Source organism: Salvia splendens, chromosome 12 (genome assembly GCF_004379255.2).
Source record: "Salvia splendens isolate huo1 chromosome 12, SspV2, whole genome shotgun sequence".
NCBI lineage: Eukaryota > Viridiplantae > Streptophyta > Magnoliopsida > Lamiales > Lamiaceae > Salvia > Salvia splendens.
In genome coordinates this window covers 10,232,071-10,295,999 of record NC_056043.1, presented here as the reverse complement: position 1 = coordinate 10,295,999, position 63,929 = coordinate 10,232,071, and the positions used below count along the sequence as shown (strand labels likewise).

At 34.2% G+C, this 63,929-nt stretch overlaps 3 protein-coding genes, 2 long non-coding RNA genes and 1 pseudogene across 9 annotated transcripts; 1 reads left to right on the top strand and 5 right to left on the bottom strand.

The window, feature by feature from the left end:
• Positions 1–9,573: 9,573 nt before the first annotated feature.
• Positions 9,574–14,078, bottom strand: LOC121758794 (agamous-like MADS-box protein AP1). The gene is made up of 8 exons (XM_042154197.1): positions 13,700–14,078; positions 11,604–11,682; positions 11,392–11,456; positions 11,196–11,295; positions 11,042–11,083; positions 10,214–10,255; positions 10,016–10,131; positions 9,574–9,934 (listed from the first exon to the last, which is right to left on the bottom strand). Exons 1-8 carry the CDS (start codon positions 13,882–13,884, stop codon positions 9,835–9,837), a joined length of 729 nt encoding a protein of 242 aa, XP_042010131.1. The 5' UTR covers positions 13,885–14,078; the 3' UTR covers positions 9,574–9,834.
• Positions 14,079–26,385: 12,307 nt separating this feature from the next.
• On the bottom strand, positions 26,386–31,277 carry LOC121758792 (MADS-box protein 04g005320-like). Of its 5 annotated transcripts, none has more exons than XM_042154192.1 (9): positions 30,963–31,277; positions 28,315–28,396; positions 28,059–28,120; positions 27,798–27,897; positions 27,557–27,598; positions 27,403–27,444; positions 27,146–27,258; positions 26,984–27,033; positions 26,386–26,672 (listed from the first exon to the last, which is right to left on the bottom strand). In XM_042154192.1, exons 1-9 carry the CDS (start codon positions 31,145–31,147, stop codon positions 26,590–26,592), a joined length of 759 nt encoding a protein of 252 aa, XP_042010126.1. In that variant the 5' UTR covers positions 31,148–31,277; the 3' UTR covers positions 26,386–26,589. The 5 variants fall into 5 exon arrangements, with proteins under 5 accessions (XP_042010126.1, XP_042010127.1, XP_042010128.1 ...); XM_042154193.1 differs by having other exon boundaries at positions 26,984–27,030; XM_042154194.1 differs by having other exon boundaries at positions 27,146–27,255.
• On the top strand, positions 30,974–32,089 carry LOC121758795. The gene is made up of 2 exons (XR_006041559.1): positions 30,974–31,088; positions 31,794–32,089. It is a non-coding gene; the product is annotated as an uncharacterized LOC121758795 (long non-coding RNA).
• Positions 32,090–45,219: 13,130 nt separating this feature from the next.
• On the bottom strand, positions 45,220–46,752 carry LOC121758332 (protein CRABS CLAW-like). Its single transcript, XM_042153744.1, has 7 exons — positions 46,643–46,752; positions 46,468–46,566; positions 46,280–46,364; positions 46,081–46,129; positions 45,911–45,986; positions 45,642–45,704; positions 45,220–45,472 (listed from the first exon to the last, which is right to left on the bottom strand). Exons 1-7 carry the CDS (start codon positions 46,712–46,714, stop codon positions 45,467–45,469), a joined length of 450 nt encoding a protein of 149 aa, XP_042009678.1. The 5' UTR covers positions 46,715–46,752; the 3' UTR covers positions 45,220–45,466.
• Positions 46,753–52,429: 5,677 nt separating this feature from the next.
• Positions 52,430–55,053, bottom strand: LOC121757513 (annotated as a pseudogene).
• An 829-nt stretch (positions 55,054–55,882) lies between these two features.
• LOC121759410 lies at positions 55,883–58,139 on the bottom strand. The gene is made up of 3 exons (XR_006041655.1): positions 57,605–58,139; positions 57,456–57,530; positions 55,883–55,939 (listed from the first exon to the last, which is right to left on the bottom strand). It is a non-coding gene; the product is annotated as an uncharacterized LOC121759410 (long non-coding RNA).
• Positions 58,140–63,929: the final 5,790 nt, after the last annotated feature.

Sequence of the window (63,929 nt, the reverse complement as noted above, 5' to 3'; positions counted from 1 at the left end):
TTAGTATATTTCCAATATAATAGTGCAAAGTGTTTTGACGCCGCTTCGTCATTTAATTATGTGTACTTTGATGATTCTTAAAACAAAGATAAAATATTATTTGACTTATTTACAGCTGGAATAAATTAAATTTGACCAATCATAATTCAAGAAAATTTAGAGTTACTCCAATTAGCTAGCATCTTGATAATTCACTTTTTAACAATTCAAAATATTTTTGTTACATCTACGATGCACCTCTCACGTTATGAAAATTTTATTTAATTTTCTACGAATTGATTTATGTTTGAATTTTGAAACAAAGTGTTGATTTATATTTTAAATACATAAACATAAACATAAACATACTATTGATAGATATTTTGTAAATAATTATGTAATGAATAAGTTATTTAAATTTAAATAACTTAATATTTTTTAAAAATATTAAAGAAAATAAAAAATACATATTTCATTGTTGAATGATTAATTAAAAATATGTATATAATTAAAGAAAATTTAAAATACGTATTATTTTTTTGAAAATATTAAAAGAATTAAAAATACGCATTGACCCGAATAACCCGGTGGGTTAGCCCGAAACCCGAAGGGTTAGGGTTAGGGTCGAACTTTTATAACCCGAGAAAATCATAACCCGAATAGCCCGTACCCGAATGGCCCGACAACCCGAACGGGTTGGCCCGATTGACATCCCTATTGGTGTGATAAGGTGGAACTTATGAATAGATAAAGTTGAAGGAGCCGTTTGCAAATGTAAAAAAGGGTGATGATGAAAAGTGGTTAAAATGGTTAGTTTTAAAACCGGACCGGTAAGCGAACCGGCGAAGCTATCGATTCACGGTTTAACTGGTCGGACCGGTCCAACCGCTGGTCGAGTCGAAATACTGTATCAGCTATATATATGAGTATATAATTAGATATATATTTAGTATAATACTATTGGAATTCAAAACATGTACATAAACAAGCATTAATACAAATATAGTTTAATTTCAAATAATATATTAATATACAAATATAGATAAATGCATATATATACCAATTCTTGACTAGTAATACAAGTTTATATAAAATATACATATTCATATGCTTATTATGTATCAATTTTCATGTGATAAATAATTCTTCCATTATTGTATATTATTGTTATTTTATATTCATTAGTAACTAAAACTTTATTTAAAAGTTAATTACGATTTATTATTTTTTTATTTATGATCTAGTTATATAAAATATATGTATATATCTTTCAATTATACATATATCATGTTATATAATTCATAGTTATGGTACTACATATTAACAAAAAACACTATATCACACATTGAAAAAGTAAAGACAAAAGATTATAAAAGGTGACTATAAAATATAGTACTTCTCATCCCACATTGGAAAATGAAAGAAAAATCTTGTGGAATACTCTATAAAGAGAGTCACAAATGATTTTTCAAGTACAACTTTTATCAATTCATAGGCCCAATAAAAGTAGGGTTAATATTAGGGGTGAGCAAAAAAATCGGAAACTGAATATCCGAACCGAACCAAACCGAAATTTTGAAATTCGGTTTGATTTTTTCAGTTTTTCGGTTCGGTTCGGTTTTAAAAATAAAAAAATTTGGTTTTTTGGTTCGGTTCGGGCGAAGAAAAAAACCGAAAAAACCGAATTATATATATATTCTATTAATTTAATATATTATATTATATATAATATATATTCTTTTAATATATTCTACTATATAATATATATTATATGTATTATTAATTTTATATTATATATAAATATTCTATTAGTATATATAAAATAAAATAAAATACACATATATAAATATATATTTATATTATATTTATTTTTTTCAGGTTTTTCGGTTTTTTTCGAGTTTTGTTCGGGTTTTTCGGTTTTTTAAGTACGGTTTTCGGTTTTTCGATTTTGGTTTTTCGGTTTTTCGGGTTCGGTTCGGTTTGGATTTTGAACTAAATTCAGTTTTTCGATTTTGGTTCGGTTTTTTGCCAAAACCGAACCGAAACCCGAATGCACACCCCTAGTTAATATGAAATGAAAGTTTTTTAGTATAATTTTTTTAAATTGATTTTTAATTTTTAATTAATTTTTTTTTAAAAAAAAATTGGAATCGGTTCCCGGTTTTTGATCCAACCGGTCGGATCACCCGGTCTAAAACTGCCGAACGCTCTGCCGATTTTACATGGTGAATTGGACTGGAAAGGCTACCGGTTCGCGGCCGGACCGGTTTGACTAGCCTGTCCGGTACAATTTTCAAAACATTGGTTAGGAGCTAACTTTGGTAGAAGATGGAGCTCTTCAGTGCGAAGTATAAAAGGGGAGCTATAACCGTTTTGTTCTATCGTCTAGATTCAACAACTCAAAAGAGAGAGAGAGCACTATTTGAGTGCTTGATTTAGTTTTGAGTGATTTGTGTTAGTTCTTGGATCATTGAATAATATTCCCGATCATCTTTCTCAGTGGACGTAGGTGGTAACACCGAACCACGTAATATTTATTGTTGTTAATCGGCGTGATGGCTTCAACAAAGATCGATATTAAAAAATTAACTGGAAAAAAAGATTTTGGTTTGTGTAGGCTGAAGATGAAAGTAGTGTTGATTAGGGGTGGGTAGGTACGGTATACCTTACCGAACCGTATACCTTACCGTAAATTCGGTATGCGAACAAATCATACCTTTACCTTACCAAAAATTTCAGTATACCGAACTTCGGTACACCTTATTTTCGGTATGACCAATTTCCATACCGATGCAGTACCTCATTTTTGGTATACCGTACCAAAGTTCGGTATACCGTACTTTTGCGGCATACCTTACTTTCAACATCAATGAAAATAGATGATTTGAGTTTTTAGAATATTATTTATATTTTATTTTAAAAAATATATATATTACATATATTTTATTCATAATTATATTTATATTTCACAATAAATTTTATAATTTTAAAAATATAAAAAATATATTTTATACTATTAAATTTATATTTTACGGTATATACCTTAATTTACGGTACATACCGAACTTCGGTATGAAGCGGTATACTGCGGTATAAGAAAATTCATATTGTTACCTTACCGAAAGATTTCGGTAAGGTATTATACTGTACCGAAAATCACGGTATACCAAACGTTCGGTATTTTTTATATTTTTTCAGTACGATAAGGCTGGTATTTTGACATTTCGGTATGCAACAAGGTTTATGGGAGATCTTGATTAGGGGGATCAGAAGCCACCTGAAGGGGATGAGAAAGTTGATCCCAAAAGACAAGAACTCCACTATAAGGCGTATAGCACGTTGATTCTCATCCTCAATGATCGGGTATTGAGGGAAGTTTCGAACGAAAAAACAGTAGATGGGGTTTGGGCGAAACTTGAGTCACTCTACATGAACATGTCTCTTGCCAACTGATTGCATCTCAAGCAGAAGTTGTTTACTTTTAAGACTGCTGAGTCAAGAAGCATTCTGGAGCAGCTTGAAGAGTTTGGGAAGTGTATAGATGATCAAGAGAATATTGATGAGCAACTGAAGGATGAAGAGAAGGCACTCATGCTTCTGAATTCTTTGCCAAAATGCTATGAGCAATTCAAAGATGTCATACTTCTTGGGAGGGATTCAAAAATCACCTATGAGAAGGTGCACTCTGCACTTAAGCTCAAAGAGTTCCAGAAGTCGGCTGGGAAATCCCTTGAATGTCAAGGCATCATCCTCCAAGAAGCAGTTCAAGAAGAAATGGAATGCAAATAAATCCAAGCCACATCAATCAAAGGATTTAGATTCCAAAGAAACAAGGAGATGTCACTCCAGGACGTCTCAAGAAAGACTGTTATGGTTGGAAGAAAAAACAGTCTGAGAATGAGAAGGAAGTGAATACTGCTGATAGAGGAGATGGAAGTAGCGGAGGCTCTAAACATCACAGAAAGGCATATCTTGAGTTCTTGGGTGATGGCTCAGGCTATAGTTTCCATATGACATCCAAGAGGGATTGGCTGACTGATTTGGAAGAATCAAATGGATCAGTGTTACTTGGAAACAATCATGTATGCCAAGTTGAAGGAATGGGAAACATCATATTCATTATGCATGGTGGAACTGTGAGGATTCTTTCTAAAGTCAGGTACATTCCTTCCATAAAAAGAAATCTGATTTCCCTTGGTATGTTGGAAAGAAAGGGAATGAGTTTTTCTTCATCAGGTTTTATGCAAGTGATCAAGAATGATAAGGTTGTCATGAGAGCAAAGAGATCGAATAGACCGTATTATCTTGAAGCAAAGGTAATTGTGAATGAACTGAATTTGACAGAAAAATTGGGGTTGAAATCTTAGCTTTTGAGATAGGGACATCTTGGAGAGGCTGGTCTCTAAGAACTAGTCAAGAAAGGAACCATCAAGATAGATATAGAGGAAGATAAGGGAGAAGTTAGCAGCTGTGAGCAATGTATCTTGGGAAAAAATCAAGAAACAAACCTTCAAAGCTGCAAAGCACAGTTCTAGCTCACCACTGGACTATGCCCATAGTGATATATGGGGTCCATCTCCTACTCAAAGCATAAGTGGAGGCAGGTATTTTATTTCAATTATAGATGATTTCAAGAGTGGTGCACAGAAGTTGAGCTAGAAAAGGGAAAGCCTTTGAAGTTTCTTAGGACTGATAATTGGCCAGAGTTCTTGTCATCAAAATTGATCAGTATTGCAAAAGTAAAGGGATCAAAAGGTATAGGACCGTTCCCAACCACCCACAACAGACTGGGGTTGCTGAGAGAGCTAATAGAACTATGCTAGAGAGAGTCAGGTGCATGCTTTTCACATCAGGAATGGATAAGAGCTTCTGAGGCTGCATCTACTGCTGCAGTTCTCGCTAATAAGTCCCCATCTTCAGCTCTTGATTTTGATACACCTGATGAAAGATGGTATGGATCTTCTGTAAACAATTCAGTGCTCAGGACATTTGGTTGTAGAGAATATGCCTATCTCAGATAGAATAAGCTTGAACCTAGAGCAATCAAATGTGTGATGATAGGCTATCAGAAGTGGGTCAAGGCTATAAATTATGGTCCACTGAGCCTGGGAATTTAAAGGTTATAGTAAGTAGAGATGTGGTTTTCAAAGAAGAAGAGATGTCATTTCTTAGCAAGAAAACTTTTATCACTCAGTTTGAAGTAGAGTTTCCAGAAAATGAAGAAAGAGCAGATGATACTAATCATCAAGGAAGTTCAAATGGTGATAATGGTGAATCAGTAAGCTAGATGGAAGCTGAAAAAGCAAAAGAGCCACTCCACTCATAGCCAAATCAAAGAGGCAGATCAAGCTTTCATCCAAATTCAATGACTATGACATGATGTACTCTGCATTGTGTTGTAGAAGAAATAGAGTATCATGAGCCATCAAGCTATAAGGAAACAGTCAGAAGCCAAGAGAAAGACGGGTGGATGAAAGCAATATAAGAAGAGATTGATTCACTCTATAAGAACAAGACATGGGTATTGGTACTGAGACCACTACATCATAAAGTTGTTGGATCTAAATGGATCTTCAAGAAAAAGATTGAAGCTTTCCAAAATGGCAAAGTAAGATATAAAGCAAGATTGGTGGCAAAGGATTATACACAAAGGGAGGGCATAGATTATAATGATGTATTCTCACCCGTGGTGAAACATAATCCATCAGAATACTCTTAGCTATCATTGTGCAAAGGGATTGGGAACTTCATCAGCTAGATGTAAAAACCACTTTTCTGCATGGGAGTATAGAAGAAACGATATAGATGGAGCAGCTCGAGGGTTTCATAAAGCCTGGAGATGATGGAAAGGTGTGCCTGCTTAAGAAGTCACTCTATGGATTGAAGCAGAGCTCGAGGTAGTGGTATATGAAATTTGGTAAATATATGCAGAAAATAGGCTTTGAAAGATCTATGTATGACAGCTGCGTTTTCATCAAGAAGAGGGAAGGAAATGTTGTAGTATACTTACTGCTATATGATAGAGATCAAGCTAATGATCTCCATTATCTCTTGAGATTATTTTCATTATTATAGAGATTGTTGAAAGATTACAATTGATAGAGATCAAGCTAATGATCTCCATTATCTCTTGAGATTATTTTCATTATTATGGAGACTGTTGAAAGATTACTTTAAATGTTGAGGATTTGTTTCATTGTTTATCTATAGGTTGATCCCTATAAATAGCTCCTCTTTAGAAAAGCTAGATATCTCGAAAAATAAAGTGTATTAGGACTCTTCGGAGGATTATCTTGGACTCTTTGGAGGATTGTTCTTTTATATTGAATTCCAGTTCTTGTTTTACTTTCGCCTTTAACTCCATATCAATTTGGTGCGGCGAACGTGGATCGCATCATGGTGAACACTCAGAGCACTGAAGAACGTCTTGACAGATTGGAGAAGGCGGTCGCGAACATCAAAGTGCAAATGAGCACATTCGAAGCCCGGATCTCTAACTGTATCAATGATGCCTTGGCACCATTCTTGCTGGATCTACAGTCTCGTGGCTTCATTCGGGAGCGCATGCAACAGATCGCATTCACCTTAGATGATCAACCTTTATCTCACACTAACAATACCAAGTCCCACAACTTCAACACTGAGCCAACGCCGCCCCTACTTCCTCTTGCACCTAATCCTCCCCCAACCAGCCCCCTTGTGCAGGAGATACAACCAGTCCAGCAACCATTGACTCTCCCATGTTTGGATGCACCATCCATCCCTGCAAATCAGCATCTCCATAAGTTGCCCATAACCCAACCTAATGTTGCACTTTCACCATCCATTTCACAATCAAAACTGCTTGCACTCTCTTCGCCCCTCACTGTACATCCAGTTGGGGCTGGCCATCTCTCTTCGCTCATGTTTTCCTCTCCTAATTCCACATGTGAATTCATTGAAGCTAGTTGTTGGTGTACCTTTGTGATGCATATGACTACCAAACATCTTGAGTATGAATGGCTACTTGAAAGCCCAACAACAAGGATACCCAAGCAATGCATTAATGTTGTTGGCCATTTTCTCTTGTTCGGCAATGTGGATTCTTTTCGAAAGCACGAGTACGAGCCTCCACCGATCAAAGCAATGTGTTTATGTTTCAACTCCAGCCTTGTGGGCAAGGCTGTTTTGGCAGCGAGGCAATTGATAGAGATCAAGCTAATGATCTCCATTATCTCTTGAGATTATTTTCATTATTATGGAGATTTTGAAAGATTACAATTGATAGAGATCAAGCTAATGATCTCCATTATCTCTTGAGATTATTTTCATTATTATGGAGATTGTTGAAAGATTACTTTAAATGTTGAGGATTTGTTTCATTGTTTATCTATAGGTTGGTCCCTATAAATAGCTCCTCTTTAGAAGAGCTAGATATCTCGGAAAATAAAGTGTATTAGGACGGTATCAACCGTAGGCCTCTTCGGAGGATTATCTTGGCCTCTTTGGAGGATTGTTCTTTTATATTGAATTCCAGTTCTTGTTTTACTTCCGCCTTTAAATCCATATCACTATATGTAGATGATATGCTAGTGGCAGCGGCAACTGTAGAGGAAGTTCAATCAGTGAAGAAGCAGTTGGAAATTGAGTTTGAAATGAAGGATTTGGGGCGGGCAAAGTGCATACTTGGGATGGATATAGTGAGAGCAAAAAGTGAGAAAAAATTATGGCTCACACAATCTGACTATATCAAGATAGTTTTGAAGAAGTTTCAGATTGATTCATCCTAGGCTGTGAGCATTCCACTGGCTCAACAGTTTAAGCTGAGCACATACCTGACTTGAGCCATGCAATCAGTGTCCAAAATCTGATTCAGAAAGGAAAGAAATGGACAAGATCCCTTATGCTAGCATTTTGGGAAGTATAATGTACACAATGGTTTGCACTAGACCTAACTTGAGCCATACAATCAGTGTAGCTAGCCGATTTATGTCCAATCCTGGGATAGAACATTGGCATGCACTAAAATGGATCTTGAGGTACTTGAAGGGCACAACTAAATATGGGATTGTGTTTGAAGGTGCGAAGAATGATCAGAAAGAAGCACTGCAGCGATTCAGACTATGCAGTAAACATTGATACAAGAAAATCTCACTTTGGATGTCTTAGGGTTTAGGGTAAGTTGGAAATCGTGTCTGCAGTCAGTAGTTGCTTAAATCGAAGTTTCCTTTTAGACATGAAATTTTATGTACTGTTGTTTTGATAGTTCGATAAGTAGAGAAAAAATGATAATGCTTCTATTTAAAAAAACATATCAATATAAATGTAGCGTCCCTAAAAGAAAAATTAAACAATTTAAATATATATATATATATATATATATATATATATAGGGAGATGATCAAAATAAGTATGTGTTTAAATCCAGAAATGCAGACCAAATCTTGGCCCTAGGATTAGATGATCTAATGGTCAATAATTAATCAAAAACACGGAAGGTCATAATTAAGCAATTTTAGGTCATATTATAATATTTGGGTTTAATGTCATGCTAAGATCGTTTTAGGTCATGCTTTGTTAGCATGACCTAAAAATTACCTAATTATGACCTAAAAGTGACCTAATTATGATATTGTTCTGCGTTTCTGTATTTAAATCTAGTTTTGCATAGATCAAAACCCTATATATATATATATATATATATATATATATATATAACTATATATACATAGTAGGAGTATGGGGAGTGATCAATTGTTAACTCAACTTTTAATTGCTAACTACAACTAATTTTAAACCATAAGATTTGTAGAGATTTAGTGGTCAATAAATTACCATGTGTAATTTTGTTTTATTATTATTTAAATTTAAAAAGATTATAAAACTACCAAAATTAGGGTTTTGGATTAAAATATCAATATAGCGTATTAAACATATCAATACGATTCATTGAATATGTCAACACAATTTAGCATTGACATTGTATATGTATTATGTTGACATATTATGATAGCTACATTGACTTTTTGAAAAATATGAAAATCCAAGATATTTTTTTAAAATTTTGACATCGAAATATATCCAAGTGAGATCTCATTTGAATCCTTATAAAAATATTTTTAATTTGATATATGTTGTGTAAAAAAATAATTTAAATTGAGATAGTTATAATTATATAAAGTTTTCAGATATTTTTTGAAAGTTAGTTATAACTAACTTTTGGTTAATTGACATTAATACCCTTAATTGACATTTTCTATGCATTGTATTGATATTCATGGATGAATGATCTTGTGCCTTGATTTCATGATCCAATATCTACCGTTTAGTAGTAGTTAGCAATTTAGGGGTGAGTTAACAATATAACACGCCCCGTAGGGATATACTATTTTCCTTCTGTCCCATTAAAAATAAAACGTTTTCCTTTTTGGGTTATCCCATTATAAAATAAAATGTTTTCTAAAATGAAAATATCACCATCTTTACTTTTTCCTTTTTGGGTTATCCCATTAAAAATAAAATGCTTCTAAAATGAAATATCATCATCTTTACTTTTTCCTTTTCTCTTACTTTATTCTCTATTCATTAACTCACCAAACAAAACTACATAAAATCTAATGCCAAAAATTTAACGTTTCATATTTAATGGGTGGAAGGAGTACAAATTACACAAATTATATTATACTCAAGAATCACAGTGAGTTATTCTATTGATTACAGTTGGGCTGTAGAACCTATGCCGACCCACACATGAAATAACTCATGGTATACACTCACAATGTAATAACAACAGCAACATACATACATATATAATGCACCATCTTATTCTCACCAAGATTACTATCAAATCCCCGTGAACAAGAACCGCGATTGATTTCACGCAGCAAAGCATCCCAGATGACATGAGTGGAGTGAATCAAGAGCGAGGTCCAGCTCGTTCCTTCTCGCCTCAGATTCTTCATTGTACGTGTTGCCTCTGCATCAACGACGTATGAGAAGAGGTCTTGGTAGATTTGTATTTGCCAAATTGTAAACTTTGTTTGAGAAATTAATTTACCCCATGTTTACGCAAGGAAGTTGAGATGCCATGAGGTATTGAGGTTGTGTGTTTGTGGTGGGATTTTGCTGCTCCCATTGTGTCTGATGTACCAGTTCCTTTTCCTTGTCTTTGATCTATGTCACGTAACACCTATACTTAATGGGGATTCCTCACCACTAGAGAAAGAGAGAGAGATCAGAGAGAGAGATATGTCACCTTTTTTGCAAGCATGCTGTTTTGCTCTTGGATAGCCTTCTCCTGAAATTATTCAGTGAAAGAAACAGCAAGAGAAGTTGATATTATACATTTAATTATTTTGGAAAAAAGTAAAAAACCCTTACGTACATTTTAGTTGTTGTAATTATGACTTTTTCATAGTAATCAACTTATATAAGTCATTAAAGACTCTTTATTTTTAGCAGCTTAATAATAAGCTCTAAAAGAATTTCATAAAATATAATTACACACTACTCCCTCCATTCATGATTAGATGTCTCATGTATGACCGGCACGAGTTTTAACAAATTGTTTACTTTATAAAGTAAAGTGGGTAGAAAAAATTAATGGAATGTGGTGCCTACTTTTATATATTGGTTTTATAATAAAATGTTAGTGGAATGAGTTAGCGGAATGTATGGTCATTTACCAAAGTGAAATGGACATTTATTGGCGGACGGATGAAAAAAGGAAAAATGAGACATTTAATGGCAGACGGGAGTATATACTATAAACAAATGAGGCGCATTAGACTTCTTCAATGGCTGCAAATTATTTATATGCATAATGCATGTCAAGAAACCTATAAATACAAGTGTTTTTGGAGTAGTAGCTAATGTAACACAAATGGAATGCATGTATGCATATTTCCCACTCATAAAATTTAATGTTGCATTCATGTCAGTTCACATTTCATTACTAAAATTGCATATTATGTAAATAATGAAGTGAAATATAAGATAGTACTACTGTATAACATAAAGAAAAACTGAATCAACTTAGGTTCACATATCGATAAGTAATGCACGTGGTGTGGAAGGGACAAACCTTCTTCTGCAACTCCGATATTGAATCAAACAAGAGCTGATTCTGCAGATATTTAAGATCGATCACATTAGTGGTTGATGTTTGCAATAAAAATTTTTTAAAAAAAAGAAGCAAAACCAGGTATGTGTGTGTGTTTGTGCAAGATATAGTATACTTTTCGTGATCGGATGTTCTTAAGAGCACTGTCGAGTTGTTGCTCCATGTTCTGCAGATCTTTCACGCTCATCGCGTCCAGATCTTCGCCCATGTAGTGCCTGACCAATTAAGCATATTTGTTTGAAAAAGGCATGCAAAAACCACAAGAAAGCACTAATCACAAATTTGTGTGGGTTAATTAACAACTACTTTACCTTTGATTTCTTTGCAAGAGCTCAATTCTTGCCTTAACTTTGCTGTGTTCGATGGTCCAATTAACCTGCAATGCCACATAAAGTTATGGCTGCCCTTTTGAGTTTATATATACACTCAATTTTATTCAAACAATTACTTAGGAGATTAAGTGAATTACTAAACAACACGAGAAATTCAATTGCAATGCCATGAAAATAGTAAGAGCGCTTACAGGCGACTCAGGCTCATTAGCAATTAACTGTCTTTCTGCAAACGAGTATCTTTCATACTTCTCCAAAATATTATCCATACTGTTTCAATTTTCATCAAATCAATGTCAATCAATTAATGTACAATCTTTACTACCGTACCAGCAAAGCAAAGATGAACAAGGAGACGGAAGAAAACGTAGTAAAGGTTTTAAAAATTAGAAGAAAAAAACAAAAAAGAACATTGGTTTTGTGCCGTATAAATATTTGCAATATGATTGCCACTATTTAAGAGATTTTCTCTTTTATTTTTCTTTTTTTCAAAGTGACTTTCTACCTGGCGTCTATATGAGATAAATAATTTTGAAAGGTTAAGTAAAACTTATCTTTAAATTGGAAAACTTATTCATAGCCAAACTTTTCTTGATGCATAATGCCTCAAATATATTCCTAGAATCGATCATGACAATAGAAGAAATTGTAACCTCAGCGTAACCTAGTTTATTTAAGACATAAATTCCATATCATAATATGAGAAACATCGTTGAGATTAAGGTGAGTTGAAAATTCTTAAAACATAAAATATTTAAGAGCTTTGGCATGTTATAGATTTTTTTTCTTTATACATGGGAGTGTTGTCCATAGCTAGCTTACAATTATCTATACACAATAGATCACAAAACTAGTACGTTCATTCAACTACTTTTATCCGCAATATTTGTTTAATGGCATTGTAAATTACATGTAGTGAAGCAAAATAATTACTTCATCTGTTTCATAGTACTGGAGTCATTTTTGCCATTTTGGGATATTCCATAGTAAAGGAGTCATTTTCTTTTTTAATAAAAGTCAACACATTTCTGCTCACTTACTTTACTCTCTCTTACTTTGTTATCTCTTCATCTCTCTATCTTTTTCATTTCCTACTTTATTCTTCCATTACTTAACTCACTTAACATATTTTTTTCTTAAATCACATACCGAAAAGAAAGGTCTCCACTACCGCGGAACGGAGTGAGTATAAAACAAGAAAAATGTAGTATAACATACAGTTAAACACATCTTCTCCACCTCCATAATCAACAAAACCATGAATAATCAAAAGTATTTTAAAATATTTTACACTCAATTATTATATAAATAAGACCGGAAATATGAAAGATTTACTAAGTTATTATATAGTCCTCCCTTCTATATCTCTCTACCTGTGTATAAAAACCCATGTACTCACATTGCTTCTAGCTAGCTACCTAGCTAGTCAGTTATTCTGTGAATAATATAGATATCCAGAAAGTTTATAAAAAATGAGCAATCAATATAACTGACGTTTACCCTATATTATATAGACGTAATATTTATTTTGCAAAAAAATTCTAGTATTCAACATAAATAAGTGAGGCACAAAGAGAATCTAAACCAATTTTTTCTGAAGCATTTTTGTTTCGAACAAATGAAACTGCTCTTTTCAAGTATAATCGCGAGAAATTATTAGTGTTAATTGTTTCAAATTTTCCATAGAAATCAACCAAATCATCAATTCTTCTCTCGTGGCTAGGTCTAGAAATTTCCTACACCCTAGAATCTATCTACACAAAACTCGAAACAAAGCATAAAGAAACATAAATAGTCAGAAAATGTGACAACTTTCGATAAAATTGAAATTGAAATCATACTAGTAAAATGCAGAGAAAAAACCCTTGTATAAACGTGTTTGAAATGCCATATTTTAGGTGTCAGCACCATGACAAGAAGGCTAGTTCTATTCTATTCATGTGTATCCACCCTACACAAAAAACCTACACATAGTTATTACACAAAATTTAAAATTCATCTTGCAATTTTAATCAAGCACATAGTTATTACACAACTTATGCCCAGATTCAAGAACTCAATCCCCACAAATGAATAAAGGAGATTAATCATCTATAAAAATAATAAATAAAAAAGAAATAGGAAACCAAACCTAAAACTTGGAAAAACCAAGCAAACAAAATCAAGATCCAAACTTTATAGTTGAACAAACAAAAACCCTGATTTAATAAAGAAAAAAATGAAAAGCCCAAATTCAAGAAACAGGAGATCTCAAATAATAATGAAAAAGAAATGTGTAAGCACTGACCAAGAATCAGTGGAATACTCAAAGAGCTTCCCCTTGTGAGAGAAAACAATTAGCGCCACCTCAGCATCGCAGAGCACAGAGATCTCATTTGCTTTCTTCAGCAAACCAGCCCTCCTCTTGGAGAAGGTAACCTGCCTGTTGATCTTGTTCTCTATCCTCCTCAACTGCACCTTTCCTCTACCCATTCTTAATTTCTCTCTCTCTCTCTCTTGCTCCTTAATTGGTCCCAAGACCTAAAATGGAAAACCTGGGATGCAGGAAATTATTATTCCAACTGATTTATTTTGGAGTTTTAGTTATTGCTCTCTTGGTAAAACAAATTGAGGTGGAGAGATGCCCTCAATTTATCTTATTACGGTTTTTGTTTCCACTTTTTAAATTTTTTTTTTTCAATCCCACCAGTTGAATTGGATCGATTTTTATTGCATTTTGGGTGAAAAAAAGGAAACGGTGGCGCATTCCAGATGTATTGTATAAGAGGTAATTGTAAAATGCTGTCTCATAAAGAGGGTACATTAGAGCATCTCCAATGGCGGACGTCCGGTCGGACGTCGCGACGGGCGACCGGGACGTCCGCCATTGTGGCGTTTAGGTCGGATACGGACGTCCCGTGAGGACGTTGGGTGTCCTCGGACGTCCCGGTGACGGGCAGGCGGACGTCCGCCACTGTGGCAAGGGTCGGACGTCCCGGTCGGACGTCCGGAAATTATTATTAAAAAAAAAACTCTATATATACGGCTCGTTGAACTTCATTTCAACGCGGAGTGAGCCGGGGATGTTGGATTATGTATTTTTCTTTTTTCGAATGACTATGTATTTTGCTTTTTTCTAACTATGTTTTTTTTTATGTTTTATGAATATGTATTTTTGCCCGTATTTTACTTTTCCGTATTCCGTGTCAAAATTATATTTTCGTTTTTACGTAATTAAATTATTGTGATTTTTTTTTATTGCCGGATGTCCTAGTGGGAAGGGCAGACATAGGAGGTGATGTCCTAGTGACGTGGCAGTGGGATGAGAAGTCCTAGTGACGTGGCAGGAGGTGTTTTTGGGATGTCCTAGTGGATGTCATAGTGGGATGTCCGCCCACTGGAGATGCTCTTAGTTGAATGTGAGAAAACAAATTAATCCGCTACTCGAGAAAACCAGGCGGTTTTTTAAGGATTTGCTGTCAACCGCTTATTGGCTCGAGCTATTTGTCCGCTGGGATGTGTATTTACACCCTTTGACCGTACGATTATGACATCCTTGAATGCTGTACTACTGTTGATGTTTTTCACTGTTGGCGCCATTCTTTTTTTACCATATGAATTTATTTCATTTAAATTTTGAGTGAACTATATAAATTACCCTAATATTTCACTTTTGTATATAAATGGTATCTAACTTTTATTTTATATCATTTTTGGTACCTATGACAAAATTAACCCTAAGTACCAAACATGTGATTTTTTTGTTATGAAGGATATTATTGGAAATTGCAATTAAATAGAACCAAATATAAGATTTTTTTTCTTCCTTTCTTATTTCTTTTTTTCTTCTTTAGTTTATTGTTCTTTCTTTTATCTTCATTTTCTTCTTTCTTTTTAGTATTTTATCTTCCTTTCTTCTTTCTTTTTTCTCCTTAGTTTAAGTTTCCGCTTTTTTCTTTTCTCTTCTTTTTCTTCTTTCTTTTTAGTGTTTTATACATACATCTAATTACATTCATAATATAAATCAATAACAAAACACCTAATTAAATTAATTATTTAAAGTAACTAAATCAATTGAATATTTTTAATTAAATTATTTATACTCATTTTAGGGTTGAAAAACCTAACTAAAAATATTCAACTCTTTATCATTATGCAATGATGCAGTTCTATTGGACGACATCGGCGAAGTTGAAAACGGAAAGAATGCCAATTGTGGCGAAATGATTTGAAATTCATGGTTCTTGTAAAACGTGTTGACGAGTCAAACTCATTGCCTTTAGCATGACATGCAATGGATTTTGGCCATCTGACATCGCTTAAGTGGCAAAAACATCGTTTTATTGGCTTTCATTATTTTGCAGTCGGTTTTTAATCAGTAATACTTCGTCCGTCCCATAGAAATAGATCATTTACAGTTGGCTTGAGATTTAATGGGTAATTAGTAAAGTAAGATAGATATAGAAAAAATTGTTGGAATTGTGTAGTGGATGATGAGGCTCATAAATACTCCATTCGTCTGTCATTAGGAGTCTCATTTGAGTTCAGCATGGGTTTTAAGAAATATAAAGAAAAGTAGGTGAGAAAAGATAGTGGATTGTGTGACCCATTTTTATATATTAGTTTTATAATAGAATGTGAGTGGAATGAGTTAGTGGAAAGTGAGGTGTACCTACCATTTATAATAAAAGTACCGAGACTCCTAAAGGCGGACGGACTAAAATGGTAAATCGGGACTCCTAATGGCGGACGGAGGGAGTAATAAAGTAAAAGAGAAAGAGAAAAAGATTGTCATAAATGGATATGGACTATTTCTATGGGACGGACGAAAAAGGAAATATGACTTATTTCTACGGAATTTAGGAGTAATATATTTTGATTTCAAGAAATTAAAGATTTGTCTAATATCTCTACATTTCAGTTATTTTGTGGCACACGTCGTGCATACTCAATACAACAAATTAGAATTAAAATCACTACATAATGACATTGAACCAGACAGTGAAGGCGAAAAGGACAACCCGTTAAATAAAAATAATAAAAACTTTCTATCTGAGTTGAGCTTTTCATGCTGTATCAACTTATCATGTGAATTTATAACTTACCATAAAGCCAAATTACATGAACCTCTTTCACAAAATGAATTATTGAGAGACAAACCGGAAGTCATCAATTGAATAATTTCTATATATATATATCCATGAATACCCAAAAAATATGGACTGTCCTGAATATTCCTTAAAGCGGAGTCAGAATTTCCCCAAAACACATAATTTCAAATACCCAATTTTGAGCTGGAAAATATGTTTATATTTCATCTCGTCCCTTTCTGGGCATTAACTATGGTCTTCATCTATTGGTTGCACATGCTTCAGGTGTTAGGCCATTTGCCCAATTCTATGTTTGGCATTTATCTAGAAATATCTGATCAACAAAGAAGAGTAGTTAATAATAGTTCTTTCTGTTTAAGGGTTGCAAGATTTTAAGCAATTTGAATGAATTAAACCGCTACAAATCAAGAATGATACTTAATAAACTAATGATGTTTTAAAATTGATGATAATACCATATTTTCAGCAATTTGAATGAATTATTTGGGCAAGGTGCCAGCCATGTTGTCGGCAATATTATGACAATGATAACATGATGCAACCACTGTCCGACATGCTCATTGAATAAACTCTAATAATGTGTAATATCTTGCAGACAAAATAAGCGGCAAACACTTTAAATCAGGTTTTGATGAGCTCAATCTATAGATCATTTGTGAAATTCAAACTTATAACCATTTTATAACCGTCAAATTCATTATCCCGTTGACAAACACGGATTTTGCATGTTTTTAAGGGCTAGATTTGACTCGTTTAAAATTTCAATCATGCAAATTATGTTCTTAAATTGCATATGTTATACATTTGATATTTTTGATGTGTTTGTTGATAAATGATAGAAAAAGATAGAAAATGTGCAAAATAGTCAAGGTGCAGCAGCCTCAGTTCAAGCCGGTCTTCCCAGCACTGTTGAAGTCCAATCAGTAATTAGTTCATAGCATTCTCTTCGCCTTCGAAAGAGTTTCGTGTTGACACCTTGAACGTCTCAATTGGATCTGTAGAGAAAGTTATGACCATTGCGCAATGCAGTCAAAGCTGACGGAAATTTAGGCGGGAATTCAAAGAATAAAATAAATTGTTGCCCTAATCTCTCACATTTATTGTAGGGCGCGAAAATTATCAAAGCTAAACATTTTTCCACCCTATAAATACCTCTTAACCTAATTTACATTCTTCATCTCAGAGTCTCAAATCCTTCTCCATCTCTACACCTTCTTCCATCTGAGAGCCTCCAATCCTTCTCCATCTCAGAACCTCCAATCCTTTCCATCTCTATACTTCTTCCATCCCATATTCCACATATTATTCTTTGATCTTCCATTGGAGCGGAGCTCTGCAGATCCAGACAAGAGAAGACTGAAGATTGCCTAATTCAACCTTGGTTTTTGTTTTGTTTTTCTTCATGTCTAGTACTTTTTGTTGTTTTTACTTGTCTATGAGTATTAAACATCTTTTGTAGAATTTTTGGTAAACATGCTATGGTTTTGAGTTATATATTCAATTGTTTTTCCATGTTAGCTCTTGTAGTTATTTCAATTTCTCTTGTACTTATACATTTGTTTGATTGGTCATCTTATAAATGCATGTGGATTTTACTGCAATAATCGGGAGATGAATAGTCTAATTTGAAAGAGGAGAAATTGACGTCTTTGCCAATATAATCAGGAGATTTGAGCCTTTGAATGAAGCAAATTTATCTTAGGAGCTTTTAGGAGTTGTTGTCTTAGTTCTAGGAAGGACACTTCGGTTCTAAGTAGCAATCTACAAATTGTATGCTTCGGAAGAAGATATAATTTTACATCTGTGATAGTTTAGTAACTCTAGACACCGTAATTCAAGGAAGTCGTTTGGATATTAGCTTTTGATTGTGGTTCCTAAAATTCTACATTCCTTAGCCTGCTTTGTATTATTTGTTATTTATTTTTTTATATTTTATGTTATTTGTTTATTTCTTTCTGTCTAGTTTAAGTTATAACCCAAAAATCATGTGTCTCTAAATAGTATATGACGCTTAGTATATGATAGTCAGTTGCAATTTTATTCTCTGTGTTCGATATCCCGGCACTGACCTTTTGCTATACTAAATCTACCATGTAACTTGCAGGTATTTTTAGTGCTAATAAATAGTGCATCACCCGTACTAATATTAGGGTTGGTCACAACACCAATCTAGAACATGAACGAAACATGTTAACATACCATCCCCAACAAAATGGGAAGATGGTAAATGATAGAAATCCAAGCAGGGGGTAAAGTGATGAATAGGGGTGAGAAAAAACCGAAAACCGAATATCCGAACCGAACCAAACAGAAAATATACAATTCGGTTCGTTTTTTCGGTTATTCGGTTCGGTTCGGTTCGGTTTCAAAATTTTGAAAATTTCGGTTTTTCGGTTCGGTTCGGACGAAAAAAATCCGAAAAACCGAATTTTATTTAATACAATAATATTATATATGTTTTTTTATGGAATATAAATATATACTCCCAAATCTGTAACCCTAATCTCTCGTTCTCCACTCTCCCAAATCTCTCGTTCTCTCCAAGCCAACAAGCCTCCAACCCATCTCCTATCTCTAACCTTCCCGCCGCCTCCGCCCTCCATCCATCCACGCCGCCTCCGCCCTCCAGCCGTGCAGCCCGTGCTCCATCTCGTCTCCTCCAGCCGTGCTCCAGCCCTCCAGCGGTCGCCTCCGCCCTCCAGCCATCCACACCGCCTCCATAAGAAGGTAACAACTCAACTCATCTTTTTAATTCCTATTTAATTTGTTAAGAAATTGCACTAGGATATTTTATTTAAGTTTGTGTATTTCTGTGAACAATTAAAATAAGTCCAAAGTTCTTGTATTTAGAGTTTAATCATTTGTAAATAAATATTAAAATAATGTGTAAGTTAATATTTATTTACAAATGATTAAACTCTTGAATTTGTTTAATTTTCTCAATTCTACTTTCATATTTGAAAATGAGTATCGAAAGTATATGTATTAATCAGATATGCAAATAGTGAAGCTGCATTCATATGGTGAAATTGAGAATTATGATTCTAATCAACCAGATCTGCCGTCCATGCCTCATATTTTAAAATTTTTGATATTTCAATTTTTTAAACTCCTCTGCCTTTAAGTCTTTATTACCATTTTTTTAGGAAATTCATGAATTCTCTGTCTCATTATCAATAACTTATGTGATTATTTTGTTTTTCAGATTTAACTATGGACAAAAGTTTGCACCAGCAAGAATGTAATTAAAACTTGGAAGATATTGAAGATTGAAGACTTGTAGTTAAATCTCAATTAGTTGTTGAAACTTAGAAGTTGGAAGCACTGAAGACTTGAATAAACTGTAGCCTAAAACTTATTATTTGTGTTGGGTGATGGATGTTAATCATGTTATGCTTTTTTTTGTTTTTCGGTTTTCGATTTTTCTATTTTTCGGTTTCGGTTCGGTTTCAATTTTCACATAAATTCAGTTTTACGGGTTCGGTTTGGTTTGGGCAAAATACCGAATCTAACCCGAATGCACACCCCTAGTGATGAACAATTTATTAGCATTAAGAATAACTGCAAGTATACAATATCTAATATAGCTAAAGATAAGCACATAGTTTCGAACACGGAGAAAGTTTACAAATTGGCTACCACATATTCGATCACATATAGTACTATTTAGAAAAATAGGAGTATGATTTTTTTATGAATTCACTAAAATTAATGAAAAATAGGAGTATGATTTTTTTATGAATTCACTAAAATTAACAGCAATCAAATTAAATAGAGTAAATGACAGACAACAATTAAATAGTGATTGAAATTCAGAGGAGACAAGAGAAAGAGAATTATGAGGATATGATTTCACTACTTCAGTGTATTCAAAATACAATTATGATATCCAAACATGACTACATGGTTACTTAGGTGAGTCACATAATTATTCTTGTTGACCCGTAAAGTTAGATTACTAATATTAAGTTTGACAATCTTAGCTAATACTCCCTCCGCCCACGTTACTTGAGACGTTTATTTACGCCACGAGGTTTAAGAAAGTTGTGTTTAGTGAGTTAAATAAAGTAAAATAAAGTAAAAGAGAGAATAAAGTAAAAGAAAAGATATAATAGAGGTGATTAGATGTTTTGTTTTTAACCAAAAAGAGAAATTACTCAAGTAACTTGAGGCAACCCAAAATTAAATACGACTCAAGTAACTTGCGACAGAGAGAGTAACTCTCATAAAACCCTTCAGCTTAAGTTTAGCTTTTCTTGGGATATTAACTATAGTGTCATCAATTCTGATTAAACATACAAATCCTCTTTCGATTCCCCCACATGCCATTAAATCATCTTAGTTGTTTGTCAGAAAACCAGAAGCATTATTTCATAGAATTGAACGAAATTGTCTTGGATATCAAAAATTGAAATTAAGTAAACATGAAACAGTTAGTCTCAATCTCTATAATTCAACGAATTAGTTCCTCATATACGAGGTAACAAAATCCATAATAAAAAAAGGGCAAACATTAAACAATCAATTAACAAAATTCATATGGAATGAATCCTGAAGTCTTCGTCTTCTCTTCTTGCCTTATTCCAATCTCCAAGGATGAATAGTGAATAATTAAGTATGGAACGAAAGTTGCAATCATGGAGAGAGAATTCTGAACTTAAAAACTAGACCTATGTATGAAGCACCATGGAGAGTATTTATAGACTTGAAAGTTCCTCCTCTGATTAGGTAACTATTCTGGCTCGAAAAGGTAAGTTTTGGGGCGAATTAGGGTTGAAAACATTCGTTGCACAAACTCTGCGGACCGCTGAAAAGAAGTCAGCAGGTCGCTACTCTCGAGGTTCTCCGTGTAGCTCTCAACAGACTGCTGGTTTGGAGGTCTTAGCTCAGGCTCTAGGGTTTCTCGTAAACACTTGTCCGGGTAACTACATAAGTACATGTACGCTCGAAACAACTTTTATTATACCCCCAACATACGGACCGTGGTTGATACTCTTGAATAGTTCAAGAACTAAAATTTGTAGTTCTCTCAGTTGCAAAAGTACAATAATGCCCATTTGGGTCACAAAATATCATAAGGACAAAAAAAGTCATGAAACAATTAAAAAGAACATATAGCAATATTACATCAGAAGTTAGACCCGACTGATGATATATCTAAAGAATAGGGCCTATATATCATATTACTGCATAGTTCAGAGACTAAATTATAGCTCTCTCAAATAGAAAATTTTAGAATAAGTAGAGTAATTGAAACAGAAAAATGAAGTACTCCCCCCCTCCCACAAGAGTACGCACTCTTCCTTTTTAGGTCATCCCACAATAGTATGAACTTTCCAAATTTGCAAACTCTCGTATCTCTATTGAGGTGGGACCCATTCTCCAGGACTAACAATATTTTAATTCTTTTTTCTTTCTATCTCTCTTTTAATTAACCAATTGTGCATTAAAACTCGTGCTCTACTAAAAGTGCATACTCTTTCGGGACGGATGGAGTATTAATAATGAAACCAAAAACAATAGTATATGCCAAAGGAGATTCGAACCAGTGGCGGATACAGGTGGGGTCGAGTGGGGTCGGCCGACCCCACCACCCTGCCCCGGAGTACCGCTGGAAAGCTCCTTTCTTCGACCTCCGACTCTACGACGTTCGCGTCTCCGCCCCCACCTCCCGCAGTATGATATGAGACCTAGCAGAGAGAAAGAAAGGAACTGGGGCAGGACCAAGTCCGGAATCTGGCGGCGGCGAGATGGCAGAGGCGGCAGATGTTGAGAATGAACGAAATGTGGAGAATGAAGAAGAGACTTTCGGTTTTTTTTCAGAAGAGAGAGAAAAGAAAATGGGTTTCTCAATGTGGGTGAGGAGAGAGAAGGGAGTTGTCATTATTATTTTTTTCTCCCAATATTTACATAGGGACCTAAAAATTAGAATTAAATGGCATCGACAAAGATGCACCCATAATTTGCTAATTTGAAAAGATTACAGATCTTGAATTATGTACTACTACATCTAATTGTAAAATGGCCTTTGAAATTTTCTTTCTTAATTTATTTGTATTAATTCCCAGAAGTCCCATTAAACGTATATTCTTGTCTAATAATTTTAATTAATGTTAAGTATACCCTCCGTCTCCGAAAAGTATGAATTATTTTGTTTAGTCCGTCCTAGGTATGAATTTTCTAATGAGATGAGAGTCATTCTCCACTAACCATACTTTAAAAACTTTTTCTTTTTATTTCTCTCTTACTCTTCCAATTATCCATTAAAACTTATGCCAAACTAAATGTTCATACTCTTTGGGGACGAAGGGGGTATTTTTTTATATATATTATCACTAAATAAACTTATCTTAAATATACCCATACTTATAATATGAAGTAAATATTTCTTAATTTCTTCTAATTTCAGTTTTAAAATTTAAACTTTCAACCACCTTATTCATATTCAAATTATTTTTAATTTTTAAAAAAATTTGGAATGTGACAGAAAAAAGTACACTCATTTCATCCCACCATAAGTGACTCGTGGACGTCTCAACTATTGTAAGTCATTTTTTTCTTTAGTAAAATATAACATAAGTATCCTTTTACTTTATAAATCTAGTTGCTTTTGTACTTTAACTCTTTTTCTACTTTATTTTTTTCACTTAATTCTCTAAACATCATTTTCTTAGATTTTGCACCCAAGGGTTGCGATGAAGGGAGTAAGTTGTTTTAAGAATATCCATACTCGTATGAATTATTGATATTAAAATATATTTTTATAAAAATAAGTACTAATATAATTACAATATTTATAATATAGTTCGACCCCACGAAATTTAATTTCTGGATCCGCCATTGATTCGAACTATAGTTGGAGAGAACCCAAGACCCAAGCGCGAATAGTTGCACTACGAAACAAATATGCCTTTAACGATCGTTTTACAAGTCGAATAAAAAGCTTCAATAAATTAAAAATTTAAAAGAGAACTCAAAAGAAATAAAACTCATAATATTATTAATCTTCAAATGTGTATCATTTTAGGCCAACAATGAGGATTTTGTACATGCAAAGAAAATCCTAAATATAAGGGAAGATATAAATTAAAGGAAATAAACTAAACGGAAATCTTAATTGATGGAAAAATAATACTATCAAAGTTGGTTAACAACTTTCTACTACTTATTTTAATAAATACTAAAACAATTTAAGGAAATGTATACATCATGTATGAATTATAAAAATTCAAAGCAATGCGATATCTTAATAAGATTTGCTAAATAAATGAATTCAAGAGTATGGAATTTATTTACGTGATTATTGGATTAATCTATTATAAAGTTAAATAGTAAAAAGCAAATTCAGTCAACCTAAAAATTTGAGGAATGTAAATAATCTTAATTAATTATTAGTATTCTAAGAGCATCCAAATCCATGCTCTTGTCAAGAGCACGAATGTGTGCCCAGACCAACCTTTATTCATTTTTAATTCTCTGCTCTTCCGCAAGACCACAACACCCACATTTATACTCTTCCGCAAGAGCATGCTCAAGGGTCTCACCATTCTATTATTCAATTTAAATACTTCAATTACTAAAAACATTTTCACAATATTAAAATGCATTGAAAACACCCAAATACTATTACAAATTACTAAAAAATTAAAAATTATATAATTAAAATCCTAAAAATTACATAATTAAATTCATAATAAAAAAATTGAAATATGAATGAGAGATAATTTGATGTAAAGAATGGATGATGAATTTGGGTATTTGTAGATGATTTTGGGATAAATATTTTTTTTAAAAATAAAAAATTGGAAAAAGGGTAAAAACGGCTATATTTTTGAGAATCCGATTTTTTCTTTTTTCAGATTATTTTAGATTTTTTATGAATTAAAAAAAACTAACGGAATAAAAACGAGCCCAATCAGGAGGCGCCACATAGGCTTACTCTTCGGCACGACTGGAAGGACCACGAGAGGGGCGCGAATTCGGACCAAGTTACATTGAAGATAACCGAACCGATTGGATCAGTTAGCAAATGTCGTTGCCACTTGATCGATGCAAACTCGCTTTCGCTCGTTTCCTACCAAAGTAATTTGTAAACTCCCAATTTTGTACTACTTTAACAGTAAAGCGGCAAGTTCGGGGTCGATCCCACAGAGAAGTTGGTGTCGCGAGTGTGTGAGTAGTGAACAGGGGGTTGGCTGCTGCCATGCTTTAACTTGGGAGTTTTTAACTACTGATTTTACTTTAGGCAGAATTAAACTTGTTGACTTGCTCAAGGTAAATTTAACTACTGGGTTAAGTGAATTGCAGGCAAAAACATAACAGTAAATGCGATGATGAAAACGAAATAACTTTGATTAAACTAAAACTGAGAACAGTACAACGAGAAGTTTAAACTAAGCTAACACTTTAGGAAACTACGAAAGCAAGTAAAACCGAGAAGAATCTCGGCGGGAAACTTCAGAATACGCTGACAGATAACAAGTATTCTGTAGCGCTTCTTCAATCGTCCTTTCTAACTAAGCAACACTTTATCTAAGCTAGGCTAAGCTATCTAGAGAACTGAACTAAGCTAAACTAGACGGAAAGTAAATGATTGGATTCTTTTCTTGTAATGGCACATCCTCTATTTATAAGCTCTACTCGCCCTCCAGTTGGATAACGATCTTGACAGGGAATATTCACTCACACTGAGGATGAGCGACTCATTGATTGCTACGTGTTTTTCCTTCTAGAATGTCGACGCTTTTGAGTAACAGATTCATGACTCAGCTCCGTCCTTGCGTCTCATATGTCAGCACGTGTCCCCTTCTAGAACGTTGTCCTTCATAACAGAATGGTGCGCCACATCCAGCTCATTTCCTCACGTGCCCTTCTTCTGGACACCAGTGGTCCCTGCCTAACTGCTTGATTACTCCCCTTGATCAACTCCCCTGATTTATTGGTCTTTTCTACCGATTGTACTTGCTTGATCAGTTTGGCTTCGTTGCCTTGGTCAAGCGGCATTTCTGCACAATTAACACTTGTTTTGAGCGATAAACCAATCAAGTAGTACACATTTTACCCATAAACCGATGCATGAAATATGCCTTATCAACGGCGGTGCTCTTGCTATCGAGCACATCCTTGCCGTCGGCAAGAGCACAGCGGCGAGCATGGTACTCGCCGCGCCGACGGCACGGCGACTGCTCTTCCCCATAGCACCGCTGCGGATGCTCTAAGTATATATAATCAAACTTATTTGGAATGCATTGCGTGGTAATCAGTTGTAGCTATTTTGCATATTATGGTTCCATTACACTCATGCATGTGTGCATTCATGAAACAAAACAAAATACTAATATGTACAATTGCAAATATATATCGATGGAATTGCCCGTCCATCTGGCCATCCGGAAGAGAATAGGCAATTCTTCAAATATTTGAAAATAAAACAACAAACAAACGTAAAACTTCAGATCTAAAAATCAATTCCATTCACCATTGTTGAATCGCACGAAATTGGATATGTAAGAGACTAGAGAGGGATAGAGAGAGATAGATGGAATTATAAAGGGCTTTGAATTTTATGGTTTTGGTGCACTGTGGGCTGGGCCTAATTTGAATGAGTAGATGGGCCCATTTTATGTAAGAGACTAGAGAGGGATAGAGAGAGATAGATGGAATTATAAAGGGCTTTGAATTTTATGGTTTTGGTGCAATGTGGGCTGGGCCTAATTTGAATGAGTAGATGGGCCCATTTAACACAAATGCGAGATATTTTGCTTTTGGAATTGTCATATTTCGTTTATATTAATGAAAATAGGATTATAAGGAATAATCTCTCAATTCAATCTAGAGGTGAATTAATATTGTGAGGAACTGAACATTCATGGTGGTAAAAAATATATATATTCGTGGCCAGCCCGAGCGCATCAATTGCCCATCCCATCCAATCTTGAATATAGCTTCAAGATTGGTGCTCTAAATCAGAAAATAAATGATTATACACGGAAGTGATATTCAATTTCCTAGATAAAATAGTACTCCCTCCCTTCCGCCTTAATAGAGATGTTTTATTTTCTTTTTGCCCATCTTATCCTCGTGCCGCTCACACAACCTCCCGCCCATCCTCGCTAGTCCCTGAACCCCACAATGGGGAAGCCGCGCCTTGCCCTCCCCATTGTAAGTGCTCTAAGTCATAACCCGAACAACGAATATCATAAATCAAATTAAAATGTCAAATTCTGTTTAAAGCAAATCCCAAAAAAGGATATTCGTGAAACCAACAAATAACAGATTTCAACCCATAACGACCTAGGAATATTACAGTCTTCCACAGTATATTAGAAGTATATAATTTAGAATCTTACAGAAACAAAACATTTATAATATACCATATTGAGTTTATAAGAACAAATTCTGGTCTTATTATTAATAAGACATAGTAGTTTTCATATATATAGAGACAGATATTCATTGCATCCATTCCCACATCATCATACCATTTCCATTATCTCTCACGTTATCTGCTGCTACAATGGAGTCATGTCTGCTTAAGAATATAAAAAATAAAAAATCATTCAACTGCTCACCATCCTATTCATGATACTCAAAAAACAAAATCAAATGATAATAATAGTAGTACTAATTAAAAATTTAATTACCGGATTTCTGGTGTGTAGTTGGGATCCAGAAAGTAAGGGTGCTGGTATTGTGCGTTAAGGTCGTGTTGTAATTGCCATGTTGATTCAAGTGGTGCACTATTTCCTTCAAGCTGCTATACATCAACAACAACAAAATATTCATGCATGGTGTGCAAAAAAATTTGTTATACTACTAATCTACTATAATATTATAATGAAAGAGTCTTCAGGATTTTTCATGCTGTCAACATATGAACAGATTTTGAAAACTTAAATACCTTATTCATCAAAGCTGCATTAAGCTCCAACAAACTTCTTTCCTGCACATCAGTAAAAGTAATTGCCAAATTATTTTTAAATATCCAAAAGTAATAGTATGGAACATTGAGTGTGCCTCAATAAAATTTAATTCTCTACAAACAATATACATACCTTTTGCTGAAGATCAGAAAGCTTATCACACAAACTATGATTCTGCATTGACATAAGGTAGCCAACTTATTAGTTTGAATACAGAAAAACTTGAAGATATTAAATTTTTATATATCAAAATGTGATGGTGTTACAAAACTGGAACCAAAGGAAGTTTAAGTTTTGAAAAAAAGTAAAATAGTATATCATATCATATAGTTTCAAGTTTTAACCCTAAAATGAATAATGAACGAGTGACAACCTTCCTGGACCGTGTTTGTTTTAACGTTCCATCTAAGATATGTTCAAGTTGATCAAGCTCGTTTATGCCCAACTGTGACAAATCTTCCCCTAAAACATGCCTGATAACAAAACATTTGCAAAATTTAAACACAATAAATTAGAATTGATAATGGTTGATTAAGAATCAATTCATCAGCTCATAATTGATAAATTTTCTAAAAATCAAACTATTCATTGAACTATCAATGCATAATTTTTACCATTTTATGAAATATATTACCTCTGAGATTGTTGTAGAGCCTCAACTCTTTCCTTAAGCTTCAGATACTCTTCATAGGTATCCTGCAATGTAAAAGAGATCATGTTACTTAAATTGATTTTTCACCTAACCAATTTTCTCCTTGTATACAAATAAAATTACTACATATTTCGCTGAAGAAAGTTAACTAAAAGTTGAATTTTTATATTTCATTTGATCTAGCAATATATGATTTGAAACACAGTATGAGTCTAGGAGAGAATAGGGTGGATATTACCAGCTGATCATTATTGGGAGATTGATTTGCTTCAGTTTGACCGTAGCTACATCTGTGGTATCTCTCCACTGCCTTGGACATACTAATTAACATCAATTACGAAATTAAATCAAATGCCTAATATAAACATATCCATTTTTATGCAACTAATTATTCCCTCTCTCTCTCTCTCTCTCACACACACACACACACACATGAGAATATCCTTTTCATCATTTAGGGATTACGTCGACGTGTCAATTTCCAGTTAAGTTGTCTACTCCTACAACTAGCTAGGCCCCTCTAAAGAAATTGATTGAATTTAAAAAAAAAGTACTAATAATGTCCACAAAATAACATCTTTACACAGTCTACACTCCAGTTAGCATATAAAAGAAAAATCAAGTAATGGTAGAAAAATGCAACAAAGATGCTCCATAAATGCACATTTAAGCTCAACGAGAATTCAACTAGCAATTTATAACATAAAATCTCAAGTACTTGGAAAACTCGAGAGAGCAATCAACACAAAAAGTCAAAAACCAATGAAGTTAACTAAGGCTTGGATGTTTGCATATTAAGGTAATCGAAAAATTATTTAAAGTGTTCCTTACAAAAAACTATAGGCCTGAAATAATTTATTCATTTTTAAAAAGACTGAAAAATGAACAAAAACTACTACTCCCTTTGTCCCATTAAAAATGAAACGTTTTCCGTTTATGGTTGTCCCATTAAAAATGAAACGTTTCCTAAAATGGAAATAACTCTATCTCTACTTTTTCATCTCTCTTGCTTTACTCTCTCTTCATTAACTCACAAAACAACACTATATAAAATCATGTGCAGATTTCCAAATGTTTCATTTCAAGTGGGACGGAGGGAGTATTATTGATGTTAGTATGCCTTGAATATGTATTGTTTGCCGCTAGTCAAACGGGGGTCTCGCTATGCTATGTTTCTGTTTTGGGTCCTAATTGTTATATCGGGTCTAGCCTGTCTCGTGTGCCTATTTATATAGAAGTAGAGCACATAACTCAATAATCCGAAAACAATCTTAATACAATCTGTTCTCATTTCCTGCACGTGGACGTAGCCAACATAACGTTGGTGAACCACGTAAATCTGCGTCTCTTTATGTTTCTGTTTGTCTCGATTACACAATTACTTTATTCTATCACAATAATTGAAACCCTAATTAGACAACCAAATGGGAATTGTTTGTTCTCTCATAGCAATACTTTGGATATCGTTAGTTTTTTCAAGATTTTGGGAACCACACACAGAGATAAATTGAGAGTACAATAAGTTCAAACAAAAGAATATTTTTCCCTGATTACTTTAAACCGAAGACCAAAAAATATTGAAAAAAGTACAAAGATATTCGATTGAGAGAGTTTTTCTTTGATATTTGAGAGGATAAGATCCAATAAATAAAGAAAAAGAAGCAAAATCTTTATTCTTTTTTGCAGTTCCACCACATAGAGTAAGTATCCTTTTCCCAATTAACAAAGAAATGCATTGTTAACAGAGAATTTACCAAGATTTTCAATTTCAATTTCAATTTCAATTTCTAACTCAAGCAGTTTAACTAATGAAACATGCCATGAGCTGAGCACAGACTTAGTTTTGTTTTCATCCTTTTTAGTCAATCTTAATGAGAGTTCTGACTCAGATCTTACCAATACTGCAACTGGAAATGATTGTTCATGATCAGAAAATAATTGACACATATTCCAATCCCTCAAAATAAATATAGACTATATAACACCGATACGCCACCCTGTTGCCGTATCGCGTATCGGATACGTATCCGATACCGATACGCGACGGATACACCGTCGATACGTATCCTGGGCGTATCCGCGAGCTGGGCCGTATTGGGCCGGGAAACCTCAGATTCGATACGTATCCTTCGGCGTATCCGCGAGCTGGGCCGTATTGGGCCTTCATCCTCCTCTATCTGCAAAGATCTGAGGTTCTCCTCTTCGAAATCAACGTCCATCTCTGTCGAAGAACTTCGCAACTTTCAATTTACGAACTTCAATCCGATTTGGGAACAAAATCGACAGTTAATCGGATATGAAGAAGAAGAAGAAGAAGAAGAAAGGGGAGGCGCCGCTATTGCCTCAACTAGGGATTGAAGAAAATTGGAAATGGGAGAATGAATTGGGCAAGAAGTAGTCACGATGGAAAAGGAGTATATTTGGGGCTCATTTTTTGGGCCAATTTATTACTCCATTAACTTTGTCTAATTTTGTAACTATAAATAAATATTTTGATCAATATTATTGGTAATATGGATAAGTATAACCAAAAAATCGATGTGGTGTAATCGACCATAAAAGAAATTGACTTTAGCTTTTAATATTTTGTAATTTTATTATTTTTATTTGTATAATAACATTAGAATATCTATTTTGTAATTTATTATGCACTATTATTATTTATTAAAAAAATAGTTAAAACGTATCCGCGTATCGGGTTGTTTGGGAAAGAGCCGTATCCGCGTATCCGTATCCTTCGGATACTGATACGCGTATCCGTATCCGTGCCGCATAGAATATAGACAATTTTTTGTTACATAATAAACCAGAATTAAAAATTACTAATAATAATAATATAAAAAAGTAATGTGTGTGTGGAAGTGTTTAAGAGAGAGAGAGAGAGACCTAGAAGTGCTGCAGAACTCATATAATTTGCCTTTGGTGGAGAAGATAATGAGAGCAACCTCGGCGTCGCAGAGGACAGAGAGTTCGTAGGCCTTTTTGAGCAATCCATTTCTTCTCTTGGCGAAGGTAACCTGCCTATTTATCTTGTTCTCGATCCTCTTCACCTCTACTTTCCCTCTCCCCATCCTATCTATATATGGAATTTTGCTATACCTAATTTCAAGGGTATTTTTTTTATTTTGAATATAATATTCAAAATTGAGAGGCGGTACTGCTATATAAGAGAGAAACAGATGATGAACAATTATGGTAGTGTTTCTCTTTTTAAGATCACACTTATCTTCCTTCTCTCCTTCACTACTGCTTTCCTAGCAAGCCTACCTACTGTCTCTGCTTGTACTCCTTGGCCCCACTTCCATCCCTATTACTCCCTCCGTCCCGCACTACTTGCACTTATTTCCTTTCTGGGCGTCCCAAGTTATTTGCACTCTTTCCATTTTTAGTACTATTTACTCCCTCCGTCCTATTCAAGATGACAACATTCTTGAGTGGCACGAGATTTTAGGAAGTGTTGATAGGTGGAATAAAGTAGAGAGGAAAAAGGTAGTTGAATATTTTAATGAGGAGAGAAGAGAGAGGATGTTATTTCCAAAATTGGAAAATGGTCATCTTGATTGAGACAAACAAAAAATGAAAGGTGATCATCTTGAATGGGACGGAGGCAGTATAATGGAAAGTGGGTTAAAAAAATTAGTGGAATATGAGTCATATTTTTATATATTAGTTTTATAGTAATAAAATGTGGAGCTTCACCTGCATCCCGTCGCGCAGGGGCTCCCACTCGATTGCTGGATCTGACGGCGGCGACACCGTCTGCACCGCCTTCCTCGCCGTCACCCCCGGGAGGAGCGGGATGTTTGAGGCTATCAAATACATTCCGAAACAACTCCGCAGACGAATCGCATCGCGATATTCCACCAATTCGACTGTCCACACCGATTGCGGGCGCTGATATTCGCCTTGGATCACGCTCTCCATGTCCTCATCCGCGGTTAGGTATTTGTCGTGGTAGCTCACCATCCTGATTGATTTTGCCTTCCGGAATATATCCATTTCTTCTTTTACTACTTTTCTCTCTCTCGTACTTTCCTCTCTCTATTTTAACTCTTTAAATATCAATTTTTTAAATCTCATGTCCAAAAGAAATATTTCGCTTATCTTGGGAAGAAGGGAGTATATACAAAAGCGCTGTTTAGTTAAACTGCACCATCTCCTAATGCGGTGTTGCACTCTTTTTTGTGCGATGGTTCTTGGTCTCCTATTAGAGTTGTACACCAGTACACACTATAATAAATTTATTTTTTAAAAATTACAAACACAATTACTTATGTTGAAATATTTAAAAAAATGAAATTGAAGAGCTTTTTTTTAAAGTGCAGGTAGTTTATTTTAGTAATGACATCAAATTAGAGACACAATTCCTTAAATTGAGGAAATAATTGTCAATTATACATTAATATTTTACTTTTTTGGGGTGCATTCGTATTCTTTAGTTTCAGTTGAGAGACCAGGATTAAAGACATTTTTTGAAAGCATAGATGATTTATTATTAAATAAAAATTAACATCCTTAATTTACATAAACATTTTTTTTGTAATGACACTACGTGACTTTGTGAGTTTATTACATTAACAGAGTTGACCTAGGACACTATGTTGTAGTTGTGCTAAGTTCAAAATCTTTTTATTTTTAATTAGTTCTAGCCACATAGTTTCCTATCTTTTCACAAATACTTCCTTTGTCCCATTATAAGTGATGGATTTCTTTTGGACACGAAAATTAAGAAAATGATATGTATTGAGTTAAAGTGGAGAGAGTAAAGTATAAGAGATAAATAGATAATAAAGTAATAAAGAGAAAATAAAGTAAGAGAGAATGAATAGAGTAAGAGATGGTTGATGTTTTGTTTTTAGCTAAAAAAAAATTGATCACTTGTAGTAGGACAACTCAAAATGGAAAGTTGATCACTTGTGGTGGGACGGATGGAGTATGAAGTACTATCTCTTACTACTTCTTATGTCCCGAAAAGTACTTTCTCTATTTCATTAAAAAATGAATTTTTTTTTGGGATTTTCTTATTAAAAATGAAATGTTTTTAAAAATGAAAACGTTTTATTTTTAATGGGATAGAAGGAGTATGATTTAAGATGTACTAGTAGTCATTAATAGATTGATGGTCATGGCATGGGAGCCAAACATTTCATCACTCTCAGCTAAGAAAACATTATTTTCTTAACGGTTGAATCAAAATTAATCAGAAATTTTAATTCATAAAATGAAGTTATATGAAATCTCGTTCCACTCAAAGGATTATTCATTTTTCTTGGGACGGAGGGACTAAGGCCCAAAAATTTTTGGACAAAAACTTTCTTTTTTATTTGATATACTCTTTTTTACTTTATGATAATATTTCCTTCTCATTTTTCTCATTTCCGAATCTCAACTTTTACTAGTTAAAGTACTTATTATTTTTGTCCCCATCTACGAAATTTAAACAAGGTTGTAATGATATGAGTTTTAACGTGCACTTGGTAAAGTAAGAAAGAGAGGGGGAAAATGTGGTGGAACTTGGAAGTAGTGTTAGTGGATTGGAGGTTCTACATTTAGAATGATGTGTATGGTTAGTATTTCATTAAAAATTTTCATATTTAGAATTGGTCTGACAACCCAAAATGATAAAATTAGTGTATTTTTTGGACAGACGTAATATAAATTTGCTTTTAAATTAGTAAAATACTACCAAAAATTTTCAAAACTGAGTCCCACCACCATGTAGCTCAGGCGCTCAGCATTCCTTGAGAAGTAAACTAGGACGATCTTAATTAGAGTAGCAATTTAGGCGGATTAAAATTTTCTCTTAGTTAAATCTAACGGTGGTATTATCATAAAAGTCTCTACGCCGTGACTTCATGGTGTGCATATTTTTATTCAATTACTGGTATAATCTTGCGTTTCACATTAAATACAATAAAATATCAGTATACTCTGATTTTTATTGTGAAATTCCGTTCAAATAGAATGTAATCAATTATCTTTAACGATATTCAATTTCTTGTTTAACACTACGCAATTTTTTGTGTTAGGATAAGCTTTTTAAAATTCTAAACCTTTTTAATTTACTCTGCATATTCAGGTTCAGTAGTATGCATGCATACTTTTGTACAACAATAAATAGATTTTACGCTTAAGCTTAGTAAATTTAAACATTAGTGTAAAATGATAAAAAAGATCAATAAAAACAATATAGTCACGTACCAAAAAGAAATTTTAAACAAACTTTAACGTAACGATATTATATATCCGCTTGATATGCTTTATATAGTCAAACAAACTTTTAACGCCCTACTTTAGGAGTCCCTCGTTAGAATCTTCCATAAATGGTAATAGGTTTCACATTTCACTAACCTTATTCCACTCATATTTTATTATAAAAATGGAACATACATTCAACTACCTTTTTTTACTAATTTTTCTTTATATTGCTTAAAACTCGTGCCTAAATTAATTGAGAATTTAAAGTAGGAAGGAGTGACACATGTTACTTGTCAGTATACTTCCGCAAATAACTGTAGAAATATTATATATACGATTAAAAATGTTTAGAAAATTAGTAGGGATATTAATTGGTTCATTTAAACATAAAGAAAAAAGCAAATTGTGAAATCTTTCGGACATCAATGCAATTGCATACTCTGACCCCTTTTACAAGTACTCCTACTACATCCTTTTACAAGTACTCCTACTACATAATACAACTAAGACAGAGACATAAAGTATCTACGCTGTCAACTTCTCATTGGTTGTCTTCCAGCCAATTAACATATCATAAACTTTTTTTTAAATCACTAAGGCCATCCACAACGCTGTTCCTATACCGTTCCTAAACCGTTCCTTAAACCACTATTTGAGGGCCCCACTGTACTTTTTTACTCCATTCCTTAACTAAGGAACGGAACCTGCAACCCTCGTTCCTTAACCGTTCCTTAACCGTTCCTTAAATTACTATTCATTCAATTTCATTTTTTTTTTAATTTCAACTCAATTCAATTAAAAAAACAAACACATTTTATTAAAAAACACACAACATTAAAACAAAGTTACAACTTAAACTTAAAAAAATAAAAAGCACACAATTAAAATCATAAAAAAATAAAAGTACACAATTTTAATAATTTCATCCGCCAAAGTTTGCCCAAATGTGCTCAATTAGATCATGTTGGAGTTGGGTGTGGGCGCTAGAGTCGCGTGTCCTTGCACGAATAGATAACCGTTCTTGTATAGACGGATGCGCTCCACTTCGAGGCGGACTACTTGCGGTTGAGCTTCCGGGGGATTCGGGGTCGAACCAATTTCCCGCCTCGGGTCCTTCGTCTTGGACAATCATGTTGTGCAAGATTATGCACGTATACATGATGTCGACCATGTTCTCCATGAACCACGTACGAGCCGGGGCTTTGATGATGTTGAAGCGCGCTTGGAGAACCCCGAACGCCCTCTCCACATCCTTGCGAGCAGCCTCCTGCTTCTGCGCAAAAAGAGCCTGCTTTGGGTTCGCAGACCCACTGCACGTCTTCACGAAGGTAGGCCACTTCGGGTAGATGCCATCGGCGAGATAGTACCCCATTTTATAAAGCCGATTGTTGGCGACGAAGTTGATGGCCGGCGCTTTACCATCCAAAACTTCGGTCAAGAGGTCGGACTGGTTGAGCACGTTTACGTCGTTGTTCGACCCGGGGACCCCGAAGTACGCGTGCCAGATCCAAAGGCGGTAGTCGGCAACAGCCTCGAGTATAACGGTTGGGTGGGTACCTTTGTGGCCGCTCGTGTAGGACCCCTTCCACGCCACCGGGCAATTCTTCCATTGCCAGTGCATGCAATCGACGCTGCCGAGCATCCCTGGGAATCCGTGCACTGTTTCGTGAAGGTCGAGAAGGAACTGACAATCGGCCGTGCTTGGCCTCCGGAGAAATTCGTCGGTGAAGGCTGCCCGGACGCCTTTGCAGAATTTGAGCAAGCACATTCGCCCAGTGCTATCTCCGATGTGGAGGTATTCGTCGAACATGTCGGCCGTTTGTCCAGTCGCAAGCTGGCGGATTGCTGCAGTACATTTCTGCAGCGTCGTGTGGCTGGGACGTCCGACCGCGTCGAACCCTTCCTGGAAGAACTCTTCCCGGGCTGCCAAAGTATTCGCGATGTGGAGAAATAACGGTTTCCCCATGCGGAAACGGCGACGGAAGTACGTATCTCCCCAAACCGGGTTATCGCAGAAGTAGTCGCGTACTAACCTTGCGGCGGCTTCCTCCCGGTTACGATGGATGTACGTACGGGAGCGACGTTGGGGCGGAGCGGCTTCTTCCGCCTCCCGTCGTCGATCTTCTTCAAGTGATTGTTCCAATATTTGACGCATTTGTTCATAAGGATCCATTAGTTTGATTAAATTTGGGAGAAGGAAAATAGAGTTGATTTGAGATGAAAATTGGGGTGGAAATAGAGAGAAATAGATGTGTGTTTGTGATTGAAATGAGTATGAAATAGGAGTATTTATAGAGTAAATAAATAAATAATAAAAAAAAAAACAAACGGCTATAAAATTAACGGTCTCATTACCGTTAATAAAAAAAAATTTTATTTTTTTTTTTATTAAATTCGAAATTTTTTTTAAAAAAAATGAATTATTGCGTCATCGGGACGAAGCCCACTCGCGGGGCAGCGAGTGGGCTTCACGCGTCGAATGGGAGTCCGCCACGTCGCCTCGGCGCGTGGCGGAACGTTTCGTTCCGCGTTCCGGAGGAACGAAACGCGGCACGGCATGGGAACGGTGGCGGCACGGAATGGCGACGGAACGCACGCTGCAACGCGTGCCGCCGCGAAACCGTTCCTCCGGAACGGCATAGGAACGGCGACGGCACCGCGTTGCGGATGCTCTAAAGCACTACACGGCAGTAATATGATGAAATGGATATTATGATTGATTTATTACTTCTGTCTATATGATTTTTTGAAAGGAAATTATCTATGATCTGGCGTCCCTCGTCTAATTATTAATACTAATTCGTAGTATAAAATTTGTGGACGATACAATTGGAATTGAAATTGGAATTGGAATTGGAATTGGAATTGGAATTGGAATTGGAATTGGAATTGAAATTGAAATTGGAATGTATTTGTGCACCCAAACCTTATTGAAAGAAGGTTCCTGGTGTAAGAGGGTTGTATATAAGCAATCAACTCCCAGTTCATGTAATATTTTCATCTAGACTATAAGTGAAACCTTTTTAAAGAGCTTAACATGTTTTTAGAAATAAAGTTTACAAATCATAAACAACTTAAATGAATAAAATTTATCAATTAATTTTTATTCATTGATAATGGTGCAAATTAGTATTTTTGGATAGTGAACAATGATAGTGGAGGGAAATAGAAATACGTGCTTCATATTTAAGTCAAAGCCATTTCTCCCTTTTCTCTTTATCTCTTCAACATTTCTCTTTCTATAGTCTCATTTGGTAGAGACTCAGCTCCTATACTGACTGTTGTTTCACATACCAATATTAAGTTTTTTCAATATATATATATATATATTCTACTCATACGCTCCCTAGTGAACGTACTAGGTGCTCACTCACTCATCCAAGAAATGTCCTAGACTAAATCTTGTTAGTATGACTAGCATCAATCAAATTTGTTAAGCTCTCAGTAGAATATGAAGTCACATGCTTGTATATTCTTATAATTTTTCTCCTTTTCTGGTGTATTACGGTTCAATTATGTAACCCTCCGCTTTGTAAATAGGAGCCGCTCATTGGTCATCCTCTATTCACTATGTTTGTCCCAAATGTTACATATTCTCCCTCAACCCTAAAATCCACCACCATCGTATAATTATTCTCAAATACTTTTTGTCGTGCAAAGCAAATGGGTTTGTAAGACAGCCTAATTGGGTCGAAGTGCAGTTCCTAATATGTCGAACAGTCTATAGACTATATAGTACTCCCTCCGTTCCATAATAGATATCACACTTTCCTTTTTAGTTTGTCCCACAAAATATGTCACATTTCCTTTTTTGAAAAAAGTTATATCTCATATTAATATAAATATACTATTTTCTCTCTCCATCTAACACACAAAACAACATCTCTTAAAATCCCGTGTCATTCTTCAACTATGCCATCTACTATGGGACGGAGGGAGTAGTATACTAGCATGTGCGAATGGATTTGGATCACCTTCTGTGCATTCAATCACAACATGTTGTTACATACACATTAATATTATATTTATAAATTATAAAATTAAAATATTTATATTTTTTTATATAAAATAATTTGGTGTGTGTAATGCTGTGGCTGAATGCACAGCAGAGGAATCCAAACCCATGTACGAACTGATGTGGGCCTGCATATAAACTATTCACATATATAAATCCAATATGATATTTTCAGTTCCTTAAAATGCCAATTGTTGCTTAATTTGTGCCATAGGAAAGCTCGAAATCCACTCCGGAAATTTATCCTAACAAAATATGGAAGTTCATTTAAGCTTTAGTTCGCTTATAGTGTTTGATGGATATTAAAACCATACAAGTATTTTCACAAATTCACTACCTGTTCATATGTTCTCTAAAGATAGATAATTTTATTTCCAGCCCATTTGCCTTTATTTTTTCATTTCCATTCATGATTTTTGTGATTTTCCTAAAGTTCTAGTTTATGTACAGATTTGGGTCGAAAATATAGATTCGGAATTAGATTATGGGCCAGAAAAATTATAAATGATGGGCTTCAACTCTTCTATAAATGCAAAACCTCCAAAGTTATCAAATCTCCTCGTTTTGAAGTCGTTGATAATAGTAATTAGAGCCAGAATTTTAACTACGTGTTTGGTTCACTTAGAGAGTAAAACCATGTCCTACTAACAACAATGGTGGTGGGCCTCGTGGCTCATTTGGAAACACAGAATATTGACCTAAAAAAAAGTGTTATTTTAGGATTCTTATGTATTATCTTAAATTCTTTACTCATTCAAATTTTTTTTAATTAAGTCAAGTGTTGATAACTAAAAATAAAAATAACAATATCTCATATGAAAGTAAATAGAGGACTTAAATCATTATATAGGTCTTATAGGCCACTCTCATTAATTGGTTTTAGGATGAAACCTCAAGAATTTTTATTATGGGGTCGCCGATTGTAGGTCAAATTTAACTGACCCAACAGTATATATGAACTAAAATTAAAAAGTAACTAATCTAATATATGTGAACTTTAAAATTGGGCCCATTTGATAAATGTCTTGTCCAATACAATCAAAAGAAGTCAAACCCCTCCAAAGTTCAACCTTGAAGGGTTTGAGGGTATATATGTGTGTTGAAATTAAAAAAAAAATATCAGTGTAAAGAAAGAACAGAACCATTATATATATATATATATATATATATATATATAGGGGAGCGTTATTCTCCTTTTCACATCTTAGATCCTTTTTCCTTCTTAATATTACGCGTTAGATCTAAGGCATCAACGGATCAGATTGATTCTATAAAACTGGTTCTGTGTTGCATTATAGAAGGTGGTTGTATGCATTACAGGGTTATTATTGACATTTGACGGAAAAGTAACTGCCACATTTTGGTATCTGCGAATAATGCACCACATGGTCACGAGTAATGCATATAATTGACTATATAATGCACAATATGTGAACTGCAATGCTTACGAATAAGATGTACCATGTTATGATGTTTGGACACACGTTTCTTGTTTCCCCTAAGGGTTTAATAAGCTTAGGGGCTAGGGTATAGTACCTAGACACGTATGTAATCTTCACATGGTAACGAGTAATGGATATAATTGACTATATAATGCACAATTTGTGAACTGCAATGCATACGAATAAGATGTGCTGTGTTATGATGTTTGACACACGTTTCTTGTTTCCCCTAAGGGTTTAATAAGCTTAGGGGCTAGGGTATAGTACGTACGCATTAATAACAAATTATAAAACGATACGAATAATTCACCAAATTGTCACGAGTAATGGATGTTATTAACTATATAATGCACAATATGTGAACTGCAATGCATACGAATAAGATGTACCATGTTATGATGTTTGACACACGTTTCTTGTTTCCCCTAAGGGTTTAATAAGCTTAGGGGCTAGGGTATAGTACGTAGACATTACTAACAAATTGTTGTTATTGGAATATACGTATGTGCATTATTTGGTTTAGGTAGTGCATTATGTAGCTGTTAATTGTCATTATCTCAGTATATTATGCATTATTAGAGGTATTGTGTATATGGGTTAATCAACGGATTGAAGATTACATACGTGCATTTAGTAATGTCTACGTACTATACCCTAGCCCCTAAGCTTATTAAACCCTTAGGGGAAACAAGAAACGTGTGTCAAACATCATAACATGGTACATCTTATTCGTATGCATTGCAGTTCACATATTGTGCATTATATAGTTAATAACATCCATTACTCGTGACAATTTGGTGAATTATTCGTATCGTTTTATAATTTGTTATTAATGCGTACGTACTATACCCTAGCCCCTAAGCTTATTAAACCCTTAGGGGAAACAAGAAACGTGTGTCAAACATCATAACACAACACATCTTGTTCGTATGCATTGCAGTTCACAAATTGTGCATTATATAGTCAATTATATCCATTACTCGTTACCATGTGAAGATTACATACATGTCTACGTACTATACCCTAGCCCCTAAGCTTATTAAACCCTTAGGGAAACAAGAAACGTGTGTCAAATATTATAACACAACACATCTTGTTCGTATGCATTGCAGTTCACATATTGTGCATTATATAGGCAATTATATGCATTACTCGTGACCATGTGGTGCATTATTCGTAGCGGTTTACAGCCATTATTAGATTACTATTGTACCCTCATAATGCACAAAATAGGACAAATAATGCAACACGGGATTAATTACCCAATGTTGATCTTGACCGTCCATTTCTCTAATCTAATGGCTGATATTAAGAAGGAAAAAGGAGGAAATATAGGAAAAGGAAATGAATACATCCCTATATATATATATATATATATATATATATATATATATATATATATATATATATATATATATATATATATATATATATATATGGTCATGATCTATGGCAAACACCTCTTAAACCTATAACTAGAGAACAAATCATAGCCACAAGATCAAGAAAATCAAGGGCTAGTATTAATACATGTAATTTTCTAATTTAAGGAGAAATTAGTTCCCTCAATCATAAATTTACTCCATAATAACCAGACGGGGGTATTATGGTAATTTTGTAAAAGCTTGATACCAAAATCAAGTTATCACAGTTCTCATGGCGTCGCAGCACTCCGCTGAGGGTTTCGTCGAGTTCAAGTAGGCCCCGCAGGGCACCAGCTTAGAGGCGCAATCCAACGACTGCCCCTCCGCCACTCTTCCAGCGGCCAACTACACCGCCACCATCAACAAGGCGGCGGCGGCGCTCCGGAAGGAGCTCATTGCGGTGATCAAGGAGAAGAAGGAGGCGATGGCCAAGGGCGGGCCGCTCCACGACATCTTGTCGCACATGATCGTGGCATCTGACCCCGAGCGGGAACACACAGATCTATGATATGATTTAGCCTGCATTTCCCAATTTATCTTCTGTTTTTCTTAGTTTTGATTTCCTTTACTTAGGGAATTAACATTAGGTGATAAGCTATCGTTGCAATTTTTATGATGGGATGTAGTGTAGTATTTGAATTTTGTGAGATTTTAGCTATGCATTTCAGATGTAGCCCCTTTCTGTTTCTTCTTGCTCTGATCTAATTATAATATCAATGTTGAATTGTCCCAAAAATAATCATGCTAAGAGTGAAGAGTGAAGTAAAATCATGCTAAGAGTGATGTGTTTTGTAAACAAGAGTGAAGTAAAATCATGCTAAGAGTGATGTGTTTTGTGAACAAGAGTGAAGTAAAATCAGAACAAGAGTGATGTGTTTTGTGAACAAGAGTGAAGTAAAATCAGAACAAGAGTGAAGTGAAATCAGAACAAGAGTGATGTGTTTTGTGAACAAGAGTGAAGTGAAATCAGAACAAGAGTGATGTGTTTTGTGAACAAGAGTGAAGTGAAATCAGAACAAGAGTGATGTGTTTTGTGAACAAGAGTGATGTGTTTTGTCCCGGTTTAGGAATATTGCACATTTTCATTACTATGATTATTTAGACCAATATCACAAAATGGTGCATCAAAGCTACTGGATAAATATGCAGAAAATAAAATGGAAAGGATCACATACATTTTTCAGTGACAACAAAAAGGCATAATTTCACATTAAATTAATAAATCAAATGGTTAAGCTATGCTACAAAAAAATAATCAGTGAACAAACATTGCCCAATCAAAAAGTTTAACGGGAACATACAAACAAGAAAGAAACTTATAAACACTTTTATACATAATAATTGAATGTCATAACACCAGCAAAACCTCAAATGGGATCAAATTGATGCAAAACACATTTTAAACAGAGCATAAAATTAAATTTGGGAGTACTATTTTTTAATTAGTTAAATTCGTGACTTGTGAATTTGTTTCTTGTCGTTGTTTTAATATGAATAACTCATATTTAAATCTTTGTTATTCTTCATTCTTACTACTATAAAATAACCATCAAGAAATTATAATACACTTATTATTTTTGAAGATTTATTCGATATTTGTAAATTAAATTAAATTTTGATTTTGATTTTTAAAAAATTATTAAATAGATTATGAAAGACTACTTATTGAGGTCATAACGTAAAAGGATATAGCTCCATTTATAAATTAGTGCACCATGTGCAATTCATCCCCACAATACAATAAGTTAAATCATCCCCACAACTCATCCCCAAAATCAGAACAAGAGTGAAGTGAAATCAGAACAAGAGTGATGTGTTTTGTGAACAAGAGTGAAGTGAAATCAGAACAAGAGTGATGTGTTTTGTGAACAAGAGTGAAGTGAAATCAGAACAAGAGTGATGTGTTTTGTGAACAAGAGTGAAGTGAAATCATAACAAGAGTGATGTGTTTTGTGAACAAGAGTGAAGTAAAATCAGAACAAGAGTGAAGTGTTTTGTGAACAAGAGTGAAGTAAAATCAGAACAAGAGTGAAGTGAAATCAGAACAAGAGTGATGTGTTTTGTGAACAAGAGTGAAGTGAAATCAGAACAAGAGTGATGTGTTTTGTGAACAAGAGTGAAGTGAAATCAGAACAAGAGTGATGTGTTTTGTGAACAAGAGTGAAGTAAAATCAGAACAAGAGTGATGTTTTGTAAACAAGAGTGAAGTAAAATCACAATAAGAGTGACGTGTTTTGTGAACAAGAGTGAGGTAAAATCATAATAAGAGTGACGTGTTTTGTGAACAAGAGTGAGGTAAAATCATGAGTGATGTGTTTTGTAAACAATTACATTTCACCTATAAACCAACTAATTACATCAACTAATTAATTAATGAATCATTCCTCTTGTCCGCCCATTTCATTAAACTACCCCAGCAGTCACATGAATATGTAATTGATTTCATTAAGAGTACTTTTTTTTATAGATGGGTTAAGATGGGTTTATTGGAGTTAACATAATTATTCCCACTGTTTGTGTTGGGTGGACTTCGAATGCATTTGTACTTAGATTTGTTGAATAATTATTACCACAATTAATTTCATATGAATAATCAACACAATTAATTGTAAAAAAACAAAAAATAAATTAGGTAATTAAAAAAATTAAATAGATGTATATAGAAATTATCCTAATCTTTCGGAAACTCCAAATATAGTTTCCAAATTGAATTGGAGCTGGAAAATTGAGTGATACACACACAATCTGATCAGCCTCACCACCAAATTCACATCATACACCCCTACTCCTCCGCCGGACACCAGAAGGTCCAGCTTCGCCTGATCGAGCATCTCCCAATCAGCCGCTCCAGCGCCGCTCTACTCTCCCGGCTAATCCCCAGCCCCGAGAGCAGCTTCAGCACCCAAAAAAGCCCCAGTAGGAGAACACACTCCTCCCAATCACCACCACCCCATGCACCGCCGTGTCTGCCAGCTCCCCGTACTCCGCCGGAAATAATGGAGTGTGAATTGGAGTTGGAAAATTGAAGGAGATGGTTGGAGTTGAATATGATTTCCCAAAATACCCTTGTTAATTACTTTTTATTTAAAACATGTAAAAATAGCTAAGCCATGAGATTAATTTGGAGCATTGAGATGTGTGGCTGAGATTTGTTCTCTAGTTATACACTTAAGATTAGTTATATATTGATCACTACCCTATATATATATATATATATATATATATATATATAACAAACCACTCCTCTTATCACTAATTGTTTATAAGATAGAACCCCATAGATTTCTATCGTCGAGGGAAATAGGATAGATAGGACTGATCATGAACAAATAGTCGCCATAGAATTTTGACTTTTAAACCAATATAATGTGAATAACAAAAGAAAACAACCCAATACGTTAGTATATCTTAGAGTAAAGTCTATTTTTGGTCATAAATATATGTCCATTTTATGATGTTGGTCTAAAATATTTATTTTTTGATTTTTGAATCTCGGACAAATGAAAATGGTTCTGAAATGGTGCTTTTTGACAGTTACATGAAAAACTTCGGTCAACGACATTTAAACTACATTTTGATTGGAGTAACAAAGTCTAATTAGTAATAATTTACTGTCATCTATGATCTATTCCTCCTCCTTCTCCCCTTATCTCACATCGTCTTCCCTTCCACCTTTCACTCCCCTTCGCCAAAAAATAATTGGAAACTTTGAATTTTGATTCCACTTCAGGAGGGCGAGTACGGCGGGGGACATTTTATAAGCTACATTTAATAAGTTTGTGGCTGAATATTAGGACTGCTGCATAATATGCATTGCTCATGCCCTTAATCTATTTTTTTTTTGGAGGGGGAGTGGTTGAACGCACTGTCCAAAGAGATATTAGAGTTTATACCACCATGAAACTAAACTCCACTAACAACTTTGTATATTTATGAATGTAATTGTATATTAATAAAAAAAATTACTAGATCCAAACTGGCTAATTGATGTGATCTTTGTATACATATCGTGGTAGATGTATCGATCGAGTTCCCTAATTTGAAATTACACTTTTTGACCACCATTAAGTACTTAATACATGAATCTTTGTTAATTGTTCAACATTCATCAGAAAATAAACAAAAGTAGCTTAATACTGATCACTTCAATATTTATAGCTACAAACATAACAAGTTACGTGGGATACAGATCTTCAAAATATCAAGTCTGAAGACTAACTTAATTAAACATATCCATTCCCTAAATTGTCTTAAAACACCCAACTTTTTCTTAATCAGCCTTAGCCCCGCTCCGGTTGCCATCCAAGTTTATCAAGCCTGAACCATCCAGAGAGAGAGAGAGAGGGAAATTAGATAATACTACTATTATGCTAGATAAAGAGGTTAGTGTGTGAATGTGTTTTTATTTATTTGGTAAAAGTACTTTTTAATAATGAGGATTTCAGTTTTACCTTGTTAAAAAAAATTGAAAGGAATGTAATTTTACCTTGTTAATGCTGGTTGAAGCAGTAGAAGTCTGACGGGGGTGGTTTGGAATGTATCTAGCCCACTGTCACAAATATTCATGACAAACCAATCACTACATTCGAAATTAATATTATTGTTGCAAGATTGTATACTACTACTATTGTTGTTTTTTCAGAAACAAAAGATTCTCAATTATAAATAAAAAATGCCCTAAACTTTTTTATATTCATTTACCAAGAAATATTCATCTGAGACTAGTCTTTTAGGGTTTTCATTCATAAAACTCACATTTTTTGCAGCTGCACTGAAAGCCTCTCTATGTGGTATCTCTGGATTCGCCGTTTTGATGCGCTGTATCTCTTCTCTGGGGATTAAAAAAATTCAAGTTTGATTTCTAGTATTTTCACATGTAAGAATAGTAGTTATTTATAAAGAGGAAATGAAAAAGGATCTCCTACTTCATGAAGCGGTTGTAGGCAGATGGAAGCCTATGCTTCTTTTCAGGAGCTGCAAGATGTTAAAATTTTCATCAGTTTTCATCCCAAATTAGAAATCTAAAAATTAAACCTACTATTGGATACATATGAAGTGAAGATGTGAACTAAAGTTTTTACTAGAAATAAATTATGATGCATCATTAATTTAGGAGATGTGTACGTTTGACCACAAATTGAGCTTTTGGAGAGGATGGTTCGCTGGAAGTGGATGAAGACGATGATAGAGACGGCGCCTTCTTGAAAGCCTGTTCGACACAAAATTACTACGAGTATTAATTTACCTATATTTAATTTCTACCAAATTAAAATACTTTATTGTGTAATCTAATCTTCATAAAAATTAATTACCTGCTGAGATTGAGGTTTAGTGCTAAGAAATGAAAGATTGCTGCAATGCCCACATTTCACTGTCAAAGTGTCCAACAACCTCTTGCATGGAATCCCAACCTATATATGCAACAGCAGTGACATGATATGATCTAAAAATATGGAGTACATAAATTTGAGAGTGGTAAATATATACCGCGAGAACGGTGTTGCAGAAGGTGCAGCGGATGTAGCAAACATTCTCAGAGACAGGTTGAGCCAAGTCCATGGTGATGAAGGTGGAAATTAATGGTGAGAGATGAAGAGGAAGAGAATGAGCATATTAATATAGAGTATAGAGAGATGATATGCATAAAGTGAAAATTAGGGCTTGAGGTGGTGATATCATCAAAGTGGAAATTCTAGGGTTACTAAGTTGCTCATGTGGTACTAACATTTTGGACTATCAAACAAATTATAGCTTGGGCTGGCATGCCCACTCAATAACCTGGTAATAACTATATTTAATCTATCATGTATATCTCATCCAATTCAAAGGATCCAGATAATTTTTATGTAAGGGTTTTTTTTTTGTATGGATAGTAAAAATATCATACGTATTGGTCTTGAGCCCAATCCCGATGCATAAAAGCAAGGTAAAATTAAGGTTTGAAATAATTTTAATGAAATAAAACAAGTCGCATAATTGGGAGAAAAAAGTCTCCGGGTGTGGTTTTTAGTTCGTTAGACAATATAGTCATGAGATACAATATGCAATAAGCCAAAATGGAATTTGTCTAGCTAGGATTAGTTATAGGAGTGGGAGCAGGATGGATAATCATGAGATTGAATAAAATCGTGATATTGGAGAGACGGACCAAGATACATTATCGAGGACGGATCACTTGTTTATTCCATTTGCAACGAAAATCAAGTGGAAATGAGGTGAATTTGACTTTAATTGAAGTGATTCCATAAAATTCAAAGTGAAATGGTGCGTACAATCACAAAAGGAGGAACATGAAATTGACACAGCCAAGATCATATGTCACAATCATGATGATAATTTCCAAGTTTAGGAGGGTGTTATTGTCATCTACTTGATGGGACTTATCTTTTAATTACCAGAAACACAAGTATCAGCCATTTCTAAGCTTATTTTCCACGTGCTCCTTTGCTCATGTAAACCAGTTTCCCCAACTACTGCTCCTTTTATTTTTTTAACCACTGTACCACATGTTATACATATGTGGATTAGGTGTTTGGCTATGCATCAACATTCTACATGCACACACTATTGGTAACGGGTTATTTAATTTCACTATAATTAGAATTTAATTTCTGATTCTCTTCTCCAACTCAAAGAGAGAAAAGAACAAAGTTGAAGATATAATCTGAGATCTAAGTTGAAATATGTTGTAATTAAATAAATAGATTGGCAAAAATATGTAATTTGGTGTCAAGTGGTGATTGACTGGCACAAGATTCCTGAATTGTTGCCATGCATGCAATTACAAAGACAGTTGATGACTTCTTTTTCCACTTATGCTTTTGGTGTTTTATATGGATTTAGGGCATAATTATTTCATCTATGGCTGCCCTGTTTCTTATCTATTTTGGGAATCTCCGATTAGACCTATCCATATTATTTACTTTCATGTATTCCTCGCATGGCATTGACAGTGATTGAGATTCATATAAATGTTTTTGATTTTGTTGTTCTGTCCTTATCGTCCACACTCATATCACAACTTAAAACTAATTAATTATAACTTTATGATTAATTGATTCAGGTTTCTGAATTATTCGTGTTATTCCGATTTTTAGCATTTTAAGTTAATTAAAGTGAAATAAATATTTCTCAACTTATAAATACTCTTTTCCACGAGGATAAATCATAATTTTCCACATTTATGTGTATAAGATTGTGTTATGTTTTGTATTTTGGTTATGCGTTTCATGATCAAACTCCGAGCTGTGTTATATACAAAACTAGTTTAAAATGCAAAATGATAACATAGAGATTATTGTTAGGTAATAAGTATAAAATTCATTATTAGTTTGTTTTTATTTCACTTTAGAAATTTTCGTGTTATGGTTCATTCATCTCTCAATTGTCAAAATATTGCTTACGAAATGATAATGAACTAAAAGCAGACAAATAATGAACTTTGTATTCTCTAACAATGACCTTCCGTATTTTGGTTATGCGTTTTGCATTGATCAAACTCTTTTATTTATATATACATAGATTTATTATTATTATTATTATTATTATTATTATAGTGGTAATGAATATTATAAATTAATAAATAGTAGCTAAATCACCAATTACTATATAGCTTCCTTAAATTAAACTAAATAAAATAATTATAAAATTTAATTATCATATAAATGACCATAACTGAAAATCCTCAACTAAACACTACGAGAAAATCTTCGCAACGAATTAAATCCAGAAAAATAAATTTAATTAAATGGAAAATTAAGGAATACTAAGTTATAAATGATAAACAATGTATGGCGAAACGTTGGTGAAAGGTATCAATACGAGAGTATGACCTTTTTGTTCACGACAAATATGATCATCCTACAATGTTTATGTGTCATGACTCATCTTATGATAGAATTAATTTCTAATCACGAACATATTCTTTGCACCATATTGGATACACATCATATTCCATAGGATCCAATGACGTTTTCCCATTAAAATTATAACTTTCCTTTCAGTCATTTACAGATAAGATACTTCATCTATCCCAATTAAGATGACTCATTTCTTTTTCGCACTTATTTTGAAAAAAATAACAATAAATAGTGAAGTTGAGAGAAATTAAAGTAAGAAAGAGAATAATATAGAAAATAATGTCCTCTACATTATTCTCTCTTACTTACTTTCTCTTCATCTTAACTAATTTATTATCATTTTTTCAAAACACATGATCAGGATCGATCCCGTCTTTAGTATGGAGCATCCTTAAATCCTTGGACCAGTTGTCCTACCTATCAAGTGCCTACAAATTAGCAGGGTGAATAATCACTGGCCTGCCAGTAGATATCCTTGATAATTAGGCACAAAAAAATGACGTATATGCTATTTGATGCGACCCTCAACCCCAATTTCTTTACTTGTGTGATTTCACAACTTTTTCTTATATAAATTTCGCAGCTTCACTATTAAATGGAACACTGAATTCATTTCTTACCAAATCATTGCCTTTTTTGTTTTGATTCATACCTCAATTCTGATAAAATCGAAATAGCATCTAGTCCTAAGATGAGTTTTGCTTAGACCATGTTTATCAGCAACCCCCCAACCCAACCCAACCATCCATTTTTTCAATATTTAATTCATTTCTATCTCCTCCACATCATCTTCCACATCATTAATATACACCCAACCCAACCACACATATTTTCATGGTTTATCAATGACCACCAAACCACACTATTATATATTTATTTTTATATTATTTTTTAATACTATTATTATTACATGAAATACTTATTATTTTTTAATATTCTTTTCTTGTCTGCTCATATAGAAACAACTGCATTCGTGCTCACGAAACACCAAGCAGACATTAATGCCAGGTCTTCTTGCTCACTCCAACCATGTGGGGTGTTTACAACATTCTTGGTTTGTGATATGGCTTGGCTTGAATGTTGATTTTGAAATGAACTTTGAAATTGCTCAGAATTCGGAAAATCATCAAAGCTAGGGAAATAATCTTGAGAAGGGTTAATATTTTGGGAAGGATTGAAATTTTGGGAAGGGTTGAAGTTTTGGGAATCGGAGAATATAATATCCTCATCATCATCCATAGCTAGCAACAAGGGAAACTAGAAAATATCAAATTTTACTAAACAATAAGGATTATAGGAGGAGAATAGATGATATTTTTTTGTGTGGAAAACTATAGCAAATGTGGTCTCTATTTATAGAGGAAGAAAAATTATGATTTTTGGTATAAATTTTATAATTTTTTAATATAATATATTAAAGATATATTAGTTATTAAAAATAATAATATCAGCCAATGAAATTGTGCCATTTGGCACAACCTCATTGGCTGAATGGTGAAATGTGAAGGGAGACTCATCGGTTGGTTTGAGGTGAGAGAGAGACATGAGTCAAGGAGAGAGAGACACTTATGTTTAGATTTTTTTTTTTTTTTAATTGTAATGCCACGGTGGAGGTCGACCTCCAAGACCGATAAAGGTGGTCTTAGATGGATGTTTCTCTGCCTATGTTTAAATTTTAGTTCAACAAGGCCCACCAATTGCTACATGATGCCCAAGCCCACATATGAATATTCAAACTGTGCTTTCCACAAATTGAAATTCCCAGAATAAAAAAGATAAGAAAAGATGCTACTAATAGCAAGACCCACATTTATTACATTACCCCGTGTTTTAATAATAGTAACTTTTAAAATAATGCATATTTTAAAATACAATGTTTAGCATTCTTCTTTGAATGACTTTTTGTATGCAATGCCATGAAATATAAATATAATCAATATTAAATGACTCATAACATTTTTAGCCTTTAAAAGCATATTAATAGCTGCAAAATTCAAAGGTCAATTAGTCAAAAATGATTTTAACTAAATAAACTCTTAAGCTAAAATGATATTTATGTAAAAAAATTTCAAAACTCTACTTTTATATTATAGATAGAGTTTATATATTTTGCACGTATTTGTTATTTTTATGTTATGTAGGAGTACTTTTTTTATTATAAATGTTAGTATAACTATTATTCCGTATTTGTTAAATTTCATGCAAGTATATTAACCAAAAGGGATAATTTAATGAAATGCATGTATTGATTAAAGAAAATAAAATAATTCATTTCCTTAGTCAAATATATTTAATTAATTTCTGAATAAAAATAAAGAAGTAATTAACTAAATTTATTTTATTAAATTGGGTCAACTAATTAACCTAATCTAGTTCAATTGAAATTTCTTTATTTGTCCTCCTTTATTTACCTGTTTTGATAAATAAACAATGATTTGAGTTTGAATATCAATCTAAATAAGATGTGTTTTGATGTACTACCATTTATTTTACTAATATTTTAGGTTTACTAATACAATTGGAGATGGTCTTAATGGTAGAAGTAACATTTTTCTTAGTGGTAGAAGTAACATCAGCGTCAAAAGAGCTAACAGTGCTCCGGTCATAATTGTTAAATAACAATCTCCTTACGACTAAGTATCACAATATCAATATCAATTATCAATTAAACTACTACTATAATTTCTTTCTTTTTTCACCTATCTATAAATGTTATTTATAATCTGTAATCTTACAATATATATTATTTCAATAACTTTTCTAGTCTTCTAGATATCTTTGATCAGAGAACTTCATGATAATTTTCACTGTAAATAATAATTAAATAAATATTTAGAATAAAGATTGAAGTTTAAAAATTAAATTTATCAAATAACAAAATAAATTAATATTTAAACATGTAATAAATATTATAAGGTCAAAACAGGATAAATAATAAAGAAAACATAAATAATAATGCAGTAAAACAACTAATAATATGTAAAAATAAATAATGGCCTAGATATCAATCTTGAATCAAGTGCACCACTCCTATTTCATGTGAGTACTAATATGATTTCAGTATATATAGAAAATGTCTAAATTGTTTGAGGGATCATAGACCCTCCATGAATCATGAATGAGGTGGAGCGCACCTCTTTATTATATCCACCTAGGTTTTTGTAATTACTTTTTGGCATTTATTCTAATGATTATGTAGAATTGATTCCGATATCATATATGTATCTATTCTATAATTAGAGTATATGAATACTATCTCTTATAATTCAATTATTAAAGTATTGAATTTAATGGTAAGATACGAGTGAATCACAAAATAAATAATGGATGATCCGAACCCATTTATTGCGTACAGATGTTTTCATCGTTGCAAACATCAGAGATCAATACTAGGCACCTTGGTGTGGTCAAACAATTCAAACAAATAAATTTCCAACTCTATTAGATATATATTGATTGCATCATACCATTACTAGGAAATGAGTAACTTATCTCAAATGTATTAAATCCAACCATATATATATATATATATGCATGATCAGCACGATTCCATACACCTTATAATTAATTAAGCCCAACCTAATGAGAATATATTTAAAGCTTCAGCACCCTTATGTGATATCCATTTGGTTCCTCAACTCTTGGGAATTCTACTATCTTCTCTCCTCCAATTACTTCCCATCTGCAATCATATATCAATATCAAAACCACAAAATAGTCACAACCAAGCTTTTCTATTACAAATAGTGTCTGGTCATATTACATAGTATATGATGCACATTGTCAATATAATTAAAAAAGAAAACATTTTTGAAGATTAAATTGTAGTATAATTACCGATATGTTGTTACAAAGTAGTGAAGGAAAGTTGAAACTGTTGCTATTCCAAGTTCCTTTCCAGGGCACAATCTTCCTCCTCCTCCAAACCGCAAGCAGTAGTTGTGTGACTCCAAGTTCTTATCCTACATTCATTATATTAAGGTTAAAAATTTTGAAAAGAAACACAAGAGGAAATCATTAATCCAGTTGAAAATTTACTAGTATTCACTATAATAGAAATAACTAACCAGCCATCTCCATGGATTAAATTTCAAAGGTTCTGGATAGAGGATTGGATCATAGTTGATCTCTCTTGTGTATACATATATTTTCCATCCTTTTGGTATTAGAAATCCTATATATTTTTTTAATTAGATTCTGATTCAGATATCAAACAAAATTTTAGAAAATTGATGATACGCATACCATTCAATACAATATCTTGTGTTGCCTTCCTCAAGAGTCCATTAACCACAGTAGCTAGTCTTAGGGTTTCAAGAACAACCTATGAAAATAAAATCAAATAAAATCAAGATAAGTTAGTCTTATTATCTTTGCCAAGATTTGATGTCAAGCAAGGCGCTTACAGCACGCGTGAACCTCATGGACTTGTAGTCGGCCCAATCCAGTGGCTCCCCAGCTGCCTTCCTCCTCCGGATCCCGAAATGCTCCTCCTGTTTCAAAAGAACTAATTCTCATTTTTTGTCTTCCAAAATAAAAACAAAGAATTAAACAAATTAATGAGAAATCTTTGTTCAATTCACCCTCAGTTCTTCCAAGGCTTGTTGATTATCATGGAGATACTTGACAACCATCATGGAGGTTGTGGACACTGTCTCATATCCAGAATAAAGTATTGTGATGATCTGATCAATGACCTCCTCATCATTCAACGCGCCGTCCCTCACTAAATGTTCGAGCATGTCATCGTAGGTTGTTGCTGGAGAAGCAGCCCTTCTCTTCTCAATCAATTCTCTCAACATCTTCACTACGTTCTCCCTGCCCTGCCCTGCACACACAACACACCACAACACACACTTGTTAATAAAAAAACGGAGATACTTGCATAACATAACTTCAATTAACATGATATATATACCTTAAATCCTCTGTAGTAACTCGTGCCGGGCAGGTTGATAGGAAGAGAAAGCGATCCCGTCACCATCTTATCAAACTCAGCCTTAAATCCATCATAAATTGAACTCAACTCAGCTTCAACAATCTGCGTGAATCCTATCAAGAACGCCATCTAGGAACACAACAAGTCTTAGAAATCATTAAATCAACATTATATTAAATCTGAAAATTGATACTCCACTATTACTTACATCAGTAGATTTTTGTTGAACATCAATAACCATACCATCCCAATTTGAGAGATGAAGCCTCATGTACTTATCGATCCGGGGCAGAAGGCGGTCTTTGACCAAGGAGCTCCGATTAGAGACATTAGACTCTTTCGTAAAAACTTATGCTGTGATCCAGCATAGATTTGGGATAGCCAGGAATTAGTCCCTTTGCTTCGTTCAATAATATGTATCTATTTAGTTCTGGATCCATTGAGACTATAGTGGGACTGCCTAGTATGTGTGACTTGAAAATTCTTCCATACCTGCATACAAGACAAGAAAAATGAAATTAATAGCATAGGATTTTGTTAGACTATGTAATTAAATGAGGATCTTGGATATTCAGGAAAGTACATTACTTGCCATCTCTGCATGCACTTATTGCTTACCCTTTTCTAGTTCATAGGTAACTTTTACATTAATAACCAAACAAAATGTTGCTCGGTAGAGCACTGTTTGTTAGGATTGCAATTTTGCAAACATCAACAAACTTTATTTTTCTATGGTAAGAAGTCAAACTCTAATCAAAATATCCCAACGGACTAGTCTGCTAGGAAAGAAGGCCTATTTTGATATATAAACTCCACACCAGTTACTCACGTAACCGATATGGGACATTGAGTTCGTAACACGGGTAAACCGAAAAATTCTTGGAAACACAAATGAATAATTGACATAGATATAAGATGAGAGGTAACCTGGTTGTTTGCCTTTTCATGAAGTTGGGGCCAAGCTTGAGGAATTCATTAGTCTCACCAAAAAACGGCCAGCCCATAGTGCCAGGGGGCAACCCTTTTCTTTGGAATATAATTTCATTCCATTTTGACAGAAATGAGAAGAGAAAAAGGCCCATCAACAACAAGGAAACATGTCACGACCGCATTTTCTAAGGATAGAAAACACGGTTGATCGCGACTAGGGGAGGATTAAAGAAGCGGGGAAGAAACGGGAAAACACAAATCGACCATAGCTCGAAACAAATGGGAATAGCTCAAAATAAAATCAGAATTTTGAACAAAATAGACTTGAGTCTTTTAAGATGCACAACGGGAACAAATGAACGCGGTTCCATGTATGAAGACATGAACCTCCGAGAGTCACAATCTGACTGAATTAAATGTCTTGTCTCAATAGCACTTCCTCCACCACTTCGCTGCTCAACCTGCACATTTAGAAATATATGCAGGGCTGAGTACAAAAAGTACTCAGTGAACACATTGCCGACAATTACACATATACATTTGAAAATATTGTCAAGCCATCATCACAGTAACACTCGGGGTGTTGTTGAAAAGACCCGAGCTTACTAAAAATATCACATTGGACTGCAGTCCCTTTTTTTCCTGTACTTAGCCATATCTGATCACATTGTGCCGTCGAGATGGTGTTCTCGCACGGTCACCTTCTCTGCCCAACATGTTAGAGGTATTCTTGTGCCGGGAAGGTGGCCACCTTCTTCGGTCACCTGCTCTGCCCAACATGCAGAGGGAGCTTGTGTACACTAGTCCGAGTGGGGACACCACCCTCACTGGGACCCGAATTCGACTTATATCATCATTCATAATTCACTTGGCCTTAGCCAAACAGATAGGCATCATACAAAAACATTTATGGCAAGACAACATCTTTAAAAATCACGAACTTGTGTTCGTGTTTTCACAAAATACAATTTGTATTTTTAGTATAAGAAAGCTCACCTTGATCGTTTAGATTCCTTAACTTGAATCTTTCGTTCCGACTTTACTTGCGAAAGCACCCTTTTTAAAAAAATCACAATAATATAATACACTAATTAGACTCAAGGACAAAACTACTTAAATTAGAATGCATGCACCCTCATTAAAGTCTTTTATCTCGTTTCTCGATTTTCGCATATTTTTTATTATTCAGCGGCCGTCCAAGGCGTCGCGTGAGACGCCGGTCGGCCGCTTACTCCCATAGTTCCTCCGTTGGCTCCTCGTATTTCCCTCCACGATATCTAATTAAAATTTCAAAAATTATAAAAGTGCACAATTAAATTATCGCAACCATTTCCCCTTGATAATATATTTATTTCGGACTTGGGATAAATTATTCATACTTTAAAAATTATTCCGGAATTTAATTAAATAATTTCGTCACGATTAATTATCGGCCCAAAGATTTACTTAAAAGTCCCAAAACAATTAAATGGAGCCCAAACTAAATAAATTATCCAATTTGCTTTATAAGGACCCATTTCTATTTTTTTTAACAAAGGCCCAAGTCTGTAAAATACAAATGGCCCAAGAACTTAATTAGAATTCCGGCTCAAAACCAAATTAGTTTGCATCCCAAGCTCCCTCGTAAATTACTTCCCTCCGGCCCAACTGCTCTTCTCCCTCTTTAATTTATTTCGGCCCACGGATTAATTATTCCAGCCCAAAGATAATTAATCTAGCCCAACATTATAACCTCTAGGCCCAACTAATTAATTTGTGAGAAGCCCAATTTCTTTAAAACAAACAAAAGCCCAAGACTAAAAAAAACAAAAGGCCCAAATCTTAACATCCCCTTCTCCACGCCTCACTCCTCTCTTTCTCCCTATCTCTCCATTTCTCTCTCTAGACAACTTAAGGATTTCCCGTAATCCCGTCGCCTCCTCCAATACCGCCGTCGTCTGCGGCCCCTGTCGGTCAGCCTCCCCCGCAACCGTCGCCGCTGCGATTCGCCGCTGTACCGACGTGAATCGAACGCGCCACCCTCTGATCTGGAGTTAGACGCGCCACCATTGCACCACGAATCCTCGCCGGGGTCGCCGTCGCAGTGAAGAAGTTTTGCCGCCGATCCGCCGGTCGCTCAGCGCCGCTGATTTCTGATGCCGTCACACTCCGTCGCCGCAAAACCCCTAACCGAACCCAACTTCTCATCGTCGTCCATCCTACGCCACCTGCTGCTGAAATCCTCCGGTTTCAATCCGGCAAAATCGCCACCTGTTGCTCAATTACCGCTCGGACAGCCACAATTCACTGTTCGGCAGCCCCGATTAACTCCTATTCCACCCCGATTTACCCCGAAACGTTCCAGAACCAACCCGATTACCACCGAACAGATAAGTTCTCATTCATGGTTATGTTCTTTCATTTTTTTTTCTCGATTAATCGCAGCAGCGGGTGTTTGATCGATTATGTTCAAATAATTGTGTTATTGTTCTGTTCAAATAATTGTGTTATGTGTGGGAAAGGTTGGTGATGATATGCTGTGGAACAATTGCTAAAAAAAATTCATGCTTTAGAATTGATTAAAAATTTATACCTCCTTGAGTAGGACTTAGTTGTGGAGTTCACAAGGTTGAAAAGGAAGATTCTTGAAGCTGGAAAATTATGATTTCTGTTGGTAGCAGTATGATGTTAGATTCTGAAATAGGAGCAATTTGGGTACAAAACGATATAGGAATTGTTTACCTTGAGTTGCAATTTTGCAGAATGCGTCTTGATTTTTCTCTGAGCAGAAATTGGGTGAAACGGATTGTTTAGTTGAATACTATAGGGGAAGAGGATTTGGTTAAGATGTGGGGGTGAATATAAGAAATTGATTGGGTATCTATATACAATGCACAGAAGATGGAGTGAAAGTGACGGTGTAGCAAGTTGCCTACATATTCTTATCTCCAAATTATTCTCCTTCGTCAGGAAGGAATATGGTTTGCCTACTCTAATTAAATGCAGCATTTAATGCTGTGTCTGCAACAAATTCGATCCTTTGAATCTGCCCTCTCTTCTTTTTTTATATATTTTTGTTTATTAAAGTAATTATTTGAGTATTTGTTCACTTGTTCATTTAATTTGGTGTAGGTATAATCGGTTCAGGTTCGTGGCTGGCCGCGTTGAAGTTCCCGATTTTTATTAGAACGCAGGATGTATAGATTAAATTTTGTTGGACTTTTGTTGGATGTATCGGACAACAAAATTTTGATTTTGGGATCTCATTTATTTGTTTATTTATTTATTTAAATTTATTATTTTCATATAGGTGTAATATATTTATGTGTTCTATTTACTTGCCTATCGTCAAAACAAACCACGACGATAATCTATCGTGGCTCGGATTTAATCGCACAAAAGTTACTTATTTAGATAATCGAGCTATTAATATTGATTATAATAATATCGGCTTAGCGGGTCGTTACAAAACAACCATGAACAAGAGCTCCATTGATGCCCCCAAGAAATTAATAAGAGAGTTATGAATTTAGCTGTGATCTATGTGACCTATAAAAATGATGTGAGTATATATGAGTACATGCACTATATATACAATTAAATGTGAGAGAGAGAGAGAGAGTAAAATGTAGGGTTAGACACATGCACCCCCACATAGGGCGTAGGCTCTTTCTTTCAAGTCTGAGGAACATTTAATATACCAAATTCGCATTAACGTTGTCCTCGAATGAAAATCTCTCAAATCATTTAATGTCACCTAACAAAGATTAGTAAGTAATTAAATAGATAATCCTTATGTATATTCGAGGAGATCTGGTTAAAGTTGCCTTTTCTTTTTCTTCAATGGTTAAAGTTGTTTTGTACAACTTTTTTTCTGTGTTCAAGTACAACTATATATTGGACCTCTCTACGAGGAATTTCTCATGCTCGTTCAATTAATTGGTAGCAGTATCTTTTTTTTTAGGATATGTTTTGATTAATTTGAAGTTGCATCAAACATCAATGTTATTTAGTACGATTGAAAACAGCCTAGCTTGCAGAGAGATGATGAGCCTAGCGGCAGAGAGATTGGAACTTACCTTGACGATTTATTGCAATTAGAGAAGAAGACTTCCTTGAACTCTCTATCATTGAGTGATGCAACTCCAAGATGTGTGTGATTTGATGAGATCATTGCATTTGTATTAATAGACAAAGAGCTGCAAACACTAATAATAAATAATTATTGTCATTTGCATCAAAGTGACTATATAATTAGAATGTCATTTTGACCCGTTAATACCAAAATCAAATTGATTAAAATAATTTGATTTGACTTTGTTAGTCAATGATATAATTAATGCCAAATTTATGGGAATAATAAGCATGTACTATATTCTTGAATAAACTAATGTTAATCAAGATATTATATACAAATATCCTCATTTTCCTTTATATCAATAAGTAATAGGAAATATATATATTAATCAACAATTAATGACTAATTAAGAAACGTCTCATTCAAATCAAAATATTCAATTGATGGCTAATTAATTAGAGAAAATGTGTTTAACTAATTAATTAGAGAAAAATGTGTTATATACTAATTTTATGTATTATATTAAAAATCTAATTCTATTTAGAATTTTATTACATGTCATATATGTACATATAGAAATAAAACTTACACTTATATAAGAGCAAATAGAAGGCAAATCGGTACTGCAAAGTTTTGAGAGAAGTTTGGGTTCAGAAATGGAGAAATATCTCATAGAATCACATTTGATATTGATTGAATTAGTTGTGTTATTAGGTAGCGGGCTCCATATTGTTTTTGGGCCTGGAATATTGGACCAAGTTTTAATATCACAGTTATTCTTTCCATTCTAACAAATTACTTATTATTGAACATGATTCGTTGCATTATACCAAAACCAAAGAAAAAGAAATGTTAGGATTGAATCCTACTGATCTTTCTCTCTAAAAGAAGTTATATTATAAGAAAATATTCACTAGTCGTTCATATCAAAGAGCATTATGAATTTGTGTGTCCAAGTAATAAATCTTTGACAAATGGGAAAAATTGCTTAATAGTATAGTTTTTATATATAAAAATTACGGGTTGTGATCAATTGTTAACCCATCCCTTAATTGCTAACTACAACTAATATGTTGTAAATTGACCTTAATACCTTTAACGTTTTTTGTTGATCGTATTGACATTCTGGGACTGATGATCTAGACCCTTGATTTGAATATCTAATAACTATTATTTAATTGTAATTAGCAATTAAGTATTGAGTTAACAATATAACACTCCCCTATATATTAATCCCCTATATATTAAAGTGAAATATATACACAAATAAAATGCATGATCATTTTAAGTTTTTTTAGCATATTAATTAATTTATCTTTCTTGGTAGCACGTCAAAAATCAAGAAATTTTTAAAATAAGAACATTAAAATCAAAGGTAATGGAATTTTATTTTCTTTTAAATGGAATAGTTAGAAGATTAGTTGAGTTTGAATTTAATGAGATTATCAACTTATTAGTCCATACTTATAAATTTACATTTGGATTTAACATAAATATACAATAATATTAATAGGGATGTATTCATATGAATAAGTGAAATTTAGGGATGTATTCATATGAATAAGTGAAATTTTGTCAAAAATCCAAGCAAATCTCATTCATTGGATCTTGTGATGTAATTGTTATATTAATGTCATGTGTCATCTAATAATGTAGATTGTGTAGTCTAATAATGTAGCTCGTCTAATAATGTAACGTGTTTTACACTACAAAAAAATCTCTATTTACTAGCGGAAAAATTTGTTGCTAATTATCATATTTCCGCTGGTAAAATTGGTTAGCAGCGGATTAACAGCAGATCCAGACCGCTGCTAAATTGTTTGCTGCTAAATTTTAGCAAGGACAGAATTGTGATACTAATATTTTAGTAACGAATTAGAAACATAATGAGTCCGTTGACAATTGTTGGCATCAAAAATCGATCAACTTTAACAACAAACTCAGTCCATTACTAACTGTTAGCAGCGGATTAGCAACGCACTTAATCCGCCCCTAAATTATTGGCATAAAAAAGAGATCATAAACTTTAACAGGAGATCTAGTCTGTTACTAACTGTTAACAGCGGATTAGCAATGCAACAAATCCGCTCCTAAATTGTTGGAAGACTAAAGTCTCAATTTGATCCTTAACATATTGCGTTTTTTTTATTTTGGTTCAAAACATTATCTTTTGAAATATTCGGTCCCTCATATTTGAAATCGGATCACATTTGGTCCATTTTGGACGGTTCCGTCAAATTTTTTACGGTTTTAATTAGCGGGTCACAAATGCGTCACTAATCCGTCAATAACTAGGAGAAACTGATCCGTCACTAATCCGTCACTACGTACACATGCATAAAATTAGTATTTGTAAAGTATATAAATATAGGTATTTACTTTATTAGACTTTATAATTAAATGAAAGTGTATGTAATTGTGTACTTATAGAAAAAGAGCCAAATTTTATTAGGCTACATATAGAAATATGTAAATACGTGTCCGTCGATTTTCAACAATAAAATGTAGAAGTACTACTTTTTGGTATTACTTAATATTCTATATTTTAGTTAGTTAATATATTACTATTTAATTATCATTATTCCAATAATAGTACTTTCATGCCTCAATTTCCTCCTAATTTATGTAACTTACACGTAAATGACTAAAATGATAATTGGTGACGGATTAGTGACGGATTAGTAACAGATCAGTTTTTCCCAGTTAGTGATGGATTTGTGACCCGGTAATTAAAACCGTCAAAAATTTGACGGAACTGTCCAAAATGGACCAAATGTGATCCGATTTCAAATGTAAGGGACCGAATAATTCAAAAGATAATGTTTTTTACGAAAATAAAAAAAATGCAATATGTTAAGGACCAAATTGGGACTTTAGTCTTGTTGGAATCAAAAAAGGAATTGAAAAATTTAGCAACAAACTTAGTCCGTTACAAATTATTAGCAACAGATTAGAAGCACACTTTATCCGTCCTAAAATTCGCAACGAATTAGCAACAAGTTCAGTTCGCCCGTAATGTAATATTTTTAAAAAAATCACCGATTGGTATTTCGCTACTAAGTTTAAGTTACACATTATTGTTTCAATTATTTGTTTGTTTATACAGTGTCACGACCGCATTTTGCTAAGGATAGCGAAAGCGGGTAATCCGCGACTAATAAGAAGGATTAAAGAAACGGATAAAGAAAAGGGGTAGAACTCAAGGAACTTGCCGAAAAGGCCAAATCGATTGATGCCATAAAATAGAAGCCAAGTATTCAATTACATGGTCTCAGAAATAGAATAATCATCTCATCAACTAAATAAGAGTTCGATGGCGAGTCTTTGAAATTCTCACTTAACAAAAGTACAGCGGAATAAGTCCTTACTAAACAACTTCGTGTATGAAGACACGAATCATCGAAAGATCCACTTGATTAATTAATAACATCGACTCCGATCAATACTCCTTCCTCTTGATGTTCAACCTGCACAATTAGAAATACATGCAGGGCTTAGTACAGGAGTACTCAGTGGACACGTGCCGAAAAGCAAAACATACATTATATAGTTGTCATCCATCAACAGTAACACACGGGGGTTTTCTCAAAAAGGCCCAGGCTTACTAAATTCTTTTGTGATCTTAAAAGTCCGACTGATCAGTCTAAGTTCTTCAATACTCATACCATATATGTAAGTTGTGTATCGAGAAGGTGGCCACCTTCACGGACACCATAGCCGGCCAACCCTCTTAGATGGCTCACCCTTGTGCACCATATTCCGAATAGGATTTTGTGGTCCTATTGGGAACCTAATTTGTTACAACGTTTTGAGCGTCGCCAAAACCATCAAGCATATAGTCCAACAGATAGGCCTCATAAATAAACATTTTTATGGCATAACAACAACTCGTAAAAATCATAGCTCCATATTGAGAAAAGATGATATTTCATAATTTTGCAAAGTATTTGATTTATATCCACACTAATGTGCTGGATATTAAAAGAAAGTCCACCTAATACGGTTATCTCCAAATAACAACTCTCGTCTGGCCTCACTTGCCCTTGAATAATTTATCCTTTGAAAATAAATAGCTTAGCACGCTAATTAGTACTTGAACTATTTTTCATGAGAAAAGAATGCATGCATCCTAAAGGATAGCACCTATATCTTAGTCTCGGCTTATAGGATTTTTCTTAATCCTACCTCGGGCTTCACTGCTCTGCAGAGTTTAATTATTCTCTTTACTAATTCCGTAAAATTATATTTTCTCTAACACAATTATTTGTGCTCTTATTTAATAAAATATGGATCCTTGAAAAAATCCCTTTTAATTCTTTTCTTCGAATTTTCTTAAGGCCGCCCATGGCCTCACGGGGCGACGCCGGTCGGCTTTCGCGTCTCCCACTTCGTCACTTTCCATCTTTGAGAACTTAATAAATTATTCGGGAAAAATTAATTAATCTAGCTCCAACTGAATATTTTCCATCTCAACATAGTCCAACAATTTAATTCTCAACTTTCGAGCTCCAAGCTTCTCTCCATAATTATTTCTAGTCCAAAATAATTTACCCGGCCCAACTAATATAATTTAGCAGACCCAAACTTAGTCCACTAATTAATTCCGATCCAAACATAAAATAATCTCGATCCAACAGGAAACTCTCGGTCCAAACTATTAATTTACAGGCCATCTTAATTATTTCATCCCTGAGCCCAACTAATTAAATAAGGGAAGTGGCCGATTACTCCCCCCCCCCTATTACTAAGGCCCAACTAATTCAGCCCATGTGTAGAATTAATTCTTTTGGCCCAAACAAAAAAAATTAGGCAGCCCCAATTTATACTCCATCCGTCGGACTCCCTTCTCCAAACACCTTTCTTCTCAAAATCCCCAATTTCACACCTGAGTTCTTTCTTTTTTTGTTATAGCCCCCTACTAATGGAATTCCATTTTAATGAAGGAGATTAGATTTATTCCGAAGGGAGGAGTGACGCATAAGAGTTATG

Excerpts from the sequence above, each read along its gene's own strand:
- LOC121758794 (XM_042154197.1), bottom strand. The coding sequence starts at position 13,884 with ATGGGTAGAGGAAAGGTGCAGTTGAGGAGGATAGAGAACAAGATCAAC. Across the intron at positions 11,457-11,603 it reads CTAATGAGCCTGAGTCGCCT|GTTAATTGGACCATCGAACA; the intron begins GTAAGCGCTCTT and ends GTGGCATTGCAG. Across the intron at positions 11,084-11,195 it reads AGAACATCCGATCACGAAAA|AATCAGCTCTTGTTTGATTC; the intron begins GTATACTATATC and ends AAATATCTGCAG.
- LOC121758792 (XM_042154192.1), bottom strand. The coding sequence starts at position 31,147 with ATGGGGAGAGGGAAAGTAGAGGTGAAGAGGATCGAGAACAAGATAAAT. Across the intron at positions 28,121-28,314 it reads CTCCCAATAATGATCAGCTG|GATACCTATGAAGAGTATCT; the intron begins GTAATATCCACC and ends TTTACATTGCAG. Across the intron at positions 26,673-26,983 it reads CGTGAGAGATAATGGAAATG|AGCACTTACAATGGGGAGGG; the intron begins GTATGATGATGT and ends GTTATGACTTAG.
- LOC121758332 (XM_042153744.1), bottom strand. The coding sequence starts at position 46,714 with ATGGACTTGGCTCAACCTGTCTCTGAGAATGTTTGCTACATCCGCTGC. Across the intron at positions 45,987-46,080 it reads GCCTACAACCGCTTCATGAA|AGAAGAGATACAGCGCATCA; the intron begins GTAGGAGATCCT and ends TTTAATCCCCAG. Across the intron at positions 45,705-45,910 it reads TCAGTGCAGCTGCAAAAAAT|TGGGCTAGATACATTCCAAA; the intron begins GTGAGTTTTATG and ends TATTTGTGACAG.